This window comes from Vicugna pacos, chromosome 24 (genome assembly GCF_048564905.1).
Source record: "Vicugna pacos chromosome 24, VicPac4, whole genome shotgun sequence".
In the NCBI taxonomy this organism is placed as follows: Eukaryota; Metazoa; Chordata; class Mammalia; order Artiodactyla; family Camelidae; genus Vicugna; species Vicugna pacos.
The window spans coordinates 8,924,100-8,996,188 of NC_133010.1; the positions used below are offsets into that span (position 1 = coordinate 8,924,100).

Sequence of the window (72,089 nt, forward strand, 5' to 3'; positions counted from 1 at the left end):
GAGGAAACTTCAAAGCTGTGGGGGAACTCACAACACTTCCAAACAGAGGAAGGGCTCACACTGACCCTAGTGATTCTGCCGAGTTGAGGAGATGGAAATTGGAGTTCAGGGAGATTGAGGCAGCTGGACGTGTAAAGTAGAGATACTGGATGAATGAAGTACTGAAAGACTTCCCCGGATCCCGTGAATTCCCCTTGAGTCTTTGCTAAGCTTGAGGACAAGGATAAATAAAGAAAAATTCCACAGAACTGGTCAAAGAATGTCCAAGGACAGTATGCTTGGTGAAAGAATGAATGTGTTCTGTTTAAGGCTGAATGAGGTAAGGATGTCTATCCCAACTTCTATTCAACATTGCAGTTGACCACTCTTCTGACCAATAAGGTGAGAATAAACATACAAAGACTATTAATGGAAATAAAGGATATTATTTGATAACAAAGAACATATTGACAGAACTAAAGGTATAAGGAGACATTCATATTATAATTTGTTTTTTAGAACCCTTCTGTCTGTAACTGATAGAACAAGCATTCAATAAGGTTATGGAAGATTTGAACGGCATTATGAAGAAAAAAAAAGATTACCCAGCTGATATTTATACACGTTAAATCCAACAATGCAAAATACACATTCTCTTCAAGTGCACAAGGAAAAAGCCACCAAAATAGACCATGTACTTGGCTAGAAAATCTCAACAAATTTCAAACTAACGAAATCATATGGAGTACATTTCACAACAGAAAATATTTTTGAGAATATAGCAACACTACTTTAAGTAACTAATGTGTCAAAGAGGAAATTACAATGCAAATAAGAAAATAGTTCAATATCAATGACAGTAAACCAGAGCATACTGTCATCTGATAGGTGTAGCTAAAGCAGCTATTAGGAATGCATATTTTAAAATGTTTATAATAGAACAGGAGAAGATTTTACTATTAATCATCTAGATCGGAACTTGAAAAATCTAGAAAGATTCGCACAAATAAAACCAAAGCAAGTAGAAAATAAATAATAAAAATAAGGGAAAAAAATCAGTGTAATAGAAAATGGAAAAACAGTAGGGAGAATCAACAAAAGCCAAACATATTTTAATATATGTTAAAGAAATTGATAAAACCAGGAAGAATGAAAAAGAAAAGAAGAGGGGAAAATAAAAACACAGTATTAGATATGAGAGTGAGAACATTATTAAAAATCTGACAAGGATGCTATTAGAAAAGTATAAATATAATTACCATTGAAATATAAAAGGTGAATAATGCAAAAGTCATAAAAGATGTTGACAAACTTGTGATAGATTAAACTTCTCACAAGAAAAGAGAGTTTTACCATTGAGTTACATCAAATTCTCAGCTAGAAAAGAGTTTCCACAAGCTATAAATTGTTTAAGAAAATCTCAAAGTCTCCAAATAATTTTGAAGCTTACATCATAGTATACAGATAACAATCATTTCTATTTTTCATTTTTGTGAATATATGTGTGTATTAAGAATCTTAAATAAAATATTTGAATAATTTTAACTATGTATCAGGTAAATAATTCAAAAAAAAGAAACATTATCCTAAAATTCTGATTTATTATTAGAAAATGCATACTTTAATCATTTGGAAATCTATAAGCATATCACACGAAAAGGACCAATAAGAAAAAATAGAATACCTATATTAGATTTCAAAAATATAATATTATTTGAAACAATATTAAAATATTTGTAAGTACTGAAAAGTATGCTTCATAATCCAATAAAGTATATATAAATTATTACAGATAGATTCTAAGTAATGCAATATTAGAATTCTCAATAAATTTGAAAACACTATTATTGTTAAAAAAGCTTTTCCAAGAAATTCTAGCCAATAAGACATAAATATTAAAAAGTAACAATTGATGGAAGGAGGAAACAGATTATCAATACAAATTGTATTTCTAAATTATATACGTAGCAAATCAAATATACTGTACAAAAATAACTATAGAATTAATGATATAATTGTCTTGAACAGTGAGTGTGTTCGTGTATCATAAATAGTTAAAACATCTAACAATACCGTGAAGCAATTTTTTTTACAAAATGCTTAATGTAATTTATATTGTAATTGTCAATCTCCAAAAATAAACCTAATCACAATAATTATAGGATTAACATGATTTATTTAGTTACTTAAGGCAATGGAGCAAGAATGGCTATGGTAGGTAGAGGATTGACCCTGATGGAGTGATTTTAAATTTTTCTAAAAATAAATATCAAAATAATAATTCTTAAAGACTAAAAGTGTGAGTAAATCTTATCTCTCAATATTTGAGATATTAAATTGATTATAATTGTTGAAATAAAATGGAGATGAAGCTTAAATATCCCAAGTATACAAAATCAGTTCAGTGATTCTTTAAACTAGTGATTCTTCATCAGGATTATATAAAAATAACAATAATCCATAAAGACTAGGTTTAAAGTACACAAATGGCAAATTTTATTTATTAACAATAGGAAAAGGAAATAAAGGTGAACAATACTGAAGTTGATGAATGAATCAGTATTTAAATCAGGGACTGATGAACAGCCAATTATATCATATATTTAAGTATCATTCATAGTCAGAAAACATGCTCACCATATACTATGGGAAGTCAATATGTGAAAATTTAAATAGGTTAGATTAATTCATTTGAAATTGTCAGTGTCTGGCTGGTTTTGATCTGAAAAAATGGTAATAGAAGATTCAATTTAATAATAGTATGATTTATAGATCCATGAAGAAATTCCAAAATATTTAGAGCTATCTAAAATGTAATACTTAGGCTATTTCTAGAATTTCAAATTGTTCAAAAGTACATTTATTATTTGTATATTAGAAAAACAATTTACAAAATATACCTTGTTTCAAAATGGACTCATTGGTTTGGTCAAGGTGAAGGTGCTAGGAGGCAGTGGTGGGGCATGTGGGGTGGCCCTTTTGGCTCAGCATTATGGATCCAAGCTTGTTGAGGGAACAGGAGCTGTTCAAAAATGAGCTCTTTCCACTCCTGAGGTAGAAAAATATTTGGTGTCCCCTGAGGCATCATCTTCATCATCAAAGAAGAAAGCAAAGCTAGAACGTGGAGGATCAACAGGTTCTAAACAAAATTCTGATCATAGCAACGGATCATTTAACTTGAAAGCTCTATCAGGAGGCCTTGGATACAAGCTTGGAGTTCTTGCTAAGACTATGAACTACACAAAGACATGGCATCAGCAAGGAGATACACGTCCTCTTACTTAAGAAGAAATTTTAGACGAAACACAACCATTAGATATTGTACTCAAGCAGAAACAATGGCTGATGACTGAGGCATTAGTCAATAATCCACAAATTGAAGTAATAGATGGGAAACATGCCTTCAGGCCCAAGTGCAACAGGAAAGATAAGAAGGCTTTATGTAGTTTCTTACATAAGCATGACCAGTGAGTCTTAGGAGGAATTCATTTAGAAGGCATGGAGGAAGGACTGCCCAATTCCCAGAAAGCTGTCAAGACGTTAGGGGACCAGATGCTGTTTATAAAATGTCCTGATAAGAAGAAAGTTCTTTTCTTCAATTTTAAGAGTCAGTTCTCTGTGGATGAAGAGTTTCAGAAACTGTGGAGGAGTGTCAGTGTGGATTCCATAGATAAGGAGAAAATTGAAGAACATCTGAAAACGACAGGGTATTTCTTCCATGCAGGAATCTGGACCAAAGAAAGTGGCCCCCATTCACATAAGGAAAAAGCTTACCTCACAGAAGAAGAGATGGTTTAAGACTCACAGTGAGCACTTGGCTGGGGTGCTGAAGGACCGCTCTGACATCACTCCTGGCAAGGAGTGAACAGTTTGGTCTGAGAGCGAAGAGTTACAAAGTCAAGATCTTTCTTGTTGATGCTGGGATCCGAAGACTGTCTTTCCATTCTGCTTCTTGGGACCAAGGAGGGAGCAGTTCAGTTTACAGGACAAGTGCAAGTTACCAAATCTGAAGCTTATTTTAATTAACAAGCTGATGAGAAATATGATATTCCCTGCTAACCCCCTGTTACTTCTTGGGGGAAGGCACTTAGCATGGCATGCAGGTGTCTTTGCTATTTATTTCTACTTCTAAGTGGTTCCTGGTTCCATTCTTCCTCTTTTATTACTTTTGAACAAGTTTTCCAATAGTCTTGAACACCATGTTTGTTTATTCCAACAGAATGTATTTATAATAAAATCATTATAGAAGTAAAAAAAACATGGACTCATTTACATCCGGACACATGAGCTCTCTCGTTTTCCTCTCCCCCTCACATTCATATACACAAAACACTCACACATGTACATACAAACAACACATGCAGAAAACAGAGAGTCTACTGAATACCTCTTCTGGGCTTTATGATAAGGCTAGGACATTTGAAGAGGAACCTAAAATAGAAGTCACACATCCTAATAATTTACTAGGGAAGATGAAGCATCCATATGTAAAATTTGATTAATAATTTGTATTTTTCATATTTTCATATCAAAATGAGACATGTAGAGATCATCAAAAAGAGGTTTTACTGAACTTCAAACTTGAGTGTGTCGCTGATAAATAGAATTTGGGTAAACAGGGATTACAAAGATGTCCTATCTTAAGTATTTGGTTGGTTCCCTAAGAAACCAGGATAATGTGGACTCCTAGATAAAGCCCGTTTGCTAGTTCACATGCTTTGTCAATGGAGGGTCAACAGAATCATCTTTTGCTGTGAAAGATGGCATAGTAATTGTGGGCCCTTCAATAAGTAACATAAAATGTAATCATGAAGCAGCCTCCAGAACTACTCAGCCAGGAAATGTTGGGATGCATTCTGCACCAGAAAATAGCAGCTGTCTTAAAAACAGTTTCTTATTGATTAGAGAGTAAGGCAGGCCATTTTTAAGGCACAGTCCCTGGGAGATTTACCATGTTGTTTGTCACCATGAGAATGTGTGTAGTTTGTTCCAGAAAAATGCATTTAACAATGGAAGAAATGTTAAGATTAAAAATCCAGACACTTGCTTTCTAGTCTCAAATCAACAGTAAACCTATTGTATAACACCCATCATGTCTCCCGAAGTAAATGCCTACCTGTGGCTGAAAAACACCATTTATATGCTGAAGATTCCAAAGTCTGTATCTCCGTCCTCAGTGACTTCCTGAATCACCAGTAACAACATGTATTGGACATATCCTTCATGATCTTTTGTGCATCTATCATCTATACTCAAAAGATAGCTCTGGATTTACACTACGAACAAGTACTCTACATTTCCTCCCTGTCTTAGACACCAATAGGCACCATGTCATTGCTCAAGACAAAAATCTAAACATTCATCCTTCCCTCCATAACCCTTCCATCAGGAGATCAATTTTAACTACAAAACATAAATGATTCCACCTTTCTAGATCTTTACTTTCATCGCAACCCATTTCCTACAAGATTCCAATGGCTTCCTACTGGTCCCCTTCTTTATTGTGCCCAACACCCATTTTCCACATACCATACCGAATGATCTTTTAAAGACACAACTCAGCTCATATGATCATTTTAAAGCATACAGCAGCTTTCCATCGCACTTAGGGTAATCTGAACAACTAACTCTTGCCTTACAAAATCCTTAAAAGATCCTGACTTCTATCTCTGACCTCACCCCACAGGACTTTCTCCTCATCTCTACATGTTACCACTCTCCATTTTATTGTGTTCTGTACATTTTTCAATCTGTTTCCTATCTAAGAGAGCTTTTGTCAGGGTTCTCCAATATCTAGTTCTGCTCTGATTTTACGCATGCAAAGTTTCACTGCCTAAGCCCCTTCAACAATTGAGAATGATGTTTGATAAGATCTGGCCACTAACATGTAAGCAGGAGTGACACGTCACTTCTAAGTTAAGTCATTGATGTGCCTACACGTGGTTCTCTAGGATCTCTGTCCTGGCCTTAGCATCCATAAAAGTCTTATGTGGCTCATGGCACAGTCAAATACCATGGGGATCTCGGTCAGGTGAAGCCTAAACTTGAAATCCTAACAGGGACAATGAAAAAGAAAACTAGTCAACCCTCCCTTGTTGAATAAATACCATGAGAGGTAATCTTTTTATATGTTAAATAATGGTAAAAATGCTCCTTCCCTGACTGATAGGTCTCCTTACGGTATCTGAATGAATGATTATCTTTGCCTAAAGAACTCTGCCCAATTATCAGTCTATACTTCACTTCTGGTCATGTAGATTTCAGTTTAAATAACATCTCATCAAAAATATCTACTATGATAACAATCAAAATTAGAACCTTCTACCTGGCATTCTATATAACGTCACCCTTTTACAAATTCTCTACATGTCACTGTCTGATTTTTTTTCATTTATTTATTTACCTGCTTCCTGTCTCCCATTAGTGCCAATAAAATGAACTCCAGTTATGTTTGCTGCCTTATCCCTGGGAATTTTAATATATTTTACTATAGCCTGGGACACAGAAAATGATCAAAATAATTTCCCAGAATATCTATCCAATTAGTGATTCCTATTTTATTTTGTACTGAAGATTCTAACTTTACGATTCTACTTCTGTGGTACCCAAGTAACAAGGGCATACAGTCAAAAGGTTAATAACTAGCTGCAGAGTCAGTTCGGCTGGTTTCTGGAAATCCTGTAGAATTATATCAAGGCTTTTGGAAGACTTACTGTAGTATTTGTCATGTGGATGACTCAAACCTTATTTTTTCATAGAAAAAAAAAGTGTATTCTCCCAGAGGTGCTTACGTAAGTAACACAGAATAATCATTTCGATATTTGAATAATAATATAAAACCACTTTCTTACAAGCCCCAGCAAGTGTCCCCATAAATAAAGCCATATGATGCACGTAGCTTATGTGCCTGGTGCCTGAAGGTACCTTAAAGGGGTGCTATAAAAAAGCATAACATTGTTGAAAGCCTTCTATTCCTGAAAGCATGCAAGGCAAACATCAGAGATAAAGATCACTTGAGCTATGTTTCTCTGCCTTATGGTGTTAATTAAATGCCAATATTTTTTTCTCCTGAGGAGCTCAGAATTAGATTCATATTCTCCTCTGAGAAAGACAAGATCATAAAGTATGCCTGTCGTGTGGTATAAGGCCTCCTATCCTTATGTGAAATCCCCAGGAGATATTTTTCATTTACATAGTTCTCAACTATTATTTAAGGTTGTAATTTTTTTTTTACAGTACTGTATATATTTTAGCAACCTGGTAAATCTTGCAAGTTCACAGTATTTAAAATTGAAGCTGGGTCAGATATCATTTAATATCATTTGGTCTAATATTAAAACTCAATCTATATTTCTCATTGGCAACAAAACTATATTTACATAACACACTATGTACTTGAAAAATTAGCTAGATGCTGTGGATGATAGAAAAGAACTATGATACATAATCTCAAATTAAGGAAAATTTAATATCATGAAATTAAAGTTAATTGCATAAAATCATAGAGCCTCAGTATAAACCAGCATATATCCAAGGATCCAGGAACAGTTTTAGGTATACTTTTGACAGTTATTAGGACTTAAAGTCATGAGAATGGAGATATATGTAAGGAATTCTAAGTAACAAGACATGCATCCTAAGGATATGAAAACAAAAACCAGTTTCATTAAAGGTGACTTTAGAAGTGTCCCCAGATAAGTTAAATATAACAATGAGGCTTCAACAGAAATAATGTCAGTTAGAAGGTATTAAAATAGACTAGTTATCCATACTTCTGTTTTGGCCAAAGATGGAGAAACAGTAACGAGATTATCCTTCCATCTGAACCCCTCCCAAACTTCCCCTCCAGAAAAGACACAATTTAGGGGGAAAAAAAACAGCTTTTAAGACACTAGATATCAAAAAAAAAAATAACAGTCATTTCTGAGAGATGAAAAGAAAGACAAAGTGAACCCTGTGATTACACCAAATTACTGCCTTGGGAGAATTTCCAGGCTGCAGCACCAAGACGTGGAGTCCAGACAAAGCCAGACAGACATCCCTAATGAGAGTTCAGGGAGATCGAAGCAGCTAGAGCTTGCAGGACAGAGTACCTTAGAGTTGAGACTGCATAGTGAGAGAACTCCAACATCTGCAGCTGTGAACATACAACATGATACAGATCAATGTTTGCATGTGAGGTAATTGTCGGAGTCCAGGGAAAGAGCCACCGAAAAGAACCAGGGGACCAGTAAGTTACACTACTACAGAGCTGGGCATAGTGCCTGTCTTTACCAGCCCGACTGGAAAACTTCATAATTCATATGCCACTGGAGTAACCAGAATGGACTTGCCTCTAGTAGTGGGAAGTAATTAGCTATGAATTAAATTAAACACAGCTCTGATCCTATTTAACATTTTAAAAGTACAACCTGAAGTACCTAAATTGTCTACAAATAACTTAACTATGTGCTAAAAGAAAGCTTAAAAGTATAAGAATTCAAAAATATTCACCACACAAAAAGGTAAAATTAATGGTAGCTGGCATCCAATAAAAAAAGTGCCAGGCATACCAAAAAAAGCAGAACATCATGAACCATGTTGAAAACAAAAATCAACAAATCAAAATTGACTGGAACTAAAATTAGCAAAGATATTGAAACAGCCAATATACTTACATTACATAAGTTTAAAAGTTAAGTAGAAATAGGTAAGATATTTTTTTCAAGAGGCAAATCAAACTGCTAGAGATAAAGACTACAATGGTCAAGATGAAAAATATATTGGAAGAAGTTAATGGCAGATTAGATATTGTAGATAGAAGAATAAGTGAACTTGAAGACATTGTAATAGACACTATCAAAAATGAAAATAAAGGAAAATAAAAGATCAAACAAAATAAACAGTGTTAATGAGTTGTGAAAGAACTTCAAGGGTAATTGGAATCCACAAAGAAGAGGAGTGTGGGAAGGGAGGGAAACATACTTAAATAATGATGGTCAAAATTTATCCATATGTAATGAAAGTTACAAACCTGCATTTTAAGAAACTTAATGAATTCAAGCACAAAATTACACTAAAAAAATGCACCAAGTTACATGGCAATCACATTTCTCAAAATCTGTAAGAAAGGTTAAATGTTAAGGCAATCTAGAGGGGAGAAAGCCCCACTACATATACAGAGAAGCAAAGTATAGGATGTTAGGGGATGTCTCATATACACTGCCAACCAAAAGGCAGTGGGACAACATCTTTAAAGCAATGAAAGAACTAAAACAGAATAACTACCATTCTAGAGTTCTACATCTACTATGTTTCTTAAATGAATGCAAATGAAGACTCTTTCAAATAAACACAAAACTGAAATAATTTATAAATAGAAGACCCTTGGTACCATGAATGTTAAAGGAAGCCCTTCAGGGAGAAGGAACTTCTACCAGATGGAGAAATAAATCTATACAAGGGACTGTGAAACACCAAACATTTTAACTATATGGATTATCATACAGGAATCATTCTTAACATTTAATCTCTTGAAAATATAATCCAATGCTAAAGGTTAAGAAGGTATTGTAGGTTTCATAGCTATGCAAAATAAAATGCATAACAATGTGAAGAATGGAGAGTAAGAAGTAGAAAAACATATTGTAAGTATCTTATACTTTATGACAAGTGGTATAAGATCACTACAAGGTAGATTGTGATCAATGAAAAAAGTTATCGTAAGTCTTAAAGGGACAATAAAATAAAAATAGCATATCTAACAAGCTGGTAAATGAGATATAATGGAAAATAAAAACATAATTCAAACAACGAAGGAAAATAGGAAAAAGGGAACAAACAAACGATAGGGTAGTCAATAGCAAGATGAAAAATGTAAACCTAGCCATATAAATAGCATTAATTATAACTAATTTAAACTCATTACTAAGTGAAGATCCAACCATATGCTGTCTACTAGAAATATGATATTATTAGATTAAAATAAAATAAAAGTAAAGAGAGGGGAGGGTATAGCTCAAGCGGTAGAGTGTATGCTTAGCAAGCACAAGGTCCTGAGTTCAATCCCCAGTACCTCCTCTAAAAATAAATAAATGTAATCACCTCCTCTCACCAATAAAAACAAAAGATGGGGGAAATGACAACATAATATTAATCAAAATAAAGCTAGAGTGCATAAGTTAATATCAGATACAAAAATTTACCAGGAGCAAAGAAGGCCATTTCATAATGGAAGTAATGCAGTGTGCATCATTTTTATTTTGGTTTCTTTCACTTAGTGATATTAATTTAGGGTTCATCCATGTCTTTTCATGGCTTGATAGCTCTTTGCTTTTTATTGCTGAATAATATTCTATCGTTTGCACGTACCACCATTTATTTATCCATTCACTTACTGAAGGACATTTTAGTTGCTTCTAAGTATTGACAGTTATCAATAAAGCTGCTGTAAATATCCACGTGCAGGTTTTATGTGTAGACATGTCTCCAACTCCTTTGAGTAAATACAAAAAAGCACAGCTTTTGAATTGTATGGTTATAGTATTTTAAGTTTTATAAGAAACTGTCAATCTTCCAAAGTTGTGCATCATTTTGCATTCCCACCAGCAACGTATGAGAGTTTCTGTTGCTCTACATCCTGCCTAGCATTTGGTGTAGTCAGTGTTTTGGCCATTCTAATAGGTGTGTAGTGGTATCTCACTGTTGTTCCAATTTGCATGCTTCTAATGATATACGATGTAGAGCATCATTTCATATACTTTTTTGCCTCCTGTATATATTATTTGGTGATGTGTCTGTTAAGGTCTTTGGCTCATTTTTAATCTTGACAGTCATTTTTATTTCATTTTAATACATTTCAATTTGCCTCCCCTAATAATAAATCATGTTGAATATTTTAAAAAGTGCTGAAAAATATTCTTTGTTGCCATTTGTAATTTTTTTTCCAGTTTTGACTCTGTTCAAATATTTGGCCCATTTTTAATTGAGTTACTTGGTTAGTTGTTATTGAGTTTTAAGGATCAGTTTACATATTCTGGATACAAGGGTTTTTTTTTTCCTTTTTTTTTTAACCATCTATGTAATTTACAAATATTTTCTCCCAGTTTGTGATTTTTAAACATTATCTTAATGGTATTAATAGGTTAATTAATAGATGAAGGATTTGGAGAGAGGGAGCTAGGAGGGAGGGATAAAGGTCCAGGAATAACTAACTTCTTGCCTTTCCTGCCCTGCTCTTCTCCTCCACTTGGTCTGCATCAGAATGCACATGTTTAGGGCACTCATAAGGCTCTTGTTTACCTGTTCTGTGAGCATCTTTGTGGGGTGTGATTTTTTTAAAGTAACTATCAAAGTATACTATAGCTTACTTTTTACACTTTTCAAAGCAATTCCACTATATTATTTTGTGTGATCTTCACAAATTGGCTGCTCAGAAAATACTATTTTTTTTTTTCCAATTTGCCGGTATATAAACAGAGGCTTAGAAAATTTTGGCTTAACGATGTGTTCAAGTTCACACAAATAGTGACAAACAGGGGCATAATCAGGTTTGAAGTTGCTGGTCCATTGATTGAGTCATTCAGTCACCCATTCTTTAGGTTATTTTCAGAACATACTATGTGTCAGGGGCTTGGAATTTAAAGAATAGGATAGGGTTTCTCTTTCTTATAGAAATAAGAAAGCTTATTTCTCACTCAGTTTTGATCCTTCTGTTGTCAAGTCAGCCCACTAGTTTTAAACACAAAGCCTAACTTCAGGTTAAATGTAGTTAAATAAGCATTTTGCGTGGCTTGTCTTCATGTTGAGACCTCACTAAAATGATACATTCTTTTAAGAGTCAGAAACTAAAAACAATAATTTTCTCTATGATGGCAAGCCTGTGAAATAAAGTTAACTAACAGAATGAAGTAAGGTGCAGTTGACAATGTAACAGGGACAGGAGTAAGAGGGAATCTGATAGGAAGTTCTTTTAAAGTTTCCATATTTAGACTCTCACATTGGGTCAAAGTAAGATTTGGGGATCAAAACATGAAAATTCATTAGAAAATGTATAAATTAGAATGATGATCCTTTGTGCCCTGCTTCTTCATAACATTGGCTGATCAGATTTAACTTACAAATCTTGCCAGTTTCTTCTTTGGCAGGGAAGGAGAGGGGTAGCAGACACACCCCAAAGACAGAAGACCCTGGTTTAATCTGCAAAGTAACTTGCATTGGGGGAGGTATTAGAACACAGCCTAGAAAGATTTTTCTGTATAAAGTGTGATTTTAACACACAGTTACTCCCTCCTCGGACACCACAGCCAATTAACATCCTAGAATCAGGACAGTGTGAATAACTGACCTGAAGGAAAGAATGTCAAGGTTGTTGTGAGGAATAGATATTTCAGCTGAAGCGTCTTCAAATCATGTTGATTACATGGCTGTCCATTCTCTCAACGTTGATGGTCATTTTGCAATTTTATAGGTACAGAATTCATGGAGCCTTTACGTGACATAAGGATGGATAACGATGAAGCATGTTTATTGTCAAATAGCTAAAATTCTAGCAATGCTTTAACGTGTAAAATAAATGGATGATGGCAAAGATGATGTTGGTATTTACCAAATCTATACCACGTTCTAAGTGTCAGAAACTGTGCTGAGAGTTTTACATAAGGTATATTGTTTTAAAAATATTGAAATCTTAAGATATCTCTGTATTCAAATTTTACAGATGAGTAAACTGACACTCAAGTTGTATTACTGGAACTTGTATGTAAAAGATCCAATATTAAAAGCCAAATTAAATCCTATTAATAGTACTTGGTATTCATGTATGCTCACCATATAAGCCCTCAGTTTGGCTCTTACTCAACCTAGTCAGCATTTGATGGCTTTACTATACCCCATGCCTCTGTATACACACGGAGCAAACTTAGAAAGCTATTTAAAGCACACATGTCGTTATTACCGTCCTTAGAGTCTTCAAAAGAATGATTAGTTGTGGGAAAACCACAGCAAGCAAATGAAATTTTTAACAAGTGCATCTTGATTTGGAAAAGCATATAGAAACTGTGGGACGAGATAAAGGGACATAAGGAAAACACATGGTTATTAAAGCTGTGTGTTTGGATAGCATCATTAATCATTTATACAGTATGTTAGGGGCAGCACGGAAGGCTTCCAGACTTGGAAATGTCTTTCCTTCCCAACATAACACCTGAAATTTCATTTTCAGGGTGCCATGCACTTCCACTGAAAACTTGATCATTAGGAAAATGAAAACCTTCCTGAGAGGAGTGATGTTTCAACTCTTTAAGGGTGAATAAACTTGAGATACTTTCTATGTGACAATTTTTGGAAATAAGACAATGGTTCAAGAAACCTGAACTAGATGTGTTGGGGTAGAGTGATAAACACATCACACTTCCAGGCTTCTTTTTTGCCTACGGTCAAAAATAATTGAGTATTCTTCTTAATATTTCTGCTTGCAAAGAAGAAATCTAACTCAACCCTTCAGTCTGGATTTGAATTAAATGTGGATGTAGTTTATATATTACTGAGTAAACGTGAAAATAGATAGAAAACATAGGCCCCTTTTGTATGAGCATGAGATACAGAGAGAGAAAAAGGCTTCAGTTCAGTGTTCTCCCTCACACTTTTTAATTCTCCATCATATTCATTAAAAACAGGAGGAACCTTATCAAATAGCTTGGGAAACAAGTTTTAATTATACACAAAAATAAGATAGAATGCAAATCCCTGGAGGGCAGGGACTTTGATTGACTTGCTCACCTCTGTTTGTTCCAGTATTTCTCGTGCTTAGGACAGTGTCAAGTACATAGAACCACAGGACGAACTATGCACCAAATACGGCTCCAAGTATTGTGATCATGTTCCAACCCGCTGCTACTTGCAGGCAGTGTGGACTTTGTTGAGTCTAATGTTGAGTCTAATATCCATCTTCTTGAATGTGAATAAGGATTGAGAGGTGTATATAAAAGATCCGGTACAGGATCTGACGCACAATAAGCACTTTTTTTTTCAATTTAAGAATTTGAAAACATTTTATGAGACGGGGAGTGAGAGAGCCTTTTGGGGATGATGTTAATGTCTTATTTCTTGATCTGTGTGTTGGTTAGACAGGATGTTTACTTTGTAAACATTTTTGATGTACGCATTTCTGATTTTTACACTTTTTTGTGTGTATATTATACTCCGATAAAGTGCTTATAAAGAAAAGTCCAACATTCAAAAAGAGATGAAAATAAATTCAAAATATAAAAACTGAAAAAAAGAATTTCAAAACATTTTAATGTTCTATTATCAATTGCATGTATTTTAATTCCAGTGGCTTTGATTATTTTTTTTCACATTTCTCCTTTAGTTGATTGAGAAGCATTTTTAATACTAATTGTCTGCCTTCACATAGATGATGAAATAAACATTTATTAAATCTTTATGTACAAGAACTGATCTTCAGCCAGTATACTCTTGGTTATCTCTTTCTCAGTCAAAATCAAGAATACAAATTCTGAATCAAACTAGGAAGGGATAGACTGGGATTTCAAAATTGTAGAATAGATAAACAAGATTACACTGTATAGCACAGGGAAATATACACAAAATGTTATGATAACTCACAGAGAAAAAAATGTGACAATGAGTGTGTATATGTCCATGAATGACTGAAAAATTGTGCTGAACAGTGGAATTTGACACAACATTGTAAAATGATTATAAATCAATAAAAAATGTTAAAAAAATATTTTTATTATGGGAGAATTAAAGACCCCTTCACAGCCCATGAGAATCTCATCATGGCTTGTCTAATTGAATAAAATCACATGTACAGAGGAGCTTGTAAAAACATGCTCTGACATACGATGACCATTAAGAACTATTAATATGGATACTAACTTGAGTCACACAATCTCAAGAAGTCAGAGAAAACGAAATAATTCAGTCCCAATTTCAGTGGTTACCAATCTCAGAACGTCTGACGCTGTGCTATGAGTTAGAAAGCATCCATGCTCCTTGCTGCATTTGACATCCTGGGGCCCCAGCATTCTGGCCTCCTTCTTATGGTCCTATAAGAAAAAAGGTTTTATACTATACCCTGGTGAAGTTCCATCTCAAATGTAAGCAGCGGACAGGATGGAGTTGCTGCGTGACTCTCTTCTTCTTAAAAACATATTATCCCCTAATGGGTATATGCTCACCTTCCCACCCTTTCCTAGGAGAGAACATTCTAGAAATATGTGCTGCAAATTGGCGGGCACAAGTACCCTAAAAGACCATAAAATAAACATGAATCCCCTTCGAAAAAAAACTTTATATTTTCATCACATCCCCTGCAAGCTAACACACTGCACTGTTTACAGTCTTCCACTACAATATATTTTGAAACGATTACCTTCTTGCGAGTCATTTGTGCCATAATGCTCTCCATAGGTACTCATAAAACGAAAATGTAAGCCGTTTTTATTGGCCACACTACATCTTAATTGAAAGTATTAAAGGGGATTGCTCTCCTACTGGTTCTTCCCTCCATTTAATTGGCTAATCATATGATATTTTTAATGGAATAATCGTGAAAGAAAATATGAATCTAATTTAAATTCAAACTGGACTTGGGATATTTAAGAGATTATCCCAGAGAAGCAGAGGGTGCATGAGGCAATGAACATCTGTTCATTTCTGACCACTAGCCTTGGTGTTTATGAGCTTGGGGGATATTTATTTTCAGGAGACATGATTCTCTGCATTTGAGCTTCAGCTGTTTTACTGCTGTGTGTTTTTGGTGAAAAAAAAATTTAAATTTATCGGCAGGTGTTTGTCCATTTTTTCACCTCGCTCTTTGTACTTTTATCAAAATGCACTTCTGGCAAATGAGTAATTGTCCCAGGGAATCACTACACCCTACTGAGAGGCAGAAGTCAGCCATTTATTTATTATTGGCTGCAATAAAGTATAAATAGATGAACGAAACCATGTAACAGCAACTGGGCATGTCCTTCAGTGAGACCATCGTAGCCTTGGTTAGTGGTAAAAAATTAAATATTTCACTCATGCATTCATTTGAGAGCTTTTGAGTACCCACCATTGCCATAACACAGTAGAAACGACTCTTAAGCTGAATAAAGACACGCTCCAGCAATCGCAGAGTTTGCAGTCTAGTGAGTGAGATTAGCCTACTTTTGTAAAACCTAAAAGAACATCCCTGTAGATGTAGGCATTCAGGATATTTATAAGCAATGACACAAATGAGTTTATGATAATGCTCGCTAAATGAATGGTACAGGTGATCGCTGAGATTCAAATTCAGAGAAGAGTCAGACCATGGTGGACTCGAGTGGCCAAGGAAAGATTCAGTTTAGAATACTGGCTTTGACATTCCTGGAAATAAAATCTGGTATTTTGGTAAAAAGAACCCAGCCAGATGCAACAGGATGTATAAATATCCAAGGCTGTCTAGGAGACAAAGCTTCTTATAAATATGCCAAGTGAAGTTTCTCTGGTCCTACCAACCTGGGAGTACACGAGCACGCTCCTTAAGAGCAGTAATGCCTGTCTATTGGGTTTCTGTCCTCTGTCTAATTCAAGTTGAAATCCTTTGCAAATTTTCCTAGAGATCATCTAAGAATCAGTAGGTAGCATCACACTTATGGTTATAATCGCCACTCTGTCAGGCATTATCGAACTTCCCTAAAACAGAGCTATTGCTTCTCTAAAACTTGCCACTCTTTCTCTCTCTCTAGTGCTTTGCAGAGTATTATTTTTTGCACTCCTGCTGCAACACTGAGCCGTGTGGTCCTAGTCCGCCTCTCCTAGAAACCGCCATCTCCTGGACTGCTTCAATGTGCACTGCTGGGGAGAATCCAAATTCATGAAGCCTGAGGTAATCCAAGCTTCACCCGTTTGCAAGGTCAAGTGGGGTCCTCCTCTCTCCACTCTGCATTACACTCACTTAGAGAAATCTCAAGAATGCAACACTTATATTCCAAGGCCCCCCAAAGTCTCTGATGAAACTACTCTTCTGTGTTACTTCTGGTTCCTAACTCCCTCTGAGGCCTTAGACATTAAGCCTTTGGTTTCTGAGCCATAAACTTATTTAAAGTCAGTTCTTTGTCAGTTAATCAGGTTGGACTTTTTTCCCTTCAGATGAGTTCCAAATACGTGTTTGGTTTTTTTTTGTCTTTTTTTTTTTTTTTTACTTCTTCCATCAAAATATGTTTTTGTAGAATCTTCCAGCAGGTCACCAATCCTATGTAGCCAAACCTTATGCCTTACAGCAGTAATTAATACCTGGGCTTGAGATAATGTACAAAATTTTATACCTTGCAGGGAACACAAGATAACAAAGCATATATCAACCCTAATCATTCTGCTGGATTTATATTTTGCTAACTGAAATAGTCTCACAATGTGTGTTTAATATACGAATTCAGTCACAACATAAGAAATCTACCTGGGACCCCTTTGGGCACCTCCAAGTGACTCATGAGATTACAAAACAGCTTCAGAGACTAGCCTACAGATTAATCTTTGGTTTGAAAATAGTTACAAAAGAAATGCATGGGATTTTAAATGGCTTTAGAGAGCTGCAAGGAATAATAGGAATGAATTTTTGAAATTGTACATTACTCTATGAAATAACATACACTCCATCTTTGACTTAGACCTTTTACTGCAAAAAAGAAATACATTGGACAGGGATTTAAGCAACCAAACTGTTATTGATTGTCAGTGGTATAAGTGGTGATCTTAATTCGCTGTGGTCCAGAGCAAAATTTCTTCAAGGTGAATGTCTCATCAAATGACCATTTGTTTTCATTTGGGGCCAAGATTGCAATGGTACCCTTGCTCAGAAAACAGAAAGAACCTTTAGAAATATATAATATATTGGGTGAGGAATGAAAGTTAGGTTAAGTGAATCATGAGACAGAAATGAGTAAGCAAATATGGTCTATGACCTGATAATATTGTTCCTGTTCTTGTATGTCTAAGGTCTGTAATTTAATGCCCTCTGTACAATCCAGTCTTTGAGAAGGTTAAATAGGATAAACCTCCTTTTATACATATATGCAGATTTAATATTAGCTCTTTGGATTTTATCACCACTAACCTGAGGTGACAGCTTAGATAACTGTGCTGAAATTTAGGTGGTGTGCTTTTATTCCAGGTAAGACTTTAATATTTTATGTTTTTCTGTGTATGTACTTTCTTTGTCTGGCCCTTAGGTTCTTTGTGTATCAAAGGATTATTGTGGCTAGCGATCACAAATGTTGTCTATTCTAGCATTCCGTCGTGCTCTGATTCTTTCTTTATTCCTACATATTGGCTAAGAATCAGGTCTCTTTGTTAGGGTAGATTTCTGCCCCCTAAGGAATACACAAAATGTTAGGGCAGGAACTTTCTGGGACAATAAGATATCCTTGATTCTATTTTTCCTTTATGTTGTTTATTTATATTTTACTTAGTCTGTCATTACCTGTGTGTGACCTTGTAATTGACCCACTTTTTGCAAGTGTCGTCCTGATTTCTGTTAGCTTTGCTTTCTATTTCCTGAAGCGCTTGTAAGACCCAGGTCTTCCTTCACTTCCTGGTGCACATACTGGCCTTTTGGATTTTTATGTACTCCGTTTCTAGTATACATGCTGAAGACTAGATGATCTTTGGGATTCAAGTCTCAAGGATGATACACAATTTTATGCTTTGTGTCTGGCTTGTTTGAAGATTGTCTGTAGATAAGATCCATGTTTTCAAAAACTCACAACATCAAAATTACAATCACAGGGAAATAGGAATTTCATTTACTTCTTCTTGGGAACTTTTAGATTCTATTTGCCAAATACTAGGAAGATAATATGAAATGTTACTTATAAAGCTTCTGGTCATTCTTTTTTTTTTTTAATAGAAGTATAGTTGATTTGTAATATTATGTTAGTTTTAGGTATATGGCATAGTGACTCAGTATTTTTATAGTTCATGCTTCACTTAAAGTTATATAAAATAATGGTCATATTTCCCTGTGTTGCACAATTTATTCTTGTAGGTGATTTATTTTATACATGGTAGTTTGTACCTCTTAAACTCCTACCCTTATCTTGCCCCTTCCCCTCTTTCCTCTCCCCACTGGTAACCACTAATTTGTTCTCTATATCTGTGAGTCTGTTTCTGCTTTGTTATATTCATGCATTCATTTTATTTGTTAGATTCTGCACATAATTGATAATATACATTATTTGTCTTTTTTTGGTTTGACTTTTCACTAAGCATAATATCCTCTAGGTATATCCACGTGGTTGCAAATGGCAGAATTTTATTATTTTTCTGGCTGAGTAATATTCCATTGTGTGTGGTGGGGGGTGTATGGGGTGTGTTTTTTACCCATGCATCTATTGATGGACATTTAAGTTGCTTCCATATCTTGGCTATTTTACAAATGTTGCTATGAACACCGGGGTCCATGTATCTTTTAGAATTAGTGTTTTTATTTTATTTCATTCAGATTTATGCCCAAGAGTGGAATTGCCTGATGATATGGTAGTTCTATCTTTACTGTTTTGAAGAGTGTCCATACTGTTTCATAGAGACCACACCAGTTTACATTTAAAAAGCTCCTGGTGACTCTTAAACCTCAAAAAGTTGAGATTCTGTGACTGTCATTTCTTGTCAGCCCACGTAATTGAAGCAGTCCACCACTTGCACTATGGTATAAATTTACACATTAGGGGAAAAGAGTATAATTCATCCTTTGAACCACATAAAATTTGGAAATAGGAGACATGTACAGTCTTCTAGACCACAGAGTAAGAATTCAGATAAATAATTTCCAACACCAGGTATGCATCATTCTAGTGCTGAAAACTAAGGGATGCCCTTCCAAATATCTTCATGTGGGACGACTCATAAGTCCCTACGTAACTGATCCCGCTGCAGGGTAGCAGAAAAGGCAGGCATTATCTTAGTTTACTTGTACTCATTTTAATTTGAAAAATCTCTGCTGTGAGCTTATTAAACACTAGTGCAGAGGTACTTTTTCTTCATGCAGCATGGGGCCGGGATGGAACAGAGCATGTGGTGTGTATTTTAACCACATATTTTACTTTCTGGTTCTCCAGTATTATTTTGGGGTGGGGGTTGCATCTTCCTGTAGGTAATAGTTCAACTTGTGTAAACACATAAGATAAACATTAAAGAAGAGGCAGAGAAGGTCAAGATCATAACCCAGGTAGGGGGGTTCTTGTATTGAAGGGTTATATTAATGAGGGACAGTCAAAGGCTGAGAGTAGTGTCCAGGTTACAGAGGACAAAAAGACTTTGATATTACGGGGCCAGGGAGAAGAAAAATTTAAGGAGAACAGACAGTCAGCAACCATTCTAGTTTGTCTCTGACCTTGTACCCTTTTTCTAGCACACAAGATGCCCTTTTTGATTTTGAGATGCAATCAGCAACTTCTTTATTTGTGATTGGTTACTGGATCCCTGACTGATAGTGTCGACCTCTGTCCCTGTCTTGATACATAGTTCCTCTAGGACCAGAAATGTACCTTTCTCTAATAAATTTCCCTGAGAGACTGATCAGCCATAGAACTAAACTTGAACAACAGTCTTTTTGAATTTCTGTGCATGGTTTTATTTCTGGAACATGTTCATGCTGCCTCTGCCTCTGAAGATGCTTCCCTTTCTCCCTGTTGGGTCTACCTGATCATGGCTGCTTTTCTGGATACACCATCTGAGAGTTCCTCTCTCTGGATTCACTGTCCAATCTTCCTTCCAGCCTAGTTCCTACAGTAAAGCTTGGCTTCTCCATGGGACCTTCCCAGCTGCTGAGTCCGGATCTAGCCTTTCCTAGCTGACACCACTATATCCTGGTTAGCTGTTTTGTTACTGAACTCCAATGTGAAAATGCTGTGCCAGCTTCCACCCAAGAATCTCTCTCTTGCCTATTTAACATAAACAAGCTTATTACTGCAGAAATAGCAAAATGAATCGCCACTGCCAAGGGCTCTGTTCAGGTCAAGACCATCACATTCACAGCACAGGGATTAAGAGATGATTTCTGGAATCAGACAGTCTTGTCTCAAAATCTAGCTCAAGTTCTTGGCGGCTCTGTGATTTCAGCAATTTGCTGAAACCTCCTAACTATAAGGGGTTTTGCTTCTATTTTTTCTATAAACAAAAAAGGAATAATACTATTTCCTACTTCTTTTGACATAGGATTATTGCAAAGAATAAAAAAAGGCAAGAAGATCACCTGATGTGTATTGCTTCTCAATAAATGTGCATTTTTATTGTTACTTTATTCATTTTCTGAGGATACCCCAGGTGAACTGCATTGTGGCCCCTGGTCTCAAGAAGCAGACAATGAAGCAGAGGAAATTAAATACACGTTTAGTGAGAAATATTAATGAAGATGTACAAATAGAAGTATGCATTAGCGTTAGGAAGCAATACTATTGACTAGGGGAATCAGGAAAAAGAACTTGGAGGTGTTAACACTTAACTGTATCTTAGCATTTGGGTGTGATTATCTTTTTGGTAAATCTAGTGACAAGGGGTGACATGGAAGGTGGGGATTACAATGGTTTCCAGATGCCACACTAAGCATTATGCGGTGTAATTTAATCCTCATGAGAAACAAAATAGGATGGGTTTTATTACTTTCATCTTAAAAATGAGGAAGCTGGAAGTTTGAAAGTCAGTGGGAGTAGTGAGACGCCGGAGCAGAATAGCTGGGAACAGGAGTCTTGGAGTCCGCACGCTGGTCTAAATCACAATTTCTCTTCCAGCAGCCTGGAAAGAACAGGCAGGTCACCCCATTTCTCTTTGAATGTCCTCACTAACAGGGCACTCACGAGGTGATTTATTCTATTACTGGACAGTTCCCTTTTTTAGTATTATTTTTAGAAATAATATTTCTCCAATTACTTTAGTTTTTTTTCCCCCATGATCTTTTTAATATTATGTTAGGAATAAACCCTGACAGTTCAGAGCTGAATCACTGTGACCGGATTGGTAGAGCCTGTCATATGACTCAGATGGAGCAGGGCATCTTGACTATTTTAGGTGAGATAGATTGATTTGCATAATGTAGAGATCACTTACCTTTGCGTGGACACAAACTGGGTGTGGTATTACAAGACGGAATGAATGTGGTCAATATATTTTTTTTTTCCCAAAAGCAATGATCATGTTATAACACAACCTACAGAATAGAAGTGAGAGAAAAGCAGAATGGTAACTTCTGAATTCACATGAAGACATTTTCTTAAATGCTTCACCTGCTAGACGATCGGATGGATTGTATGTGTTAGGAGAGCTGTAAAAGCATCTTCTACCTTCCCAAGGCCAACCTGTCCTCACATAACTCATAGACCCTTGATGGAGTGTGGTCACTTCGCCTTTGGTTGAGAGCAAACCACGTTGTCTCAGAGGCTAAGAACAAGGGGATAAAGGAGCCAGAGTGTGGTTAGACTTTGTTTTAATTCAATACATAAATTGTTACAGACTGAATTTTAAAATAGCATTAATATACACTATGCTCACTCTCATTATCCAATTTAAATGCGTGTTTTATCTATGCTGGGGATGTTTTCTTGCCTTTTTGTTTCTTCAAGGTATCTCCCAAGGTTCATTTCATGCCCCAGTCTCTCCTTTGTTAAGTATTCTAAACTCTGTCTCACTCTGTCCCTCATGACACTTATTGGCTCTCCCACAGAATCTAACAGTGGATTAAATAGAGTCTGCTTTCCCTTCAGTATTTGTAAGTGTTTGATTTTCTTCCCTAGATGATTATAAAATAATCTCAAGCAAAAGTTATGTCGTATGTTTTTTCACTGTGTTTCAGTAAATATTTGATGGAACCATGAAACTGATGGAATGAAATTGTGTGTCTGTGTGTAACGTCTCAGTACATAAAGTAAAAAACTACAGGGCAAACTAGAAATCCACTAGAACCTATTACAACAGAGAGATACAGTCAGGACACTTCCATAAAATCTGGAGATGGCTAGACGTCATTTTTTTTCCAATAATGTTATCTTGAGATAATTAAAAATACCCCCTGTAATGTCATTTATTGACATCTCTTTGTTTTTTAAACGTTTTTCTCATAGGAATGGCATTAGATATGGGTATAGATACATAGATTTAGATATCAACATAGACCTAAGTCTACAGATGTCTCCTATTGATTCTATTTCTTGGAGAAATATCTAGTATATACTGATTCTTACTAAATCTGAAGAACTCCAGCCTCACTTCTCTGGGTCCAGAGGCTAATTCCCTAGGAGCTGGTACCTACCTGCAGGTGTTATCTGTGGATCAAGAGAGGATGATGCTTCAGTGAGCTCTTCTGCCTCCTTAGTAATACTTCTGTCAGAAGAAAGTTCTTTTCTACCCCAAAATCCTGAATATTTTTTAATTTTATTTTTTTTCCTTTGCCTCTTCATTGATCTTTAATTTCTACTGTTTCCTTAGCTGATAATATAGTATTTTTTCTCAGCAAAATTTATTATATTACATTTGAATATTAGGATAGGCTATTATAAAGGTATCTTCTTCAAGTAGTTCAAAACTACAGAAAATTTGATAACTTAAAGACTCTACCCAAAAACTATTAGAACGAATAAATGAATTCAGCAAGGTAACATGATATAAGATCAATGTACAGAAATCTGCTGCATTCCTTTACACTAACAATAAAATATCAAGAAGAGAATTTTTTTAAATCCCACTTAGAATTGCATTCAGCAAGAAATATTTGAATGCCTGATGTGTATTAAATGCTATTCTATGCAAAGAGAAAAGGGTGGCTATTGCTTTTAAGGATCTTATGATCTAATTGAGTGGATAATTAGAACTGATATTTTCTCATTCTTATTGCGTGCCCACCAACACATATGCATGTTGTAATGTAATCTTTCATGTCATGTACAAAGTAGATTCCATATACAACTGAAGACAATGATGCTCAGCCAAAGTAAACTGTGGACTCTAAGGAAAGGATTAAAGATGGAACCCAGGTCCTTTCCTTCTCACTACAACAAGATCTCTCAACTCTGAGCAAGAGTCATTTCCAAATGAGGGAGCTCGCTTCAGTGTTCAGAGAAATCGGTCACCAGTTTTTTTGTTCTTGAGCTGAAATTTTTGAAATTGGTGAAGAGAAAACAAACGCAAAATCTTCTGCACACATAGGGAAATAACCCTTCTGTCTGGCTTTCCAACCCAAAGCCACATTGATTCTCAAGGTTAGAATGTGTTCCATGCACGCTGTGAGAAGCACATTTCTGTATAGCATCTTCAACCTTCCAAAGGCCAACCTATCCTCACATAACTCATAGACCCTTGATGGAGTGTGGTCACTTTGCCTTTGGTTGAGAGCAAGCCATGTTGTCTCAGAATTGGGCGATGAGGGTTGATCCATTACAGTGTAGAACATGTGACCGCAAACACGTGGTTGCAAACATACTGCCCCTCTTCTGTGAACGCATACGACAACTTTTCATTTAGGCAAAGGCAATGAAACCAAATGTGCTACACATCTTCTCAAGCCAAACCCTGTCTCCAGCTTGGGGGGAATCAATTTATAACTTGAAGAGCAAATACTGGGGCCTCTAGACTTCCAAAAGAATGAAGTGGAACAAACATCGCGGCAAGAAAAATCAAGCATTTCACCTCCCCACACATCTAAGCTTGAACCTCCGTTCTGGGGCAGAACTCAAGGTGTGATATTAAAGTGTTTCATTTGCAGCCAATTAGGCTTCGGATTAGATTTTGCAACCTCCTTGCCTAGGAGGATGAGAATGCGATTTTAAGCAACCTGATTTCCACTCCCTCACCCCTTCACACGTCCCTTCGGAACCATCACCGCCTTCATCAAAACAATTTCATTTGTACTTAGGAGTGTGTTTCAGCTGGTGAGCAGGAGGTACAGTACAAGCTTAACCACTGAGCTGTTTTACCCTCTGAATATCACGAATCCTGTATTTCGCCGCGGTGTAAGGGCTCTGATTACATCACCCTCTCCAAATTATGCTGAAATGAAGGCCATTCAATTTGCTATAATCAGTAACTTTCGAAAGCACCCACATAATTGATTTCACAGTAATATAGACATAGGTGACGGAAAGCCTCAGCTTCATTTAGGCAACGTTTTCTTTCATTCCAAAGTGCAGTATTCAATAGAAATCAAATTTTTTTTCACCAACAGTTGGCAGCTAAGCTTTGGCACATAGAAGCTTTTTTTCTTCCTCCTTTTTTTTTTTTTTTGTTTTTCTTTTTTTGACTCTTATGGTGCAGAAACACGAATATTGAAATTAACGCCCAGGGTGATCTAATGGAAGTCGACAGGCTTTGGGTGAAATAACTTCTTTTTGGAGCTTGTCCTGATGACGATTTCAGCCAGCAGGGAAGGCGCCATTCTGAATGCCATTCAGACCCCCAGCGACATTTGTTTCTGAAGGAGTTTCCCAGCCAACTGAGGGCTGACTTGTGAACGTGGCTATTGTCGCAAACGTGACTCTTCATTCTTCGCTTATTTATAGAGCGCTCTGATTTTTTACTCCATTTTGACCTAGAACTGTTGATGATCTTCACTATTTCCAGAAGCACATGTGACTTTTTGACCTGCAGAAGGATAACACTGCACAAGTGAGCGTGTAGTTTTATGGCCCAGACGGAACCATCTCAATGTTACGGTAGAGGAGGCAGGTTCCGACCCAAAGAAGTGTATAGTCAAATACTCTCTTGGTTTTCATTTAGGAGTTAGTCAGATAATGGATTGTTAAATTCATGACTTTATTAGGCAGATATTTGGTGGAGAATTAGAAAAAAGTGTGCCTTAACTCAAGGACCTGGAGCCTTGGATAAAATTTTCAGCTGTGACTGGCACCTTCATGGTCTGGGAAAGTCACTTATCTTCTCTGAATCCAGCTTATTCATTAATATGATACTTATTTTATACAATTATTGTGAAAATCGTGTCCTCAATAGTGGATATTTATCATGACTATAGAGCTCCTACTGAGTGCCAGCTGGGTGGCCTCAGGGAACTTACATAATCCTCTGAACCTCAGTTTCCATAAATGTAAAATTGAAGTAGTAATGCCCTTTACAGTTTTTAAAAGGATAAAATTAAGTAATGTCTGTTACGTGTTTACAACAGTATCTGGCATTAATCATGAAAGATTCCATAGTTGTCATTATTATAAAATTGTCCCGAATTCCCTTGCTTAATGACTCTCAGTGACTATGAGTAGCACCCAGTGAGGATATATGCTGAAGTTCTCCAGTTGCAAATCATAATCACGAACTACATTTTCAACAGAAACATAATAGAAAAGAAAGCACATTCATTCACTTAGAATAGAGGAGTAACATATAATTTTTAAAGGTGATTTTCACTGGAAAGTGAGGTATTGAACGAACAGTTCTGATAACTTTGGACATTTGCAGAAGTCATGGTTGGCTCTGATCCACTGGGACTGGAAGGCTGATGGCGCTGGAATAGGCAAGATGGTAAAACTGAATTAAGATCTAGAGGACAAGACATGCTGTGATCTGTCTGCGGTGTCTTCCATGACAGGGGGACATCTGTGACTCTATCTGTGAGTACAGTGCCATACCCTTTCCATCACTGGTTTGCCCTTGTTTTGTTTGTGTACCATCAGAATTCACCACACATATGCTTTAAAAATAAGCCATGATTGCTTGTTTTCTTTGTTCTTTCTTTGACTCTAGTTCCTCTTCTTTAGTGAGTCTTAACATCTACAGCACTGAGACCATTAGTCTCTATAAGTGACAAAGACAATTTTCATTATTAAAAGCTTTTACATGGTTCTGTGGTATTAATAAAATCAGAGCCACATGCTAAAAGAGAGAGATTTATAGAATACGTTAGATAAATTGCCCAGGAAACAAATGCAGAGAGAGTCATTTTTAAAAGGACACAATTTAATATGACCTACTAAAAAAAGTTCTGCTCTTATATATTTAATACCGTTTTTTTAGCCTGAAAAAAAGGAGTAGCAACTTTCCTTACAGTAAATAACTATGACACACGTATTTCGTGATTTATTTACAAATGATAACATGGTGATTCTGCATAAAAATCAACCATGCCATAGCATTAGTTTTTTGTTTCTTGTTTTTTGGGTTTTTTTTGCCTAATAGCCTTACTGTAAAACTTAGTATGAACCTCGAGGCACATTATTTGAGGGAAAAACAAAACTGATCTCCTTGGATATTGAAAATGGAGCCTACCATGTTGAGGAACAAGACCATGAACAACAACAAAAAAAAACAACCCAATGATAGAATTTTCCTAGGGAATTCCACTGTTCATTCTCTCATTCAGCTATTCATATAACAAAATTGTTGAAAACGCCTTATTGGTGAGGCAGCTCAGGTCTCAAAAAATTAATAAAATACATTTTTCTAAGCTGAATGATTCATGGGATTCAAAAACGCATTTAATTTCAAAGTAAAATCAAAGAGCTAGTCCGTAGAAAAGATTTATGCCAGATTTTCAGCATTATAATTTTTAAATTTAATGATAAAATTTTTCATTTGGAAATAGACAATTTTCTGGAGTGAAACATTTGCTAATCTTTCAAAAAAGTTGTCTCCTGGTCTGTGGCATTTGCTCATCTGTGTTAGCTATTTCTTATTTATCTCTACTCCTTGTCCTTTTCCATCATCCTTTGTGCCTGAAGAGACTAACTGTATAAACTAAAGTTAAAAGCACCTATCTCTGGCTTCCTGTTGGGTTTGGCCAACGGAAGGGACCTGCAGAAGACTAAAGGGTGGGAATGTCAAACTGGGACATTCATTGTTCTCACTTCTCTCTGACCAAGGTGCCACATGTTGAGTGTGCCCCTCTCCCAAAGGCCACAGCTCTTTGTGGTCCTCCTACCCTGCAACTCGCCTCCCTAAGTTCTGGCAACGACTTATTTCTCTTGCCCTTCAGGAATGGTGATGGCTCCTCACTGTCACTAGTTCTGGAATACTCATTGTCCCTTATTGTTTTTTTTAAACCTGCCTGCATATTTTCTTTTTGAATAGCTCCCTTTATTAAATCTCTCCTCAATTACTCCATCTGAGGGCACTATCTGTTTCCTGATGGGACCTGGAGTGGTACCTTCAGCTGCATCCTCTTCCCACCCCCACCATCCTGGTTGTCTTATTGATGAGCCTAAATTAACATTCTCAGATGCAAAGTCAGGGACAGACTAGACGATCCTTCCAACAGCAACGTGAATCAATCTAGGCTCCAGAAGTCCTAGGAAGGGTGGTCAGGAGGAAAAGCAGTGACAGATTGTCAACCCATATGCACATACCAGGCATCATTAGAATGGCAATGTTAGAGCTTGCTTTTTCACTTAACATATGACTTAATCATTCTGGCATATTCTTAAAGCTTCATTTTGGCTACATATTATTCTAGACGAAAAGCTGGGTTTCTACGACTCATAAATTCTGGAAGTATAGAAAGCACCTTTCAATTTTATTTGATGTTCTCCTCCCATGCCCAGCATGCCATGTACAGTTGTACATGTTGTAATTCCCCCAAGAGAACTCAATGGCTGAATGAACACACAGGCTAATTCTTTCTCCAAAGACATCTGCAGTCATACTAGGCTCCTCTACCTGGGGTGCAAGTATATATTCTCTCCGTTTGGTTTCATACGGTTCATATAGAAGATGCTGTATGATGTGAAATGCTGGTAATCATTGGTCTTTTTTTTTTTTTTTGGAGTGGGGAGATAATTAGGTTTGTTTGTTTGTTTATTGAGGTGGTACTGGGGATTGAACCCAGGACCCTGTGCATGCTATTCATATGCTCCACCACTTGAGCTATACCTCCCTCCACTAATCATTGGTCTTTGGGTGCCTAAATCTGAAATACCAAGAAATCCTACCGCCATTCTGACCTATACCATTCCTCCTATGGGAAATCTTTCTTGATGTGTGACGCTAGTTAGACAAATCAACATTTTCTCACATCAGCCCCACTTTTAGAGACATTTAAGAGTTGTTTAAATAAACAGGTCACCCTCTATTCTGGAAGCTTTGACTTTAGAACAGTCAATTAAAAAAGTCTCAAATGACTTCCGCAGCCCACTTGGGTACCAAAAATTTGGGCTTTCTGTGCATCAGGGTATGAAAAAAAAATGTTGAAGACATGTTTGTTGTTGTTGTTTTTGTTGTTGCTGTGTGTGTTCTGTACGATTATAAACTAGCCAGGAGACATATTTCTACATAGCACATTTGAGCAACATTAAAGTTTATGCTGCTTAAATCACTTCACATTGCAGGATATTCAGAGCTCTGAATTTTATGATAATGTCAAGAGAGCTTCTGGTGAGTCCCATTAATTTTTTTTTGGTATTGTTTAATTTTACATGAGTAAATATAATTACTCCTTTTGTCATGAAGAGCAAGTTCTAATACCAATTTATAATTCATGGAGCTAATTATGTTAACGAGGAGGCAATCTTTCAGCAGCTATCTCCCCTGTAATTTTAAAGGATTTTGATTTTTTCCCCTTTCCTCTACAATTTCTCTTCCAGCTATGAAAAGGAAGTGTACACAGTTCATCTGCGATATAATTATTTACCATGGCAACAGTTTGTGAATGGGACTGGGAAGTTGCACAGAAGGAGGAAGCCGCTTAAAGGAAGCAGCCGAAAGAAATCCTTTCAAGACAACTGAAGAGGCCCTTCAGGTGGGGATGGTTTTGTTTTCCTGACATTTTAAGGAGGGGCTTAGGTTTGCCTGAACATTGTAGAAACTGCTGTTGATCCTAAAATAAAAGAATCTATCTTCTGCAGTTGCATTTCATGAAATCACTTTGATTAAGAGAACAGCACAAAAGATGACCCCCATTTCCCTCTGCGTTTGAATTAACAGCCCCCAGGAAGGCAGAGGGGAAGTGTTTGCTGATGAATCATCAGATGGCATAGCCAGGGGACAACTGGGAACAAGAAGACCCCTGTGCCTTGTATTCCTAAAGCGATTAATAAGCCCCAAATCCACTCAGCAACAAAAATCTTCCTTCTTGGGCGATGTACAGGTTCGAAGGAAAAGTAAAGAAAATCCATCCCAATCCAGTGGGCTAATCTTTGGGCTTCACCTGCAGCTGCCACAAATTCCCTCCCCATCTCCCCTGTTCGGTGGGATATTGATGAGTTTCTCCCCAATTGTGTAATGCCAATGAATGGAATCGATAGTCTTCCAAAGAGCGTTAGCCTGCATGTAAAAATGATAAGACCATCTAAAGACAAGCCATGAGTTGCAGGTTGATGTTCTGTTCACCTGTGAGCAATACGAATTCTCATACACCTCCTTTCTTTCTGCGTTTGGCAAGGACTAACATCTAACCTTAGCTGAAATCTTCTTGATTGCAGGATAAAATCACTTCTGTTCAATATTCCAGATGCTAATCACACCAAGAGCTGTGGAGAAAGCTCACGACCGGGAGCCGTGTGAGTAGATGGCTCCAGACAGCTTGATCGCAGAAACATGCATAAACAAGATGAGGGTAGAAAGAGTCTGGCAATATAGTATTCTAGGATGAAAATGTTAAACACACACACACACACTTTGATCCTGCAAAGCCTGGATTCTGCAAAGCACAGACTGCCTACGAGTTCTAATTGCAGAGCCAGAGGATTGTGCTGGTTTGAGCTCTGCTCTTGCTGCACCTGGAGGGCCGTCAATGGGATGCTCCGGTGGTGTCTGGATTCAGCCTAGTACTAAGTCTTGCTTTACAGTGTTCGGCTTACATTGATTTGAACACAGAGATGTGCAAATTAAACAAAGCAAAATATATTTCCCTTCCAGGAGAAGGACAAAGGAAGTCTGATAGAGTTTCATGGAATGTTAGAACTGGAAGTGACCTTTGAGGTCCATATTCTCATTTCCTTATCTTATAAATAAGATAATTGTGTTTCCAGGAGGTCAAAAGACTAACTTTAGGTTTTAGAAACTTCTTACCTCCAGGCTATAGTTGCTCATTCAAGCAAGATGAATAAATAGGAAACACAGAAAGAACCTTACACTCAAGCACACATAATGCATTTATGCAAGAGGGATGAATTCTGCAGAAATTTAGAGAAGGAACTATCACCTGTGCTTGTTAGTCAGGGAAGACTTCATGGAAGAGGAGGCATGAGATTTTGTTTGGGGCAAAAGAAGGGCAGGTCTTTTCCCCACCGCAGGAACACGAGGACAGCTTTCAGTTTGCCATGAACTATACTGTTGTGAAATCCCTTTTTAGTTGCCATGTTGTCTTTTTGCTTTGTGGTCTAGACCAAAATGGAGGCCCTTTTTCCCAAGTAAAGGTAATTGAGTCCCATAGAAAAGAGAACCGCCCTTCATTCCAGTCTCTGCAATTAGGAGCAGTTGAAGTGTGATGTGACTAAAAAGTTGGTTTATTCCTTTGACCACACCCTGTCTAGCGGACCCAGATAATCCAGTTTCATTACCGTCCAGGTCTTCATTTTAACAACCATTGCATTCAAGTCATTCTTTATTCTATTTCCATTAGAAGATCATAGGCATAATTTTAGCCCTTTTGATATATATTTGGGGTTGCATTCTTGTTTTTTCCCCTTTTTTCTGTCTCTTTGTTCTATATTCTTCTCCTTAAGTTATGCCCTTTTTTTTTAATTGAGTTATAGTCATTTTACAATGTTGTGTCAAATTCCAGTGTAGAGCACAACTTTTCAGTTATACATGAACATACATATATTCGTTGTCACATGTTTTTTCACTGCGCTTTCTCCAGACATTTTTACCATTCTATTGCCAAGTTTCTCAAAAAAACTTAGCTACTTCCCTGGACTTTGCCTAGACTGTTCAGAAATTCTCACTTTGGACAAGGAACTCTGTCCCCAGGTTAACCCCATTCTATCAGTGTCTATTCTAGTGGAATGAAAGCGAGTTATAACTTTATGCTCCCAAAGGTGTTTATGTCTGTAGGTGACTATAAAAGCAGGAAAAGATGTCTGCCTTCTGAAAGGCAGAAGCTCTGATCTCAACATCATCCCTCTGGTACGAAGTGCAGGGTGGCCAGAGAGGGCGGGATTTATCACTGAAGACTGAATGAAGGCGCAGAGGGAAAGCCATGATTGTCAGTGCCCATGTCAGCACTATTCAGAAGAATCCGTTCCACTAAGGACGCTGACTATCTCAGCCCCTCCAGGCAGCCCTAGATTGGGTGAGGACAGCCTTGGCCACACCTACTCTGTCTGCAAAACGGCAGAGAGCTGGGCTCATCTTGACTTCCCTGGTGATTCCTTGGTCACCGGGACACCCTCTGTTTAGGATCTGACTGGTTTACCTGTAACGTCTGCCCTAGTCATGTGACCCCTGCATGTTCTAAATCCGGTGCCATTGTTATTTCTCACTGTAAATGACATTAATCACCACCCTGGTTTTTATACATCGATTCCAGACACAGAGAATGTGTGAGTGATGGGACTTCTCTAAAAGTGATAAGATCACACTCAAATGACCAGAAATCAGGTGGTAGCACGAACAAGGCTGGGAGTCAGCCCCGGGTCCACAGTGAATCTCTGGAAACAGTGAATGCTAATTCTCCAGGCCTCTTGGATCACAGTCTATTGGTCTTTCCCAGCAAAATTTCCACCATGCTTTAGCTGTCTTTGCCTGTGTTTGAGAATATGTATACTTTTTTTTCCAAGAAATAATGGTGACTTATTTTGAAACCCTTGGAAACACAATGCTTTTATTTAAATTGATGCTTTTAACATTTATTCTGTCTGTACATAAAGTTACCTCTGGTGATCGCTTCACCCTTCTATGAATATGTGGCTTGAGACTCCTCAAAATATTAGACGGAGACAGTCAAGCCAGACATCCGGGATCCTTCTGGGCTTAGTGGGGTGACTATCCAGGCAGTGCTCCTGCAAAGGATGGGAGCTTCAGTGGCTCAGAATAGGAGGAAGGGGAGGTACCCCTCTTGCTGGAATCCCAGCATGCCTGCATGCTAACCCACGGGTCAAGGCCACGCTGGAATTATCCTCAAATGACTTGCTGTAAAATATTTCTCTTGTCCTTTTCCTGACCCCCAGGTAAAGAAGTGCTTGTTAAGTGGCATTGACCACTGATGTTCTCATCCACGTGGCTGCTCAGGCTAGAAGCTGTCGCAAAACGGTGTTTCCTAGCCCCATCCATGACCAGATGGCTGGTTTAAAGCATCATGAAGTGGAACGAAAAAAAAAAAAGAAAAGAAAAAAAAATTAGCACAGACAGAATCGTAGCTCATTCATGGAAAATCAGAAGTAGCACCCTGTGATTCCTTTGTGGCTACCCACCCCCATCCCCAAGTGGTTTAGAATGAAAAAGGGGACAAAAAACACCTCTCGATTTATTTGGCTCTGCCATATTAACCATAAAAAAGATCTAGCTTGTTCCAATCTTAACCCAGCAGTAAACTATAAATCCAGCTTCCCCTCTCTGCTGGGGAAATAAAATCCAAATACAGAAGCATCCAAATAATTATCAAGAGTTGAGCTGTGCTGGCAGGGTGCAATGTACAAGATTCAATTTTAACCAGTGATTACAGACCGGCAACCTTCTAGCCCTGAATGTCAAACGGCCATGTCACTTTCTCCTGTCACGGAGTATGTCAGGACTCACCACAGCCTGGTGACTTTTCATCAGAGGTAATGAATCTTGTACTCCCGAGATGGGAAATGTCACTGTGCCTCCCCACCCCTCCATCTCCCCCCACTTCACCTCTCATTCCCTTCCTGCCACCTGTCCACGTCTCCATAATTAGGAGAAGGATGTTGCGTGTATGACAGTGCTTCTCACATCCCCACCAGGGCCCTGCTGCTGTCGATTTAAATTGTGTGGTCAGAATTCAACTCGCAACCATGTGTGATGAAATGGCCACCTCAGTAGACGCATTATGGGGCTGGAGTCTCCAGCATCAAGCTCTCTTGTCCTTGAACAGTGAGATGGGAAAACAGTTAAGCTCTGACCTTACTGCCCTTTGTGGTTTGGGGCTCTAGTCCAAGTCCCGGTAACTTGCCTTTAAATCTTGCAAACTTGGAGCTGTTTGTTCCTGCCCTTTCTGTTCCTCAGATGCCGCCATGTGGGACGTCAGTGAGGGTGCAGCCTAGCAGTTCTGTGTGGGTGGTGACAGAGAAGGAGAGTGAACGCTTTACAGTGACATCCTTCACTCCAGAGTTCGATGTCCAGCATTGGAAAAAAAAAAAATCTTGAACAAACATGTTATTTTCGGTTGACCCAACAAAAACACAGACGATCCACATTCCAATGTAGCCACTGATTTTTGAAAATCATGTCTTGAATATCTTAAATTCTTACTAGAAATCCCAGAATTTTGGAGGTTTGGAAGGCATAGGTACGCACTGATTTAGAAAGAAATACTTCAATTTATGATTCAGAAGTTCCCTTTACTTTTTATGCATTCCGTCATTTTTTAACATTTCAAGCACCTATTGTCTTCAACCTAATAAGTGAACCACTAAAAGAAGTGATAAAGCTGTAACACAGGGCATGGTCCCTGCCTTCAGTTAATTTGCACAATCAGACACATGCATGCTATGTATGAAACAACAAAAGATGTATTAAGGGGAAGGAGACAGTTTGCCCTGTAGGAATAACACAGCCTATGGGACACAAGTGACTTAAACTCATCTCAGAGGATGGAAAAGACACAAAATCAAATACAGTCTGGAGGCCACTAAGGAAAAGGCACCCAAGGTAACACAACGGACACAACACAGGACCACAGTGTTAGTGCCAGAACATCTCCATCTCCGGCTGCATGATTACACACCCCATGGAAGACAGCAGTGCATTATAGCTGAGGTCAGCTCAGCCACTGTCACCTAATATAAGTCGGTATGAGTCAGATGGATGGGAAGGCAAAGCCAAGGCTAATCACAGTGTCAAGGATGCTTCCAGAGGAGGTGTGGTCCAGCCAGTTTCCTGTGCTAAGTAGGTGTTTGTCTGTTTGTTTGTTTTTTCCTGAAAAGCTCAGAGCTCCCTTATGAGTCAAGATTCCAGGAGAAACACCTAGACCTTAATGTACCAGGGCTTGTTAGAGAAAGTTTCTTATTTCTAGATGTGAAACTTGCCTTCCTTCATTCTTTTTTTTTTTTTCTTTTTTTCGTTGCTTGCTTGATTTCCTTCCTTCCCACCTCCCTACAGTGTATTCCAGACGCTGAGCTGGGTGTAGGTGAAGGCAAACGAGCTACTTGCTGTAATGTGGCCTAAAGTCCAGAGGAGGAAATGTGCAAGTGTCCAGGCAACTAAAATCCAGAGTGAGAGGAAACAGGGTCCCCAAGAGGGGTGCCTGGTCCAGACGTAGCAGGGGAAGGAGGGAAGGTTTCCAGAGGACGCCCATGGGTGCCCAAAGGTAGCAGAAGTCTTTACCAATGATCCCCTAGGAAGCCATGAAGCTTTGGGTAGATCTGAGGTTCTTTGAGGCAGGGGTTGAAATTTCCTCTGTCAGTGAATAGAGAAGTGCTCCTCACTGGGGGAAGGGAAAATAATCCTTGTTGTCATCAGTATGTTTAATCGTAATGATTTAATGTGGCATTTAGGGGGGATCTTCAAGGACAACCGGGGGCTGAATTTGAGGTACATAATAATATTCTGATCAAGATTTTTTTGCCATGAGATTGCAAACCATGAGCACATCTCATTCCTTTCATCTTCTCTGTGCTATTACACATCGATGAAGGGTGAGGACTGGGCTGGCACAGTTAGACACATTTTTAAACCATCTCCTTGAAGCAGTACCGAAAGTTGATTTTCTAGTTTATTCTCCCCGAATCTCCTTTTGAAAACAAATTTTTTTTTTACCTTTTGTGTTTTAAATCCATTCAGAAATGGAGGCTCTGTCATGTAGCAGGCAAAGTTTAAATTATTGAAGGATTCAGGAGTAAATATAAATAACAATGTCTTTCCATTTTGTAACTTGCCGTCTACAAGGGGAGACAGACATAAACAAACAATCACAAAGCAATTAGATGCCTACGTTGATATGGGAAGATGGCCTCTGTATACTAAGTGGGGGGTTGTGGTTCAGCAAAGGTTTGTGGATCTTTATATTTTTATATAAATATAAATATAAATAAATATAAAAATATATACACACACACACACACATAAGCCACTATATCTGTTTTGGTTAAATAAAGCTATAAGCTGCTTTTCCAAAATATAGAGTAAATCTCCACCAATGATTAGTAGAATCATTCGTAGGTTCATAGACAGAGGAGATGCAAGAGTGGATCCTGTGATAATCCTGGACATTTCAGAAGTGAGGGAGGTGGTAGGTGTGGCAAACAAAAGAAAACCACCAGAAGGCTCTCTAACTGGACACGTTGCATGACAGGCACGTCTCTCCGGGAAGCCTCTTATATAAGTCAGATGGAATTAAATTGCAAATGTCTTCCTTTCACCACCAACCCTTAAACCCTGGTCTTATCTCCCAGTCACGCTGAATGAAACGCATTTCTCTGGGGACGGAGAGACTTCCTGCTCAGTGGAGCTGAGAAGACTGATGTCGCAGTGTTTGTACAAGCAGTCACCAAAGGGACACAACCTCCTTGAAGTGCAGGTGTGTCTGGAACAAAGGTGAGTGGCCGCAGCGAAGTCAAACTCTTATTAACTGACAGGCAAGAACGTGTAACAAGAAAAACTATCCTGTGCGATACTGTTATGGCGGATGCATGTCATTAAACACTTGTCAAAACACATAGCACAGACAGCATCAAGAGTGAACCGTAATGGGAACTGTGGACTTTAGTTAATAATTATGTATCAATATTGACTCATCAGTCCTAACAAACATACTGTGCTTATGCAATGTGTTCATAATACGGGGAACTTGGCGGGGGCAGGGAGTTGTTGAAGGCATATATGGAAACTCTCTGTACTTTTCCCTCATTTTTTTGTGAACAAAACACTGCTCAAAAAGAGAGTATTTTTTTAATATCACTTATTCTGTATGGTGGTTTTTCATATCATCTTCGACCTCCTGTTAGTCTATGAACTATGAGATAAGCATCTGCGATTTTATTTTGATTTTAATTTGGTAGCTTAATAAACATTTGTGAAAGGATCAAAAAGACACCGAGAATTTAGGAAGTACTTCTCTGACACAAAATGTAAAATCAAGATGCCTACGAATCCACATGCAAAAGAGAATGGTTGCTAGCAGTTGGAATGATAGTTCCAAGCAGTGATAACATCTTGTACCGAGGTTTGGGTGCAAAGTGGGTTCGTCTGATGATCTAAAAGAACCTCTCCCTGGTCGAAGGTCTTCAGGGAAACTGAACCAGAACCTTGGCCCATTGCTCTGAGACTATGCAAATACATTTCCTCCTGACAGTGACTTCATACTCCACGTCCTGAGATAACCTTTCATGGAATGCCTGTTTAGCTATGTACATCCTATTAGCTTTAATTCCAGGAAAAAAAAAATTTCTGAGAATTGGGGGAAAAAAAAAAGCTGTTATACTTGAAGCCAAAAAACACCATCATGAGTACCCGATTTAAATGCAAACTTCAGAAATTATATTTCAAATAGTCCTAAGAGGACTAATTAATAATTGTAAAGTACTTTGAAGATGAAAAGTGCTAAATTAACATCAATATTTATTTATTAACAATCAGAGGAGGTGATGCTGCCATCTTGAAGTTGCCTCTTTTACAATCAAGTGCCAACTACTACCATGATTTCTCCCTCTTAATTGCCTTCTCCAGCCACCACTGCCATGTGGGAATTCCAGACTTTATGCTTGTGTTTAGTTTTTCATTATTTAAAAGCATCGCCAGTTCTACATACATTATTGGAAAGAATTTCTGCACTTTGTGTGCAGCAAAGCTGTGCATTGCCATGAAGATTCAGGTCTCATAGAAAAGCAAACTACAGTTAATCATTAACACGAAGCCAAGTATCCATAATAGAGCTAAGTAACAAGAATTTGAATGAATAAATGAATTAAAGATCATTTATTGCATTTATTGTGTGTTTATTGCAAAGTGTAAGTGTTGCCTTTAGTCTTGTATCATATCTATCTGTATGATTTGGAAATCTAGTTTATATGTGAAATTCATACTTTGGAACTCAAAAATGTGTTACTCTTTTTTTCATTTCTTGAATGCTGGATTGTAATCCTCACTGCAATCCACATGTAGGTTGTGTTACTTCCAACTATGTTTGAAAGTAAGCCAGTGAAGGAAGAGGTTTTAAAAAAGACTCAACAAATAATGAAAATATGAAACATGCCCAAAGAGCTGGCATCACTGAGCTCAGACCTCAGGAGGGCTTCTTGATTCTTGTGACTTTACAGTGAGCTGTTTTGCATTATCCACAGTGGACATGATTTGTAAGAGCTGTGGCTCAATTTCTACCTTGTGGTTTCCTTCTAGCTACAAACCTCAGGGAGTCAAGACTATGGTGCGAGAGATACCCCTCTGGACCAATGTGTGTTATCAGTCAGATGTATCACAACCCCTTCTTAGGAACAGCACGTATCTTTAGTCAACTAGACATAGAAACAAGAAGGGAGCTGGCAAAAGACTGGGGGACGGGCAGTAACAATTCACCTACAATTTTAAGTTGTGCTCTTTCAAACCAACGTCATTATGAATAAAGGGTGGGAAGAGCTGGGAAGGGGACCGACTGGACCAGCAGAGAAACACCAGTTTAACTATGGCGTGCGGGGTCCTCTCTGACATGGAAGGCTGAGTGCCTTGGTTCCTTTATTGACAAAATACACACATTTTGAATGCCATGTACTCAAAGCGCTAAATTAGACTTTGTGGCAGATACACTTTTGGAGCATTTTGATTTGAAATTCTGATTGCTCTTGAGGAACCTCCACAAATAGTATTTAGGCTGAATATTTTATATACTTATAAAAAGCCTTCCCAGGTAAGACAAAAAGGGAAAATGTTAAAGGTAGCTATGTCTGTAGCACATGCCTCTTGATAGAAAACTGACTCTGGAGGAAGAAATCAAGAAAAATCAAGAATCTTGTACAGGCATGGCCATAGAAGTGAATTAGAGAATTCTGCAAGAGCTAAGCACGCCTGCGTTATGATCAACCATCTTTCATCTTCTAAGACACCATTCATTTCTTACCACGTGGCACACAATTGCAAATTCTACATGTTGAAAATACAACCGTGATGAGATAATCATTTATTTTTTCATATTTGTAAAATTTTATCGCATCTGCCAGATAACCAGTTCCTTAAAGACAGGGGCCAATTCTTGCTTAATACTTGCACACATTGGCAGATAGGCACTCAGAATGAACTACAGTTGACTTGAAAGGGAGCAGGACTCTGTGCCCCCCACCAACCCTGCCTCTTGTTTATAGAAAAGCTGAAACCTCTCAGGCCTCCCTGAGTCATAGACCAGCAGGCTCATGCAGTTGAGCCTGCAAGGCACTGGGGGAAGGCAAGGACTCCGACCATCTATCTCAATAATTAACTGAGATTAAAACCCTAAAACTTTCAGAAGCCTTCTTCCTCCACATAGTCACACTGTTTGCACTGGTCCCCTCTATACTCAGCAGATCCAACACCACATTCCAGGTGCCTCAAGTGCCCATTGAATGTGGGATAAGGAGGGGCAGGTGAAGAGGAGGATGGGACAAGCTGTCCCAAAATATCATCAAAGAAATGACTTGTGAATGATGAAATGATGCCTCAGCTGCTCCCATGTTGAAATTCAGTTATTAGGGATTCTCTGGAATTTTATTTTTGAGGAAAACATGATTCTAGCTTGAGGTAAAGTGTTTTCACTACATTCATAGCCACCACATTTTGTTTTACGTTTTCCTATCCCTTCCTCAACTCTTTTATTACCACACTGTGGCAAGGATGCTTCCTGCCAGAAGGAAATCAACTATATTAAACTCCTGGATATTTCACTGCTCGCATCTTTGATGTAGTCTCCTCAGTTACATCCTCTTATTTAAATTCCTGAAGCACTCCTCATCATTCTCATGTTGTCATTTTGGAGTTATGTGACTACATAAATACTTGTTGGATTTGCCAAGGTCAATGCCAATCCTGGACACTCTATGTGAGAACAGGAGCTATGTCTTATGCTTTCATATCCTCTACCACATTTGGCACACAACTGGGCACATTAGAGATCATCAGATCTGATCTGACATTTGATTGACAGATTCATTGATCGGCTAAACCTCTTTGGTAGAGAGTACACCAGGGACAATTGTTCTTTCTGTCTGCTGTGGTTCTGTGCCTGGTAGAGAGATGGTCTAAGCAAGGTTACAACAGAATGCTGAGTATCGGGAAAGAGCTGTAAGAAACAGTATTGAAAGTTACGTGATGGAATTTATCATGAAAATAGTGTCTATCATTTTGTACAACTTTATATAGGTTAATAGAAATTTGTTTTTTCTTAGTTTTATGAAAGAAAATAACAAAAATAGCTTTCGTTACAAAGGCAGAGGAAACTTGTATGTTCTCTCTCTCATACACACATACATTTGCATGCACATGTGCACGCATGCACACACACACAGACATACACACACACACATACCTCTATACATCAAGGAGACACCACATGAAACACTAAGCATCTTTGTGGGGGCTCTGACAGCTAAATTAAATTAATTTAAGTTAAGTTAAATCAAATACCTTGCATTGTATATTTAAGTTGCCATTCAAAGAGTACAGATTTTTCTGCCTGTCATTTAGAACGAATTCAGTACCACAAGTTTTCCATTGAGTGAGCAGAGCTAACTGAGGGCATCCAAGAAGAAACCTTCATAGATAATTGGCTAGCTCGGGGAGCTAGTGTAGCGGAACACGATTCCAGATTGAATCACATTCTCAAGCTCTCTTGAAGAGAGGGCTAAAGAATGGCGGGAGCAAGGTTACCTGCCAATTAAAGAATAAGTTGTACTCTTACTTTTATCAATGTTTATTTTTACATGATGTGCCACTATCTTTATGAACATATTTTATAAAACTCGGTCCCTTTTTTACATTATATATATATATATATATTTTACATATTATATATATATATTTTACATATTATGAAGCAGAACAAGAGCAGATTTCTTTAAATTGAAACAACAATGACCACAGGAATTAATCAGGATTCTATGTTCTCATTTTTTTAACATTTTTTATTGATTTATAATCATTTCACAATGTTGTGTCAACTTCCAGTGTTCAGCACAATTTTTAATTCACACATGGACATATACGCACGCATTGTCACATTTTTTCCTCTGTGAGCTACCATAACGTTTTGTGTATATTTCCCTGTGCTATACAGTGTAATCTTGTTTATCTATTCTACAATTTTGAAATCCCAGTCTGTCCCTTCCCACCCTCCACCCCCCTGGCAACCACAAGTCTGTATTCTCTGTCTATGAGTCTATTCCTGTCCTGTATTTATGCTTTGTTTTTGTTTGTTTGTTTGTTGTTTTTTAGATTCCACATATGAGCGACCTCATACGGTATTTTTCTTTCTCTTTCTGGCTTACTTCACTTAGAATGACATTCTCCAGGAGCATCCATGTTGCTGCAAATGGCGTTATGTTGTCGGTTTTTATGGCTGAGTAGTATTCCATTGTATAAACGTTGAAGAAAATGTTAGCTTAATGAAGACTTTGATAAAATTGTCACCATGACATTCATCGGGTGTAAAGAAGTTCTACACTGAAATTTACCTCTTGTGAAATTTAAACACATCACCAGCAACATTGGAGATGAAAATGAGCTTTTGGTCCAAACAAACATCATTGTATTTGATGATCAAAGCTGAAATAAAATTACTTTTAGTCAATCAATCAATTTGGCTTCATGTTTGTAGATATAACCTCAAGATTAAAATCGGTCCTTTGTCAATCTTCCCTGGCTCTTCTTTTGTCTTTCCATCATCTGTCTATCTCCTTATCTGTCTACTTGTCTGTCTATTTATCTATCCATCTATTTATCAAGTCTTTATTTTTCATTATAAGTTGCCCACATTTCTAACAATGCACTGTGCTCATCATTCATATTTATATACTTTATAAATATGTTCTGATGTCTAATATCTAAAGCCACAGAGTATCCTATCTAAAGACGTAAAGATTCCTCTATGCAAGGACATCTAAATGCTCTGTGAACACAAAAATATTTATTATCCATCATACTACTGGCCTCTATCATATATAAAACCTGTGTTTCTACTTTTTTAATCCTGAGGCTAGATACCTCTGTGATCAACTCATACCCGCCCTCTTCTCTTTTATTCCATCAGACGTGTACTCATCTCATTCTTCTGCCAGATGCTTGGTTCCTTTGTGGGCACTGCCTTTCTTATTATTGAATTTTCCATAACATTAACAGAATGAATTGTACATAATATGTGCCTATAGTATCTTTGATAAATTAATGAATCATCAGTGTTTACTGTCCATGGATGGAGGAGATTGAAATTTCCATTTTAAACATCATTTCCTACGTTTCCTAGAGGCATGCTAATGTCACTAATATGGTATGGCCTGAGTATTTGATGCAACTTTCTGTTCTAAGCAGCAATGGTGTGCTGCCTCCCCCTGAGCAAACTCAGTGTTTTGCTGTATTTGACTACAGAACGGAGATGCTGTAAGGCTTCGATAAGACTGCAGAGTCCCATTCCTTGGAGTCTTTGTGAGGGCCACCCCTAAAAGCTGCGCGGTGCCCAGGCTGACAGCGCTAGCTCTGGTGTCTTCCCTTTCCTGGCAATCCATTTAATCCCACAATTCAAAAACCAAGCAGGTCACAGGTGGCCCACTCTGCATCATGAGCGTTGTGACCTATGTTGCATGCTACTGTCAGAAGAAGACATTTACCTCTCTCTTTCTGTGCACCTAGAAGCTAGAGGTGCAGAAATTCAACAAAGGCAATGACAGTGGAAAGAGAAACAGCTCTGCTGAGTAGAATAACTAAGCCACGTACAAGGATGGTTCGGGGTCTTCCCTCTTACAAGATGAATGATGCTAACCACAGGATGACCTTTCCTTTGGCAAATGGCTAAATGGGAGACTTTATCGTAAATGAAATATACTGCAGGTGTATAAATAAGCACATTAGTGAACAGAATCCTTTAAAAAGTATAGTTAGCTAAGGAAATATTTAGCTCTGGACCGAAAGATCAGCGGCAATTCATGTTTCCTGTTAGTTTTCAAAGAGGACTGAAGGAGTAGAAAAGTAACTTCAAGTTATCCTATGAGAAAATCAGTGAAGTGATGTGGCAAGATATGGAGAGATATGGTAATCAGGTAAGATGACTTGCCAGATGCTCTAGTTTGAAAAATTAAGGAAGTATTCATATTTTACAGATATCCGGGAGTGATTAGCAGGAACTTTTTTATGGCCACCCTCACCACACTTCAATAAATGGCAACTCTACCCTGTACCTGTCAAGGGCCATGATAGAGCTGGTTGGTGAGCTGTTTGTGATATCTTCTCATCTTGCATGGGCTGCCCAGTTGGAGGTAAGGGTTAACTTGATTATGTGGGTCCACGGATAGGGTGGAAATTTTTTTTATAATTACAGCCATGAATATATTGTTCACCTTCAGTTCTAAACAATTCACACTGCCACTTACAAAACATTATTGTCTCTTTCTTCTCCTCCTTCACTCCATCACATGTGTCCTTCTTTCTCTCTCTTATCAAACACCAGGTTTCTCTGAGGGTAACTCCTTGGTCACTATTAAATTTCATGTAAGTTTTACTATAATGTATTGCACAGAATCTGTCTACTGGATCTGTGATAAACATATGACTCCTTCCTGTTTTGTTTCAATGGATAATACATAGGATGAGACTCAAATTTGAATTTGAAATATTCTTTCTATTTCATTAAGTTTCATTGTGCTCAGAAGCACACCTGAGAATTCTAGTCTTTGTATAGTCAATGAGGCTACTTTCCGTTGACTCTTTTCCAACCAGTTTCTCCCTCTAGTGTTCTAGAGGACCCTGTAGCACTTCACACATCTTGCATCGTGCCTACTTTGGCTTTGACCAACAGTCTTTCTCCGTGTATGCCAGCTAGTCTTTGACTATGGCTTGATGCCTAGAGCTCATATTGAAGAAACGTCTTTTGTGTCTTCTCCCCATCCCATCAGTTCAATCTTAAGAAAAAAGGAAGGAAATGTGAAGAAATATGGTGTCAAGGAGGCATGGAGATATGATTGTGAGTAAGACAGACAAGGTTGCTATAAGGAAGAAGACCCACACGAGATGTCAGAGAAGAGGGGTGCTGAAGTCTACCAGGAGGCAGACTGTATCATGAAGAGCCTAGGACTCTGTGGAGGGCAAAATCAGAGTGAGTTAATAAAAGCAGGTGGACAGAAGGGAGGTCTGGATGGATTATGAAAGCCATGCTGCTGCTGATGCTGGACATTTGGAGTAGGCACGATTTTCTACACCCAAAATAGGATGGGTATAAGCACCGATAAATCACCCACAAGCACTTACGAGACTATTTTTCAGAAGCACAGATGTAGTCTTGTAAGAGCTGAGGAAAACGACTTGCGGAATAATTATAGATGCAGGCAACTTACAAGAATAAAACCTAAATTCAAGAATTCTTTGAGCTACAAAAACCTTCTAAAATGCAAACAGCAAACCTATTAAAATGTTTTAGTTTTTCTAACACTACTTTGTATTATTTTTTTTTAGTTTCTTTTCAATTAAGTCTTTGCAATTAGAAACATTCAAAAACAGAACTTCTAGTTTAATAATAGAATTTTGTATTGGTCAGACCCAACTTTTTCCAAGGCCCAGTGTAAGGAAAAAAAAGATACGACAAGAGAAAAGGCTATTGATTCCAATTCTGATTTTCATCTGCTTTCTACTTTCCTACATGTTCTTTTCAGACAGCTTAAAATCCATGAAAAGATATTGATGTGCACTGTGTCCAGAAAACACTAAAAATTCCCACCTGTGTTCTAGCAATCTAAATGCATCACGTGTGGCTTTCCATGAGGCCATAGTTGACCCGTTGCAGATACGCAAAACACAATGCAGTCTTTTGTTTTCTGCAAGTGCACGGGGTCATCTCTGGTTTAATAGAACGATCGAGTGCCTGCATTTGCTTCCACTTCTTATTAAAATAAGAGAAAAAAAAAACAGAATTAAACCCATAAAAGAGAGGGAATGGGAGAAGGGCCATCATTTGGCGTTAGATTCTAAAGCATTTCTGGGAAATGGAAAAATGGATGAAAACCAGGTGTTTGAACAAGGAAGATGGAGGAATCTGCAGCCAAAAATTACACAAGATGGGATGGCAGGAAAAGAGGGAGCTGATTTTTTCCAGGCAGAACCTCAAAGTCTTTTAGAATCAAATGAATAAGTAGGGAGGGTGGGATCATGAGCGTGAGCCAAAGTTGGTGGGTGGAGAGGAGCAGAGAGTCTCACTGAACTTCTGCGTCTGGAATAGGAAGCCAGTCACCTCTCTATTACTCCCCTTCTCCTCCACACTCCTGGATGTAACAAGAGTACAAGAAATCTCACATTGCATCAAGGCAAAAGGAAATAGAGCAAATCTATAATCACCGTAATAAAACCAATGACCCCTCCATTAAAGAAATATTACATATTACCTGGGGAGAATTAGGACCATTAGCTGGGTGTTGGCACCACAGAATAACTTTCTTCCCATTTTGATAATCCCTTATCAAAAGCCTGGATCCCCTATGTTTCAGTCCCTACCTAGGCAGATCAGCCCCCATGACTGAAGAAAAGAATCTTGCAGAGAAAACAAGCCTACATAATACAGAAGCAGAGAAAACCCAACCTGCTACCTGGAGAAGTCAGCTCAGTTCTTTCTGTTTTAAATATGCACAAATAAACTTATAATTACTCAGGCATATAAAGAAAATTGGCTGCATTAAAATGGTGAAATAAATAAACAAAATAATCCCAGTGGAAACAGAAATAACTCACAGAAAAGGAGAAACTTTAAAAAAAATCTGATTAGTATTCTTGGAGAGACTTGAAGGATGACACCTAAAAAAATAAATAAAGTCAAGGAACTCCATGTAAAGGTACAACAAAAAGGAGGAAGAGAGAACATGTGTGATAAAATATAAAAGAAATGGGAGAAAAATCAGAGACACACAAAATCCAACCACTGTGAGGTCTGGAAGGGAGAAAACAGGAAATAAAAGGGAAGCAATAAGCAAGTGAAAATGCAGGAGAATTGTGCATAGCTGAAAAAAAGATGACATTAATCTTTCCATTCAAAGGGTGCCCTGAGTGCACAAAAGGATGGGTGAAAAAATACCTAATCTTAAACTTAACCTCAGGAAATGTATGAACCTAAAATGAAAAAAGAAAAAAACAAAAACCCAGCCATCTCAAACTTTACTGGTTGCAGTGGTCGAGGGTTGAGGGCTCTGTGATGAAATATTCAGGACTGAGAACGACTCACTTCTTTGCTGCCCAGTTCATTGTGTAAAGCTGGGCGGTTGGCTTCATCAGCCACAAAGGGTCCTGGTCCAATAATCCCACATGCCAGGAAGGCAGAAAAGAGGAAATCTGATTTGTAAGCAACCCCAAATGTCTGCAAGAACTGCTTCCACATATCTTTATGAGAGAGTTAGCACCTGGAATGACTCTATTATCATGAGGGCGAAAACTGAGATGTGCAGAAATGTTAGTTTTCTAAGGAAGAAGCCGAAAGATAAGTTGAATAGTGAGGAGATATTTTTATATTTTTCTCGTGCGTAAAATATGCATAACAAAAGTCACCACTTTAATCTTTTTTTAAGGGGGAGAGGTAATTAGGTTTATTTATGTATTTGTTTTTAAATGGAGGTGCTGGGGATTGAACCTAGGAGCTTGCACAAGCTACGCACAACTCTGCCACTGAGCTATGCCCTCCCCTCCATTCTGATAATTCTTAAATGTGCAGTTCAGTTGCATTGCTGCATAACCATCAGCAACATTCATCTCCCGAACATTTTCATCTTCCCAAATTAAAACTCAATTCCCATTACAGAACAATTCCTTTTTGCCCCCTCTCCCCAGCCCTGGGCAACCACCTTTGTAGGTGGTTGACAACCTTAAGTAGCTCATATAAGTAGAATCATATAATATTTGTCCTTTCGTGTCTGACTTATTTCACTCAGCATTAAGTCTTCGAGGATCATTCAAGTTGTAGCATGTGTTATAATTTCACTATTTTTTAAGACTGAGTAATATTCCATAAAAATATGAATGCTTCACACATTTGCGTGTCATCCTTGAGCCATGCCAATCTCTGAGTACGTGTGCTGCTGAAACAAGACTAAAGATTGAAAAACTGAAAATATTGGAGGAGGGTAAGTTGGGGTCATTTAAGTGAACTAAGGCTTCGCCTTCAGTAGATAGGAGCGATGAAGCTGAAACTTCATAAGTCAAAACAAAGTCATACCAGCACCTTGCATAGAGCCATAGGTGTCACCTCCATAAGGTGCAACATTTTTAAAAGTAACAAGAACAGAGATTAGTAATTGGAGAGGGGAGAGGGGGAGCAAGAGAGAGCAGTTATTTTGCAACATTCTGCATTATTGTTTTTTAAAAATTTATATATATATATATATATAAATCTCATCATAAAAGTGCTACTTAATGACCAAATTGTGACCCAGAACTCCTGATATTTAATATGCCTACTTTTCATTGGTGTCTCACCCAAGACATTTTCTTGAAGACTCTTATTACCATGGAAATCACAATGTTACAATGCAACGGACGTGGAAAAACAGTAATATCCTGGCTCTTAAGATCCTCTTTTCTTTTTATCTCGATGTTTGACTGATACCATTTCATTATACTTTAAATCATTTCATCACTCTAACTAATGCCTTAACTACTATTTTCCTCTTTTAATGAGGTCTGTCTGCTTCTTTTGATGCTGGTCTTGCTTTTTTCCTGAAATGTCTATGTGTTCCTTGAAATTACACTCACTTCCTTCCCCTGTCTACCCTTGGAGTTTTCTCACAGACCTTGTTCAGTCTTTGAATAATTCCCCTGTCAGCATCAGAGCTTTCTGGAGAGTTCAGGCAAAGTCTTCAGTAGCCAGTGACTTTCGTGGCAATTCAGAACCCCCACTACAGCAGTGGGAATAATGCTTACATGCTTGCTTTTTGATTTTCCTTGGCCACCCGAAGACAGTCCCACATAGTTCTCATTTCGCTTTCTGACTGATCTGAAAACCTGAGTTTCTCTTAGCACGTGACTTCTACCAGAAGTTCACAGTGGGGCTCTGGAATCCACAGGATGGCGACCCCACTCTGCACATGCACCTGGGGCAGCACAGCTGAGAGCACAGGCGCCCCAATCTCCAGCAGATGGAGGGAGCTGAAACTCCACGTCTTCAAACTAATAGGAAATCCTGTAAACTAAGTGCTCTGCTCAGCTTTACTGAGAAAAACAATGATGCTTCAAGCAAGTAAAAAGAATCCTTCTGATCTGCAAATAGGATCTTCTCAATTGTGAGTATTTTTATCTCCCGAAAGTTTTGTACGTTGATGCTCTCCTAATGTCAATTAGCATCTTTGCTATTAATAACTTTTGCAGATGCGGAAGCTGGATTTGGCAGAGTGATGAAGGCTGGCGATGGAATCTTCTATGTGCTACCCTTACACCACATTTGCAGTGTTTTTTTTTTCCAGTTCAAGTTTCCATATATTAGGAAAGAAAGTGAGAAACTTCTAAAATAAAATCAACTGTGGTTATGTGCTGGCTGAAAGTCGTATTAATTAAGGAATGCTTGAAGAAGCTGGGATCTGCAACCCAGAAAAAAGATTAAAAAAAAAAAGAAGAAAGAAAGAAAGAAATGAGGAGACAGTGTATTTTGAATGTGTGAAATGAGCTAGAAGCTTTTCTGTGTGTCCAGTATACACAGCACATAAAAGCATGAGTTCTGCAATCAAAGAGAATTGGGCACAAATTCTAATTCTCTGTTTATTAGTTGTGTGACCGTCAACAAGGTCAATCTAGCATCCTCAGTCTCCAGTCCACCTTGTGTAAAATCGGAGCAAATGGTAATGCCTATAACATAAGATTTTTCTGATTGTAAGCCAGAACATAAAACACATGCAAAACTGCATTACATGCATAGCGTGTGGAAAAAAATTCTGCTACTCAACATCATTGTCAGTATAATTTTCATTAATTATTATTAGCAGTATTGGTATTAGTATTCTGAAGGGGAAAACAAACAGATGAATGAATGTCCTAGATCAATAAAAGGGTGACTTTCTTAACAAATGAAACAACTAACCATGGGATGAAAAATTCAATGAAATAATGAGCTTCCAATGGCCGTTTCACAGGAAGTCTGTAATTAAAAGGAGTTCCCGCATTAAGGAGCAGGTGGTACCTGATGAGCATTAAAGTCCTACTTGCTTCTCAGACATAATGCAGCGATTGAGCCCACGCAGCTCATTCATGCTGGTAGGTTTGGGGGTGTCGATATGGTCCCAAACTGTCCTTCCTTCCAGTTAATAAGGAGAAAGGCTGGCTGAGGCGTTTGCAGTTGCTATTTCGGGGTTTCGCTGCCAGGAAATGTTGTCTCTCCCCTACCCCACGAGCCGGCGGGCCTCACTCGTCTCTCCTATTTTCATCATGAAAGCCTCCGGAAGTAGAGACCGCCTGTTTTTTTCCCTCCACTCCCCCCGCCCCACCCCGGAAAATGACAAAATGACATTCTTTCCCACTCTCTGTGACATGATTTCTGTTAACAGCTCTGGAAAAACGCTGCAGAGATGTGAGTGAAATGATGGCAGGATTTGTTGACAAGAAGGCAAAATGAGGGAATTCGGAGAAAAAAAAAATCACCCACACGAGAGACCGAAGGGCCTGCCGGCGCCATCTGCTCACCTCCCCTGGCCTGGGGTGGTCCCAGAATAATCTCGGGGGATCTCGGTGTTCTTTTCAATGACTCCATCAGTGGGGCTTCTGATCGAGTCTAACGGATCTCGCTATCAGCAGATTTTTTTTAATTCAATCTAAAAAATGTTCCTTTGATTAATTTGACCTATTTCTATTAGATAATGGCAGTAATTTTGAAACAAAAGAAAGCACGCGAATTTGAAAAGAGTCATTATGGAAATATCTGCCTACAATACCTTTTTTTTTTTTTTTTGCAGCAACATGGCATAATTGCTGTTCAACTATCCTTTAGAGGTATAAACATATCACAGCTTCTTCATCCAGTCATCTGCCGATGGGCATTTAGGTTGCATCCATGTCTTGGCTGTTGTAAACAGTGCTGCTTTGAACATTGGGGTGCAGGTGTCTTTTTGAATTAGAGTTCCCTCCAGATATATGCCCAGGAGTGGGATTGCTGGATCATAGGATAAGCCTATTTTTAATTTTTTGAGGAATCTCCATACTATTTTCCATAATGGCTGCACCAAGATACATTCCCACCAGCAGTGTGGGAGGGCTCCCTGTTCTCCACACCCTCTCCAGCATTTACTGTTTGCGGACCTCTTAATGATGGCCATTCTAACTGGTTTGAGTGAATACCTCATTGTAGTTCTGATTTGCATTTGTCTGATAATTCGCGATACTGAGCCTTTTTTCGTGTGCCTATTGGCCAGTTGTATCCTTAAATGTGACCATCTCTCACAGAGCTACATGAGTAGCTCATAAACACAGGGCTTGTGGATCCTCTAGCACAGTGAAGAGTTAAGTGACTGCATTGATTGTAGCAGATGTGCGGCAGCAGAGTGTGATGGTTGGACCCACTTTGCAGGATTGCCCTGCAAAATTTGGGATTTAGGTCTCCTACACAAAGCAGGTGCTTAGCACCTTTCTGCAGAATCTGGGATTGAATAAAATAACAGAGAGCAAAGTACCGGAAACACAACATTCTGTAGGGGTTACAAGGTACTGCAGTGGTCATCGAGAGTTTTCATTAAATGCTATTGGAACAAAAAAGTTGTAATTGCCTTTTCCCACCACCTTGCTGTTGCTTTTACTTCCCGATAATTATCTAGCCACTTTGTCGCTTACCTAGACAGAGTTCACCCTCCCCATAACGTTTTCCTTCCCCGTAGACATCAAACATTTCTTAGATCCATAAAGATGATTGGCTGGGCTTGTTCATTCAGCCCACAAGTGTTTCGCTAAAGATAAGATTCTAAGCTCTGTTGTAAAAACAAAAAGTATCCTTATGTTTTATGCAATAAAATCACCAAGAGCAAACCATGTTTACCCGGAGCCCCTCGCTCTCCAAGGATTTATTCATAGCAATAATACTTACCTATAGGAAACTAGTAGCTTCTCTGCTTTGCCAACTCTGGCCAGCAATGCCCTGTGCAAATGAATTTAGAGATTTTCTCAGCTTGTGTTCATATGCTACAAAAGGGAAATAGCCCAAATTGCACCTGTTGGGCCTGAATTATCGACTTCAGCTTTGAAGTGCAAATGAGCTGAATGAAAACATACTTAGACCGCAACACAGAAACTGCTCCTACCAGCTGATTGATGGCGCATTAACTGTCTTGTAAGGAAAGCCTTGTATTGCTATGGATTTGTCCTTTCTGGCCCAATTATCCTACAGACGAAGGCAGGAGCCGTCCGCCGCGTGAACCAGTCAATAGTGGTCATTTCTTAAAATTCTCTCCTTTCTCTTTTTTTTCTAGTAATTCGAGTTACTGGGTCACCCATAAAACAGTTCTTTTGTGGTTGATCGGCCCTGCTGCTTCTAAAGCTAGACTTATGGACTCGAGCTAGGAAAACAAACTGCCATAAACAAGTTCTCAGTAGGCTAAAATCAGCAGTGTTTATTGTGAATGCAGGCTCCTTTGGAAATTTCTAATCACCATAATCCGTCTATATAAAAATAATCCCTGACAAAATAAATGTGTCTGGAAGGAAAAATGAACAGAGCATTTACACGACCACACAAAATGCCATGCGCGAATTATTAAAGGGCCTTTGATATTTTGCAATTAAAAAAAAAAAACCCAAGCTTTTATAGACCCTGACCATAGAAGATTGACTTTGGAAAATAACATTAGAACACAGGGTAACTTCTTCGTGAAATCATAGATATTTAAATGAATAAATGTGTTTCTTTGTTCATCACCTCCCATCTGTGCCATCTTAAATTGTGCATGAGGCATAACTGAGAAACTGCACCAGGATGTCTCAGGGAACCTCTCAGCTGTGTCAGCACAGTAGGATTTGCTTCAGAGAAAGGTCCTCTTCCTTGCTAAAAAGAGTGTTTTGGCACCTGCGTACGTTAAGGTACGGCAACCGTCTCTTTTGTAAGATTATCATTTTTAACAGCTCATCCATTCACCTTCACTACTCATCCTAGAGACCTTTCTTTTCTTATCCTAAAAATAATGCTTAGAACTCTTAAAAGGGAAGGGACCCAGACTGAAATGGGGGACAAATAAGGTTGCATTCATTTTGCCTTTCACAGGCTCCTGGGTTGGGGACAGAATTTTAACTTTCACATGAAAATTTTACTCCTCATGTGTCTACTCTCTTGTGTGTGTGTGTGCATGTGTAGAGAGATTCTTTCTCCAGAAAAGACAAAGGCTCCGGAGAGTCCTTGGGTATAGATTCCAGCGTCGTGTGCCCCACTGATAAGGCAAAGAAAGTCTAGAAATAGTGAAATGCAGAGACAGTCATCCAATAACTTTAACCACTTCCCTCACAGAATATTCAAGCACAGAAGGGAGAGTAGAGCAAGATTCACTGAGTTGAACCTTCTGTTGCTCACAGAAAAAGGGCAGAACAAAAGGGTCCTGCTAGCCAACAAATGAATTATCAGACTCCAAATAATTAGCAGGTATCCGTTCAGTGGTGCTGAAGTCTGAATCCTTAATTCAGGGGTAGAATTATCACGTGATGGGAACCAAATGAGAAAGAAGGAAAGAAGATGAACCCATTTGACTATAAAATTGTACCTGAGCCATTTCTCCAGATTAGATAGACCTAAAATCCCACTTTTTGCAACTTCAAAATGGTTTCAGAAAAGTTTTTATTATCATCATTGTTCAATTTCATGCGTCTCTGCACTTGAACTTCCAGCCAGGAGCAGGAGTCGAACTGCCAGAAACCTTGTGAAGAGACAGTGTTTTTCGTGGCATTTCCAGCCAACATTTTCACACAGAAGAGATTTGAAGACACATCCAAACTTTTGAGTGCTAATATAATTTGGACCTCTGAATCTTCTGAGGTTTTTTTTTCCCCCCTCTCTCAATCAGAACCAAATTATGAGCTAAGGAAGCAGAAGAATGGAATACAATTTCAGAAGTTATTTTCTGTACTGGATGTAATATCTGTGGGCCTCCGGATTTCTGGTATGTTCCATCTCTGCTCTGAACATTAAATGTCATATCTATAAAACTAATTATGATGCATATTTTCAAGAGTGACCAATGTTCCTTGCAAATAGCCTCTTTGTGAAATTTCAATTTCTGTTTGAATGAATATTCAGTTTAACAAGAAAGTGTATATGCTTAATGATCACCATGGAACAGCTGTGTTCTACACAGAATATATTAAATTATCATTTAATTTATCTGGAATTGTAAGGGCATAGCTATTTTCTAGATAACCAGAATCCAGTTTCCCAAATCAAAAGTGAGCTTATTTCAATTTAGTGTGTTGGAGATCTTTCTAAGCTGGTTGATCCCAGAGAATGCCAAACATCTTTGAACCATTGCTTGATAAATTGCAATTACTGTTATGATTATTTCCATGCTGTCTGGACATAGACACTTTACCTTTGGTCTGATTTTGTGTATGTGTGTGTGTGTATAACTTTATTGTAACTAACTTTAATTTTTTGCAAATGTCAGTCTGCTGATTCAAACAAAACCTCTATCTCTTCTCTGATTTGAAACTTAAAATATGCTCTCTTAGAAAAACAAGCAGATAATCAAGTGTGGTTATGTTAAATCAAAGTCCTTAGGTATTGAAAGGAGGACCCGAGTACTTGTCTTTTACTGTGTGGTTTTTATGACGATTAATTTGTTTTGTCAGAGGATTTCTTTTTTCTGTTTATTTTCAGAAATGGGTTTATATTCTCATGAGACAAGATTACTGTAAAAAGACTCTCTGTACCTCTGTATTTAACATTCATCAGTGATCAGTGCCTAGTTAGGAAGTTGATGGCACGAAGGGCATATACCTACACTTCAGAAAAAGGAACTGAGTCCACGTTAGCAAAGACAAAGAAGAGAATTCTCGGCAGAATGCGACCGGAAACACACAGAAACCGGCAAGACGACACCTTCCCCTGGGTACCTCGTACATATTTTGGCCATGAGGCCGGTTTCAAAATAACCTCACTGTGTTCAGGATAACCTTAGGCCTTCTCCGCAGAGAGGAAGCATGGCCTTCAAATGGCTAAAATCATCATGAAGAGATTTCAGTTTCTGGAGTCAGTCTGAGTTCAAATGCTGACTCAAATCCTAGCTTTTGATCCACATGCAAGAAATGTGATACCTGTCATTAGCATTGTTAGAGGATGAAATAGATTATCTCGTACATTTAGATCAGTAAACTCTGCATGCACCTACTATATGTCAGGCACGGTTCTAAGAACGTATCATAAATTGAGAAATTGAATCCCGTCATGCTCTAGAACGTTGGTACTACTGACACCTACATTTCACAGCTGGAAGAATTGAGGCCCAGAAGTGAAATAAGTTGTCTGCTGCCGCGTGGCTAGTAACTGGAATAGTCAAGATTTGACACCAAGGAGAGTGATTCTGGAACCCATGCTCTTAAACACCCATCAATAATATAACTGAAGAATGTTGAGTACACTTTTTTTTTAATGCTTAACGTCATGTTACCTGGAGAAGGAAGGGAGTTCTGTTCTATCAAGTCACTTTTACCCTCTAGTGGCCCGCTGGAAGCTTCTGTCATGCTGGTGAACTGTCTCTTTGAGAAGCCTAGGACTCTAGTCCAAAGGGATGGGACACCATCTAAAGAAGATTCCAGGGCCACTGTTGGATAAGCCATTGTGAGAAGCAGAAGAAAGAGAAGTTGAAAGTGGGAGACAGGAAAGGAAGTAAATAGCAGATTTATATTCTCAAGACAGTGTCTGAAGGGGAGGCAGGAACTCTTTGGAGCAGCCCTTGGACAGGGAGGTGACATGAACAGATTGATTGGAGACACGCGGAGAGGAAGAGTTTGCAGGAAATTTAAAGTTCCCCGTTAGTCATTTTTGTCTTTCTATGATCTTGATTCATCCCAAGTTTACCTTTACGATCCTTTTCTTCCCCACCTGTCACGGCACAACATATAATCAACAAACATGATGCTTCACGGACACCTAATTCTACCTGCCGGTGACATCTTCTAATAAAGACGAGATCTGTTTGTGTTCTGAGAAAAATTACACTATTTGCATTGAATTTAAATTTGGTTTTTGAGGAACAAGGCTGGGTATAATAAAGGGTTTAAGCATCTTTTCTTAAGCTTAGGTATAAAAGATAGACATGTATATCCACACTCACTCTACCTACAATGTGAAATTCTTATAAGCCCAGATAAGATAATTTATAAGAATATATTCTCTGAAGTGTCAATAATGCTGCAGTATTGGTAATAGCACAGTGATATTCTTCTCTTAGGTGGTCTGAACAGCGCACTTCTGTGTGTGTTGAGTGATCCCAGGAGTGCTTTTAAGGAAGCACCCCACTATGTGAAACTCACACCTAAAACTTCATGGGCATAATCATGACTGACTCTGTGGACATAAATCATCGTGCTGTTGTCACCCTGGGGAATAAAAAGTGCATTTTGTAAATGCCGTGAAATCTGCATGTTCCCTCTTCATCCCCATCTTGATCAAATAACTGTGAAGAACATGACAGTCTAATCATGGTCACATGACTGAGCGATCGGGAGACAAGACTTACATATATTTTTTCAGTTCTTTACCTGACTTGTGTCTTCAGATGTTACTTATTTTGTAATCGGTTTCCCATTGACAGTGGGGCTTCAAGTAGCCAAGGGTGAATGAGCACAAAAATAAGGCACCCACATTTGAACAACCTGTCTGTTGAATTTCTGGAATAGCTGTGTTGTAAAGAAATGGAAAACTTGGTAATTCTGATATCAAATGTAAAGTTAAGTATTTTTAAAATATCAAGTTCACAGGAAAAGTCAGGGAGGCCATTGTTTAAAAGGCATTAGTCATATTGAGGCTTACATGTTACTAATGGGAAAAGTTCTCTTCAATTTTTGACCTGAGCCACAGATCCCCCTTTGTCTCTGACATATTTCACATGGCTCATTGTAGGTAGAACAACCATTCCATTTAACATTCTTAAAACAAATGTTCAAAGTGAAAAATATGGCGGTTTAACTCGAAAGTACCCCGGACAGAACGTGGAGGATCCTAGGTTCTGGACTTGGAGTTGCTGAAAACTTACTTAGCACCTGACTTTGGTTTACCTATGTCTCAAAAGAGCCTGATAAACATCGTCTCTCTGGTGACAACAGCCATTGTGAGCATGGGTGGGCACACCGGCACCCATGGGTTTATTGTGTGAAACACTGGCCATGATAAAAATAGTAATCTCTAATTGTCATTGTCCTTAATTCCTAGAAACCAGCACAGCTACTGGCAAACAGAAATTGCCAATAAATATGTGTTTAACTGAGTGGAATGAAACTGAGTAAACAACAAAAATGCGAACAATTAAGACAGCAGCTCATTCACTTAAACTCCTTGGGTAAAATGACATGTTAAATTGTGAAGTATGATTATGAGAATGGTTTTAAAGAAATCCAGTATTTGTGACACATTCCGTAGTGGATTTAACATGGTCTCACCATGTATAGATTCCAAGCAAACCATCTTAAGAATATATAATATTTCACCATTAATAAATCATACCAATGCAATGAAAATCAGTGTGTCTAAAACATTTGGAAGTGACTCTGTGAAGTTTTTCAGACATTGTTCTGATCATTTAGACACTGAATACCCTGATCAAGAATTTTTTAAATCATGTACTTTAGATTTCCCATCCCTGATTCAGAATATTTCTACACTAATTCCAGAATAATGGAGAAAACAGTGAAGTGGGTATTTAGCAGATTTTGTAGAGTTTGGCTTGTTTGATATTTTCATCAGAATTTTGGCCCCTTATAGCAAGAAGAAAATACTAGAGAAATTGGGGGGGGGCATGTCCCTTTGTGGGTGAGGTAAGAAAGGATAAAAGTCAACACTGTTTCTGATCCCCTCTTCTTTTCTATGCTCTCTGGGCACGCAAATCTATAGTCTACCTGTGGCCCAAACCAGGTCAGTGGACTTCTGTGAAATGGTTGTTGACCTCACTGGCCCCATGAAGAATGGCTTTAGCCGGGGTAAACAGCAAGACCGACAGATCCATCCATGTTAGTCGAGTCTGTGCCCGCAATGACTACAGAAGCATGATTTTGTCAATGTAAACTGAGGGTTAACCGAAAGTTACCTCCCTCTGAAATGCATCCTGCACTTAGTAGGAAACTTTTATGTGTCTTGATGAGTTACTGTATTTTATAATGTTGACACATTGTTTCTGTTTTATTCAGTGCAACCAGCAGGCTTAGCAGTCTCAGAGCTGGTGCAGATTGGCTCCAATTTGCACATGCGCCGTGGATGTGAGAACCAAGTCTATGACCCAAGAGCAAGCAAGCTCCAAAGCTGCATTTTTGGTGCCAAAGTGTATAAAACCACCTCAGAGGTGAAATATTGCAGGAAATGCGGGTACCCAGGTTGACGTGTGTTATCCCAAGGCGTCTCAAATCAAGAGGAGTGTGTCCTCCTAAGCCTGATGCCTTCCGTCAAAGCTAAATCACTCGTTCCAGCAAGGACTGGTTTCCGAAGCATCTCTGATCATGAACAGTCTATCAGAAATATTATTTACTTGGTCAAAAATGCTGAACATCATTGAATGTTTTTCTGACCTTGGAATTTGATAATCCTTACATCCCTCTGAAGTGAAGGAGCTGATGGAAAAGAATTGTAAACGAGCGCTTGTGAAACTGAAAACCTAACAATATTGAAACTCTTCTGCTCCTTAATAAGCCTGCCTAATGTTATATTTATGGCTGAATTCATAACTGAACCTTACACAATGCAATCGCCCAACTTCAAAGTTCAGATGTTACTTTGTAATGGCAGAATTAATTTCCTTGATTGCTAATCCATCACGCCTAAGTGTGATGCATGCAGTATCAAACATGGGTATTTCTGCTATCATTAATTGTGGCATATTGTCACAACCGATAAGGAAATGCGGTAAGAGGAGGAGAGGAGAGGCCCCGGTATTGGCAGTTCAGCCTTGTTTTCCCATCAGCCACGGCAGGGACAGCCAGAGCCCTCAAAGTCAAGGGAGGGGGCCCGCGTGCTTCTCACAAGGAGATAAGACAGGCTTACAGAAGCATCCATCACTGGGCGAGCCTTGCTCTCCGTTTGCAAAGCTGTTGTTTATTGTGAGATAATGATTGATAGGGTCCTAACAAATGCTGGGAGAAATCACCAAAGGTGCAGGCGCTTAGGTGTGACATTTGGCCACAGGAAATCTGCGGGGAAGAGGCCAGCTGGCAATGAGGACAGTCTGAGGAAATTAACATGGGTGCATTTAAAAGAAGAGCAAATAATGAACTGTGGGTTAAATGACAGCAAGGGAAAATGACAGTTATGGACACCAGGTAGGATTTGGGCCAGAGAGGAAAAAGAAATGAGGAGAAATAGGGCCATCAAAGCTATGTGGGTGCATTTCACGAAGAAAAAGAGCCTCTTCTGTAGCAGCCACCCTTAATAAAAACAGCACGTTCAGTTAGGAGGGCAGAAGATGTGAGAGATAAAATACAGATAAAAGGAGTCATCTTGGAAAATTTTGTTATGAATATAGGCACGATTGGAAATAGAAAGGAAGTTGAATTATTGATATACATATTTTTTCCCATTAAAATTCAATGAAGGGAGGATGAAGAAAGGCAGCAAGTCTTGTTTGCTAGCATCAGAAAACCACGGGTTCTTCTTAACGCAATCCCAGCATTCAGAGATGCTGAGAAATGTCTGGATGCTGAAGGCAAACATCCAGACACCTGACTGTGTTTCCCTCTCTAGCTGGAGACATGAGCCTTGCGCAGACCAAGCCTTGGGTCAAGACTTCAGTAGAACGTCTGCCTGAGCGCTGATTGAAGACCTTTGTCCATCACAAACACCAGTGCTTCAGTTCAGTCGTCCATGGCTTTTACCAATAGCTCCCATTAGCTCAGCTCCTCCTCGCTAATCTCATTTCATTTCTTCCTTAGACATGCATCTCTCTTGAGGATCTATTCCCCGCTCTGCCTTTTACACACGGCTTTTCCTTCCTCTGTCCCTTATCCCAGGCCCCCCTCTTCTCTGGACTTTGTTCCATGCCTCTCTCAAAAAGGTGATGACAGGTGCCTTTAACCTTTTCCATTCTTTTTTTTTCTCTCTCTCTTTAATGAGAACATAGAGAACCCACACAGAGAGTTACCAACATTGAATGAGTAAGGCGTATAAACTTGACACGCCGTTCCTGCCTCCACAGATCTACGTTTATTCTGTTCTTGTGTTTATTTCTTTAGATGCTGCAGTTAAAGCGGAGTGATGAGGTTATCTGACAGTCCATTAGGCTGACAAACAATTAATGTCTTTATAGAATAAGAGAGAGAGAAGTAGATTGTGCTTTATTTCAAATAATTTTTCTAGCACATTTGTTGTCAGGATTTACTTGTGGCTGGCTCTGATTTGTTGATGACAGCACATGGGACTTCAATCTGTACACGCTTATCTGCTCCTTTACCATGTAAGGTCTCAGTTTCTGCTGTGTTGTTGGGTGTTTGATGGGCTCCCTTGAGAGGTTTCTTTTTTTTAAATTTTTTTCCAGCTTTATTGAGAATGTGAGCTTTCTTAAGCAGGAGTCATAGACATAAGCTAGCTTCTCCTCTGAATCTGACATCAAGTGATGGTGAGAGCAATCCAATGGGATTTAGGAGGCATGGTGCCTAGAAAAGAAATGTCATGAAATTAACAGGGGTGTTTATGCTCGACAAATTACATCTTTGACACCAGTCTCTCTTGTGTTTCCCTGGATGTTATTAAAAAAAAAAAACATATTGACCCATGTCTTGCTGGAAAAGACAAGGATGGAGGTCACGATCAGGGAGGCAAGCTTCAGAAGGCTTTTTTTTCACATGAACTTCAACTCCCTTTCTGTATGAACTGGGGGAAAACTACTTGGCCTTTCTGAATTATAGTACATCACACGGTGAGTAACCACAGTGATGGAACCAACATCTTCCTACTGACAGAATGTGTGATTAAGAGGGTACAATAAAATCTCTTCCTGGAAGATATTGGAAAGTTAAAAAGAAAAGAAAGAAATGGAGAAAGGGAAGAAGGAAGGAAGGAAGGGAAGAAGGAAGGAAGGAAGGAGAAAGGAAGGAAGGAAGGAAGGAAGGAAGGAAGGAAGAAAGGAAGGAAGGATGGAAGAAAGGAAGGGAAGAAGGGACAAAGGAAGGAAGGAAGGGAAGAAGGAAGGAAGGAAGGAGAAAGGAAGGAAGGAAGGAAGGAAGGAAGAAAGGAAGGAAGGATGGAAGAAAGGAAGGGAAGAAGGGACAAAGGAAGGAAGGGAAGAAGGAAAGAGGAAGGAAGGAAGGGAGGAAGGAAGGAAGGAAGGGAAGAAGGAAGGAAGGAAGGGAAGAAGGAAGGAAGGAAGGGAAGAAGGAAGGAAGGAAGGGAAGAAGGAAGGAAAGAAGGGAAGAAAGAAGGAAACACAGCGTAAGCCTTTCAGTTGAACATAGTTAATTAAACATCTACATTTATGGCTTCTTTCTCCCAAACCCAGCTAAGCAATCGAAACAAGAAGCAAAAAAGCGAATAAGAAGAAGGTATGAAAAAACCCTGCTGAAATGTCTCCTCAAATCCTTTTCTCTCTGTTTCCTATAGACTCTTCCTAGATTCTGCTTCCCAGCCTTCAGTTAGATGTGTCCATGTTCTTGAATCCTGGCTTGTGGAATAAGAAAGAAACGTGCATCAACCACAGGCTAAACACTAAGAATCTGTCCTACCAGTGATAAAGGTAGAGTGAATCGACAGCCACCTCTAGCAATGACAAAATATCAAGCAAGAAAGAAAATGTGCTTATAGAATAATGTGAATGGTGAGGGCAAATTTGACCTTTGATTGTGTCGTGAGCATATCGGGAGGTGGAGGAATGGGCGGGTACAAACATAAGGCATGTTTTAAGAGGACTGAATCTCCATCTTCAGCCATAGAGAACCAATCATTCCAGCAAAAACTGCCCTCATAATTTAGGTAGCAATATAATCAGATTATTTGGAAGTGTGTAAGTTAAGAAAAATGCAGCTGAAAGGGTAGGAATCTGTTGCCCAGGAAGCAGAAATTAAGAACAAAGTGGTCCCACCATTTCTCATTATGAATCTTATACTGTGATTCGACATTCAAAAAAATTACCTAAGTGCTTTAAATGTTGGAAAATATTACTTTAAAGAAAAGCAACCTAAGATGCAGAAAAATATTAGAGCAAAAAAAAATATTAAGGCATTATAGTTGAGGACAGGTGCACCGAACACTACTTACGGGGTGTAAGATACATTCCAGCCTTGCCAAAAGTGAGAAGCTAGAACATTTAAATATTCTTACAGTTGTCTTAATGCCAACTCACATGTCCAGATTCTGAGCATTAGTAACCCTGGCTCTGCCATAGGCTTAAATCTGACCCAAGTCTCATTTCTTTCTTGGCTCCTCATAAAAAATAAAAATAAAAATAAAAATAAAAATAAAAATAAAAATAAAAATAAAAATAAAAATAAAAATAAAAATAATAGCATTCGGAGAAGGGATAATCAGCTGTGAATTTTGAAAACTGAAAAAGGGCTTTACCCATCCAAACTCAATGAAAATTGTCCTGTTGATTGCACATGCCTAATTTCAAAATAATCCCAATATTTACTCTCAATAAGGTTTGTTCGGGAGCTTTATTTCACAGGGACCAAGGAGCCTCATGAATTCCATAAAACTCTTAACCACATCCAATCATCTCAAACCCCCTTTCATTTTGTTCATGGATGTTGGCATCAATTGAACAATATTCTGACCTTTTTTAAAGGGCAAATATAATACTACATCAGCTTGGTTTGCTGAACTTTAGTCTCCTCTGAATTGGAGAGCATTTGGGAGCTCCTGGGTAGGTTTGATATATAATGTCATGGCAGAATTAATGGTTCATTTCTTTATAGGAATTACCAAAATCTCCTTTAAAAACAAGTTAAAATACGTATCAGACTTGGATATTCAGACCTATTGTTGAATCAGCAGCCCTCAGATAAGTGGAACTAGATTTAAAAGAAAACAGTGATTGGACCAAGAAAAATATGCAAGATCAAAGGCATATTGTTCACGCATTCCAAGAAAGACCAGGAGTGGCTCTAGGCAGAAGCAGACAGTGGTTAGCACTTGCCAGCAGTTTCAAATGCATTTTGGGGACCTTTCATTTCTTCTCTGGCCAAAATCTGTGCCCCATCCCTGGCACCTCAGACTTTTTCCTATACTAGATTTTCCTTCATTGAAATTTCCTCTTTCAGTATCCCATCCCATAGGTCTCTCAGCATCCCAAGGTGAGATCCAGCCATTATGATAAATGGAGTCATTATCACCATAATCCGCATCTCCTGTTTCACTGTTCACGGCATATTATCTCACTCAACCCTCACAATCTACCTGTGAAGGCGGGGCTTAATAATCTGCTCATCTTGAAGCTGATGCATCATGCATAACTGTATATGCATATACAATTCTAATTATAGTATCTGGCATATTACAAGTGCTTCATAAGTGCTAGCTATTCCCTTAATTTAATTTTTTTTTCTCATCTTTCATGACCCAGTAGGGAGAAACAAATGGTGTATTTAAGAGAGAAATAATTCTTCCCTCTTTTTGTGCAAAAAAAAAATAATATGTAGCCTAAGATATATTAAAGGAGGCACCACCTGTTCAAATCAGATGCAAAACAGTTTCAATGATCATTAGTTCATGGGTATTTATTGACACTATTGCACAAGTTACCAGGTGAGGTGAGATGAGGATGACAAAGGTAAATAATGCCTTTTCTATCACCAGTAAGCTCATAGTCTAAGCAAGAAGTCAAGGTGTATCATGTAATAAATTAAATTTAAAAAGCAAAGGACAGCATCTTTTGGTGAACGTTTGATTGATGGATGAGTGGAAGATAAAATAATGGTGAGTTGAGGTGGAGAACTGCTGTAGCCTCGAGTGGCCTGGGAGGGTGGATGAAGACAAAGGAAGCTTAGCAGGGACCTAAAGCAGCTTCATGAGCTGCTGGTTCACTGGGGGGTGTGGCCTGGAACGGAGCTTACTCTGTTCTGGGGAGCCCCTTCTCTGCACTCTGGCGCCAAATCTTACTTTCTTTAGGTTAGATCCCCAGCATTTGAAGGACACAGCCAGCAGCAGGGTTGCTCCCAAACCTGGGACATCCCCTGATAACCTCAGAAGTGCCAGGCAAAGCAGTTGTGACAGCCTTTTTAGCCAACAGATGGCAACTGCTGACTTGTATTTGTGGAAATATAAGCTTGTCCTAGTCTAATAGTGGTGGAGAGAAAGGAATCCTTGAATCATCTGCTGTTAACATCACAGAGCCAGTTTCATACTAAGGTTCTCCAAAGGGAGGAGAGATGCCACTGACCACAGGGAGTTTCCATGTTATGCTAATATGACCAAGACCCAAGGGGAAAATAAAAATATTGCTACAAAGTAGGAACAAAATCTGACCTTGCTGTGTCCTCATCTCCTCTCTGATGGTGGATAAGTCCCTTCTGGTCTCTATACTCATTTAAAAAGTGAAGGATTAAGTGGGGTGGTCCTTGGCATCTTTGATTATCTTACAGTCTTTTAATAAAAGAAAGTGTGAGGTACAAGGAGTATTGGCTATAAGTGTTAAAAAAGGTAGAGATGTACACAGGAATGCTAAGAATATTTAGATTCAGGGCTTTCTGTCATAAAAGGTGTTCAGTCCCATTTCACTGGAAGGTAGCTAGCGAATGAGTGCACAGGGAGCTGGAAAGACACCACTATAATAACCACCTGCCTCGGGAGTTAATTTCTGTAATTCTGGCCATTGCCTAAATCCCTCCCAATTGACTAGTATAAATTGCTACCACAGCAGTCCTGCAGGAGAACTCTTCATCTTGCACTATATTCATGTGTGTGTCCAGGAAAACAGGAGCGATATCTCAGAGGGACGCACAGGGGAGGCTGGATGCTTCAGACCCAGGGAGCAGTGGCAGGCTGGAAGTCACTGAGACAAGCTTCCTGGCCTTACCTCTTGGTTCAGGGTTTGCTCAGCTCCCCAGACTCCAACCTTAAACTACATTAGTGTCTAATATTCCTAAGTGAGGGAGAAACTAAACTGACAACCCAGGAAAGCTATATGCATAGGAGGGGGAAGAAAGGAGCTGCCATTTGCAGGACCTGGCGACCAACCACCACTTTCTCCTGGTTATAAAGCTGAGAGAAAGACAAGGTAGTGAGATTTGGACTTAGAGGTCGCAATTAAAATGAGAATGAAGCTACATTTTATAGATCGACCATGATTTACACGAATCCATCTGCTCTCCCAGGATTTTAATTTGCTCTTCCATCTCTGATGCCTCTGCAGCATGCAGTTGGCGCTCACTGGATGCTTCTCATTCTCGCTCTCATCCCTGCCTCTGCTTGAAGCCCCCAGCTGCCTTGGTGGTTGGTTGGCTCAAGTATAACATAAAGTAGCAGAAACAAGCCAGCATGCCAGGTAGTACTGAATTATTTTCCTTGATATATTCTTACCTGGTGATAATTACCCTTTAAGACTGATGGGGTGGAGGATGCAGGAAAGAAAGGACCAAGTGCTTCTGAGCATTGACTGAGTGTCAAGCACTGGCCAGGAACTTTAGACACTTTATTTGATTTTGCTTTCAACAGTATCTTCATTGTGTTTTTAATTGCTGCTATGATTTCCTCCCCTTGAAAGAGAAGCCCGGGAAAGTTCAGTGATGCTGGGGAAGCCCATTGATCGTGCTGTAATATGTTATTTCCGTGTTACAACTTTCTGCCTTTGCAGTCACCAGATGCTTGCACCATGGGGACATACTGGACTACTGCTCCAGCTTAGGGTATTCATTCTCAAACCCACGCATTACTTTAGGGATCTCCCTTTCTTCTTCTGCCCACCTTTCCACAGGTGTTCAGGTTATGCTTTGATTGTCCTGTGCTAATAGGAGTCTGACAGGACGTTAGCAAGGTCTGGACTTGTCCTAGTGGGAAAAAAATGGTTGAACACCAACTAATGTCTTGGGGGCACCAATGACATTCCCAAATAGAGACCAAAGAGCACAGTCCTGGATGCCTTTGAAGAGGATTCCAGGACACAAACCATGAGAAGAAGATCACTGGTAATCACTTAAGTAAAGGCCAGTGATCTGTGGATAAACCTACAGCCACCCCTCTTGGCTCCTGAGGACCTGAGTGATGTTTCTCATCCATATAGCTCTGTGCTTAGCCCTGTATCTCTGGATTTTACAAATTTCTCCATTGCTCTCTTTTATCTACATTACTTACCACAGAAGTCTCTTTAAAGGCTACTCAATCCATTAAAAAATATATATATATATATACACACATATATGTGTGTGTGTGTGTGTATATATATATATATATATATATATATATATATATATATATGCATTCTATGACTAAACCTAGTTTAGCCAAGAAGAGCCAAAGAAATGATTTCATCTTCATGATATTACAGTGTCATTGGATTAAGAAAGGCATAATCCCATGAAATAAGAAGATGCTAAAAAAGATAGGGTGGTGGACTCGAGGGCAGGTCATGGATGATATTCTCAAGATTCTAAGTAACTTAACCCATCAGTTCTACCACTGCTCTCCTGAGCCGTGCCTTGTGGAAAGCAGAGTTCAATATGCATTAGTTATATTTGAATTTATTCTTGTTTATTTTTTGAAAGCTGACCAGTATCTATAAATGGATATAAATGTCTAACTATAGCATTTCTAGCTATTAGCAAAGCTTTGGTAGCAACCTGAATTATTAATGCTTTTTTTCTCCCCCATGGGATCACACAAACAGACTTTCGTTTATGCATTTATAAAAAGAATATCTAAAATAGACAGCCTGGAAGATCAGAGAAAGAAAAGGCTTGGAACCAGGCTATTCTGCCAAGGTATGAAAGGCTCTTGCCCTGGTGTTTCTGGCCTTGATTTGTCTGAAAGTGGTTTCTGGCGAAGACCTTCCCCAACTGTTGGCATAAGTGTATGTAGGACAGAGAACAGTGATGAGCAAATAGTGCACAGTAAACAAAAGTTCACGAAACGCCTGAATAAATGAATGCGAAGCATATAGTCTGCCTGGTTTCTTACAATCAGATTATTCCATCACATCAACCACAAAATATATTCTGAAGTCTCTTTATACCAATTACCTCCAGATATTTCTAAACCTTGATCTAGCTCCCTTTACCTCCCTAAAATAGACACATCCTTGGTGATACTGTGTTTACATATTTATGTATTGATTGGTTGGTCGATTAGTTTTGTGTTGCTGTTTTGAATATACTAACCTGCGATGTGCAAGGTCCGCATTTCCATTCTACACTGAAGCTGGGAATTGGGTCGTACATTTGTACCAAAGTCAATCACATGCTTATCCTCCTGGCTCTTCAGTTTTGTTCCCCCTCACACTTCTGCCCTTCTCTATCTCAACACATTCCTTTCCTTCATTACCGCCAGCACTCTGAAATAAAAAAGAAATGTGTTCATTGCTTGTTCAATTCAGTTTATTTGAACAGAGATTTTTGAGCATCTCATATGTGCTGGGCATGGTGGTAGGTGGAGACATATAAGCAATACTGAATATCGGTACTTACAGTTTGTTAGAGGAATATTGACAAGTAGACAGAGGATTTCAATATAGTTTGGTACATGAAATTGTCCAGAAATATGATGAAGGTGAGCATAGGAGCTTAAGAGCATTATAGAATCAGGGAGAGGACCCTAAGGGAGTCACACTCAGACTATGTCAGGAAGAATGAGGAAGAGTTAAGGAGGTAAAGAGGAAAGAGGAGAACAAACAGCTGTTCTAAGAGAACACTAAGGAAAAAGCTATGAAGTCACAGGCAGAAAGAGAAGCATGTTGGGAGAGAAGTCTAAAGAAATTTGGTTTCATCTAGACACCTACTTGGCAAAAGCGTTTGCCGTCTATCCTACAGCTGCGAGCAACTGGATGGTAAGAGTGATAACTAACGTTTTATGGTGCTGGTTATAGGCTAGGTGCTGTTTCACATGCTTTATGTAGATGTTAGTTGTCTATATTAACTCATTTGAACTTCACAATAACCCTGATCAATGAGGTGCTATTATTCCTTCAGTTTTACAGGCAAGAAAACTGAGAAACAGACACGTTATACAACTTGCTGGAGTTGTGGCTTGAACCAGGCAATCTAGTCTGGGATCTGGGCTTTAAAATGCTGCAGTGTCCACACACATAAACGGACTGACTTGAGATGCATCATTTTACCTCCTCCCTTTCCTATTCAGTAGTACAGACATCGTTTTAGGGTTTCCCAAAGATCTGAAGGGTTTCCTGGATGTCCAGGTTTGAGAGTTGGAGACAGACAAGGCGTATGTGTTAGAAGGGTGTAATTATACATTCATGGTGATGTATCTATCACAGTTCTCACTCAGGACAACCGTGTGCTATGTGAGTTTATTCTGCAGAAGAATGTGGGAACCTAGACCAGCCGCTCCCTTCCATAGCTTTGTGATGGAGGGAAGAATCACTCTTGTATGAACTTCCTCTCTTACGAAATAAAAGATGTGGCTCAGGAGATGCCAAGTTCCTTCCAAACTGACCATTTCATATCATAATGCTACAATGTACCTTTCATACTTCGGTTCCTGCATAAAATTTCCACGCTTTGATAGCTGATGATTTTTCTCAGCTAAGAAAACCAATACACAAAAGAAGAATCTAGAATCAGTAAAGAAGAGTGATGAGGTTAGATCATAAAGTTAGGCATTCTTTAGATACAATTTAATCGAGGTGTATCAAAAACACATTCAAAGAGTTGTATGTAAATTAATATAGTGAAAAAAATATATATAACTTTTTTCCAAAACCTAGGGATCGTGCACAAGAGATCATTGGTAGCAAAAAATAATCTTAAATTGAGGACTTTTAAAGTCCTCTTGCATCTTAGTGCCTCTGACTCATATACCCACAGCTGTTCCGGAAAAATAGACTCACCAGTGGAGACGGGACACTTGTATCTAGAGAGACAGAAACTAAAGATAGAGACCAGCACCTACAGCTCAGCCAACCCCAAGAGTCCAACAGTGTCGTGCTGCCTGCAAGGCCTTTTCTCCTCCTCTGCACACAAAGCAGGCACAATGTGTGCGCTTGAAGGTCCTTTCCCCACATCGCCCAGCTGAAGGCAAGTTCTCCTATGGTGGTCCCCCAACCTGGTCATAAATAAATGCTCTCCTGTAGCAGAAACCACTTCTCTATGAACTCACCTAAAATCCACCCTAGAATATAAAAATATATATATATTATGAAAGATGGCTTCTGTCTACAAAGAGAAGGCAGCAATGGTTACATGGAGACAGATCTAGTGCAACTCTCATTTAAACCTTTCGGTTAAAATATACTGCAGAAATAATATGATGTTATATCCTCTATTTTTTTTTCCAAAAAATGCCCTTCAAGGGGCTGTGTTTGAAACATCCCAAATCTATCTTCCTACACATGTCCAGAATGTGTCATGTCTGCCAGCCTGGCATCTAATGGTGATTCATTGAAATGTGTTGGAAATATGATTTGTGTGGGAGTCAAACAGAAATCAGATTGGCCCCTTCCCTTATATCTATATCTCTCTCTATATATTTGGCTTTGACATTCATCAAATTACTCTCTCCTAACAAAGCTTTCTTGCACATAGTAATCTCAAGCGACAGTGCATAGCAATATGTATAATATGAGAAGGGTTGAATGGCTGAGGAGTCAGCTTGACAGTGTTGCTGAAATCTTTTATTGCGTATATTAGAGAGTTAAACATTGCAATCTGCTTCTCCTGTGAGACCCAACAAGTAAGAAAAAGCCAGGTTTACTGGGGATTAGACTGGCTTCCCTTTGTTTCTTTGCCAAAAAAGAACAAGTCTTGATTAGCGTATGGAAGGCGAAATTTGCATCTCTATGCTTAGAGGGGTGAAACTTTTCTGCTAGAAATCCATTTTCAGAAGGATCCTCTTGAGCTCCATATTTCATCCCATTCTTCTGTCTGCTAAATTAAAAACAACTTTATTTTCATTTCTGACTTTGTAAATGGGAATTTTATCCACTTCGTGAGAATGACTCATCTATGAATCATACACTTTGGGGAAACTGCTGAATCGAAAAGTCTTTTTGTTTGTTGTTTGTTTATCTCACTCCAGAAGCAGCTCTTGTGCTCAACCCATTTCTCCCGGACATGTCAGCCTCCACACTCCGATAATCAGATGAATATAAATTATAACAATGTCAATGACAATGGAGAATGAGGAGGAGGAAAGAGCTGCCAGTTCTCAAATGGCCACAGACAGTCTGTGACCAAAACGTCAGTGCATCAGAAAAGAAGTGTATGTGTACACATATCCACACACACAGACGTACATATATACAAACCAAAACTTCCATGACTTGCTACTTCTTCCTCTTGAGATGAAGTTTATTTTGGGGGAATCTGTGATAAATTTTCTAACATTTCTTTAATTTTCTAGAAACTTGATTAATTTCCTAAAGTAACTTACCCTTAAGCAAATCCTGATTCAAGACACTCTGATTTCTAGGGGTTTTTTTCTTCTTTTCTTTTCTGAGAGTAAAAATAACACGGCATTCTTACATTAGTAAATGACCCAGTGTAACTGCACCAAATCCAGAATGCATTAATGTATTTTACTTAAAAGAAAACCTTATGTAATATTTATGAGATACGAGGCACTGTGTATTCTAAGTCTTTACCCAATGTGACTCATCTGATCTTCATCAAGCCTCTATGGGGGAAGCATTACTATCCTCATGTAAGAAACTGAGGGGCAGAGGGCTCAGGTAACTTGCTCAAGTTCACACAGGTAGGAAATCTCAGAGTCTCACTTGAACCCAGGCATTCTGGCTCTAAAATCCATCATCTTAACCACTTTGCTATGCTTGGAAACTAGGAAAACATACCTGGAAATTTAAGTATAAAAACTAAGCATCGAATTAGCCACAAACATGATCTCAGAGACAGACGAATTAATCCTCTAGAAGAGTATTTCTTCCACCCATCTTTCCCATTATTTGCAATTATATTGTTAAGCACTCATGGTAGAATTATAACACTTTGGAGTTAAAAGACAGGAGAGAATTTACCTATTCTCTTGGCAGGTAAATTGAGAACTACAATAGTTGAACAGCTTATTCAAGATAAAACGGCAAATAAATCACAGAACTGGAACACTATTCTGTGCTTTCTCTTCTAGGATAAATGTCCAAAAGGAATTAGGTGGGACTAAATTAAAACTTAATAATTATATATTTAAGTGGAACAGTGCGAGCTACTCTATATGTGTCAAGATTGTCTTTCTGCCTTAATCATTCATAAATACTGCACACTACCAAAGCAAGCTAATCACATTTTTGAGTTAATAATAAAACACCATGAAGACATATTTTGCATGCTCTAGAATGAGTGGTCCATAGCCGGAATAAAGAAATACTTCAAAAGACAATTTTCCTTCGAGATAGGAGCTTTAGGAAGTTATAGAAGACTTTCTCATTTTAATTCGTATATTTTGTGCTGCAGATTTTTATAGGCACTTAACTCTTGTAATTAAAGCAAAGCAATATAAAATATGACAAATGTCCTGAGAAGGTAAAACAAAATAATGACAAGTTGATAAATCAAAAAATGTGACCCAGACGTGACAATAATTAGCTTTCTTTGATTTGAATTTTGAACTAATTAAAGGCTTATAGACAGTTCTAAAAATACTAAAAACAATGCTTGGGTATGCCTCACCCAGCTACTTCTAATGTCGACAACCTACGTAACTATGAACGTGTTCAGACCAGGAATTAACACTATTGGTACGACACTGTTAGCAAAACCGTATCTCTTGCTCAAATTTCACCATTTTTTCACAATGTTCTTTTTCTATTTGAGGACATCATACCACACTTAGAAGCGATCTCTTATTTGTCACCTCTCACCTACAACATTCGCTCAGTTACTCCTTTGCTTTCATGTTGTTGACACTTAAAGAATATTGGTCAATTATTGTGCAGAATGCCCCTCAGTCAAGGTTTGTCTGAGATATTCTTATACTTAGATTGAAGTTGCGTTATGTTTGACAAAAATCCCACAGACATGATCCTGTGTTCTCAGGGCATCATACCAAAAGATCCATGCTATCGTTTTATCTCACTTTTGTTGATGTTAACTTTTTTCACTTGATTTCTCCTGTCTGTTTGAGTTTCTGCACTATAAAGACACACACTTTCCATTTCTAGTTAATAAATATTGAGCGAGAGGCAGATAATTTGAAAATATACGAGTCCTGTATCTTTACACGCTGTTACACACTAATGTTAGCATCCATCAAGGGACCTTACCTATAACTATTCTGCTGTTTTCTTAGTGTTTTCTTTCTACGTTAATTAACAGGAAATCTACTGTAAGAAGGAATTACCATTTCTCTCCTATAGTTTATGTTTAATGATTTGTTTAAATCAGAATGGATTCACAGTACTTATTTTATTCTATAGGTTAAAATTCAGCTCTTTCTTACTAATTCCGTTGCCCAAATTGTTCCAGCTTCGGCCGTTAGCCGCTTCTTCAAGCTGATCCCTATATTGTTTAAACAAATGCCTATTCTTCTTGAGACATTTTTACTTTTTGGTGCTATAAGATGCTGCAGGGTTATCTTGTGTTTTCCTTCCCTGGGAGCTGGCATCCACCACTTTTCCAGAGAGAATTTG

At 38.5% G+C, this 72,089-nt stretch overlaps 1 long non-coding RNA gene and 1 pseudogene across 1 annotated transcript; both read left to right on the forward strand.

The window, feature by feature from the left end:
- Window positions 1-297: 297 nt before the first annotated feature.
- On the forward strand, window positions 298-29,628 carry LOC140688873 (uncharacterized). Its single transcript, XR_012063716.1, has 3 exons — window positions 298-381; window positions 16,704-16,843; window positions 29,523-29,628. It is a non-coding gene; the product is annotated as an uncharacterized lncRNA (long non-coding RNA).
- On the forward strand, window positions 2,972-4,118 carry LOC102537366 (general transcription factor IIE subunit 2 pseudogene; annotated as a pseudogene).
- Window positions 29,629-72,089: the final 42,461 nt, after the last annotated feature.